This window comes from Microcaecilia unicolor, chromosome 3 (genome assembly GCF_901765095.1).
Source record: "Microcaecilia unicolor chromosome 3, aMicUni1.1, whole genome shotgun sequence".
NCBI classification, from domain to species: domain Eukaryota; kingdom Metazoa; phylum Chordata; class Amphibia; order Gymnophiona; family Siphonopidae; genus Microcaecilia; species Microcaecilia unicolor.
This window is the reverse complement of record NC_044033.1, coordinates 500,658,640-500,730,728: the sequence shown is the minus strand read 5'-3', so window position 1 is coordinate 500,730,728 and position 72,089 is coordinate 500,658,640.

The following is a 72,089-nucleotide window of genomic DNA, read 5'->3' as shown; positions in this document are numbered from 1 at the left end:
CGTAAACAGACGCTTCACATCTACCCGTTCCACTCCACTCGTTATTTTATAGACCTCTATCATCTCTCCTCTCAGCCATCTTTTCTTCAAGCTGAAGAGCCCCAGACACTTTAGCCCATATGCACATAAGCACTGCCATGCTGGGAAAAGACCCAAGGTCCATCAAGCCCAGCACTCCGTCTCCGACAGCGGCCAATCCAGGCCCCAAGAACCTGGCAAAAACCCCAAATTTAATAACGATCAATGGACTTTTCCTTCAGGAATCTATCCAGACCCCCTTTAAACTCAGCAAGGCCAGCTGCCTTCACTACCTTCTCCGGCAATGAGTTCCAGAGTCTAACTACGCGCTGAGTAAAGAAAAACTTTCTCCTATTCGTTTTAAACCTACCACAGTCTAATTTCATCTTGTGTCCCCTGGTTCTATTATTGTTAGAAAGTGTAAACAAATGCTTCACATCTGTCCGCTCTACCCCACTCATTGTCTTGTAAACCTCTATCATATCACCCCTCAGCTGCCTTTTCTCCAGGCTAAAGAGTCCTAGCCGTCTTAACCTCTCCTCATAGGGTAGTCGTCCCACCCTTTTTATCATTTTTGTCGCCCTTCTCTGCACCTTCTCCAATTCATTTATATCTTTTTTGAGATGAGGCGACCAGAACTGAACACAATACTCTAGGTGCGGTCGCACCATGGAGCGATATAACAGCATTATAACATCCTCATGTTTGTTTTCCATCCCTTTTCTAATAATACTCAACATTCTGTTCACCTTCTTAGCCGCCGCAGCACATTGAGCTGAAGATTTCAACGTCCTATCCACAATGACTCCCAGATCCCTTTCTTGGTCCGTAACTCCTAAAGCGGAACCTTGCATAACATAGCTGTAATTCAGGTTCCTCCTTCTCACATGCATCACTTTGCACTTGTCAACGTTGAACTTCATCTGCCATTTGGACGTCCAATCCCCCAGCCTTTCCTCATAGGGAGGTTGTCCCATCCCCTTTATCATTTTTGTTGCCCTTCTCTGCAGCTTTTATAATTCCACTATATCTTTTTTGAGATGTAGTGACCAGAATTGAACACAATATTTGAGGTGCAGCTGCACCATGGAGCGATACAAAGGCATTATAATGTCCTCATTTTTGTTTTCCATTCCTTTCCTAATAATACCTAATATTCTATTTGCTTTCTTAGCCGCCACAGCACACTGAGCAGAAGGTTTCAACGTATCATCAATGACAACACCTAGATCCCTTTCTTGTTTGGTGACTCCTAACGTGGAACCTTGCATGACGTAGCTATAATTCAGGTTCCATTTTCCCACATGCATCACTTTGCACTTGCTCACATTAAATGTCATCTGCCATTTAGACGTCCAGTCTCCCAGTCTCGTAAGGTCCGCTCGTAATTTTTCACAATCCTCCTGCGATTTATTGACTTTGAATAAGTTTGTGTCATCAGCAAATTTAATTACCTCACTAGTTACTCCCATCTCTAGGTCATTTATAAATATGTTAAGTAGAGAGGTGTGGTAGTCGTGTTAGTCCACTCTTAAAGGTTATCAATAGAAATCAAACAAAATAAAACATGGAAAAGAAAATAAGATGATACCTTTTTTATTGGACATAACTTAATACAGTTCTTGATTAGCTTTCAAAGGTTGCCCTTCTTCGTCGTGATTTCACAGTAGGAATACTGAAAGGTAATTTTAAAACAATACAGGAACGTAAGACCTTTGAAATAAGAATGATTGAATATTTTGACACCCAACAAACAGGACTTAATAAGGATCTGGGTTTTCTAACCCATTATAAACCATAAAGTTGTATTTCTCTGTTTATTTCTCTGTTTATTACCCTCCTCTCACCTACCAACACCCATCCTGTTAGAATATCAATGAAATGCTTTGATGTCCCCATGCATACCCCCACCCTCCCATTCTGTCAGACTGTCAAAGTAATGCTTTGATGTTTCTTTATATATACTATCTGCTACCACATTTGCTTATTTCCGATCTGACGATCATCTTATTTTCTTTTCCATGTTTTATTTTGTTTGATTTCTATTGATAAATATGTTAAAAAGCAGCGGTCCCAGCACAGACCACTGGGGAACCTCACTAACTATCTTTCTCCATTGAGAATACTGACCATTTAACCCTACTCTCTGTTTTCTATCTTTTAACCAGTTTTTAATCCACAATAGGACACTACCTCCTATCCCATGACTCTCCAATTTCCTCTGGGATCTAGGTGTCATTGTTGATGATACGTTGAATCCCTCACTGTGTGTCGGCTGCTAAGAAAACCAATAGAATGTTAGGTATTACTAGGAAAGCAATGAAAAAAAAAATGAGGATGTTATAATACCTTTGCATCACTCCATGGTGTGACCATACCTCGAAAACTCTGTGGTCAATGCATCTCAAAAAAGATATAGTGGAATTAGAAAAAGTACAGAGAAAGGTGACAAAAATGAAAAAGGGGAAGGGACGACTTCCCTATGACGAAAGGCTAAAGCATCTAGGGCTCTTCAGCTTGGAGAAAAGATGGCTGAGGGGAGATATTACAGAGGTCTTTAAAATAATGAGTGGAGTGGAATGGGTAGACGTGAATCACTTGTTTACTCTTTCCAAAAATACTAGGCAATGGGGCATGCAATGAAGCTAGAAAGTAGTACATTTAAAACAAATCAGAGAACATATTTTTTCACTGAACATGTAATTAAACTCTGGAATTTGTTGCCAGAAAATGTGGTAAAAGCAATTAGATTAGCAGGGTTTGAAAAAGGTTTGGATAACTTCCTAAAAGAAAAGTCCATAAGATGTTATTAAGATGGACTTAGGGAAAATCCACTGCTGATTCCTAGGATAAGCAGCATAAAATATATTGTACTGTTTTGGGATCTTGCCAAGTGCTTGTAACCTGTACTGGCTGCTTTTGGAAACAGGATGCTGGGCTTGAAGGACCTTTGGTCTGTTCCAATATGGCAACACTTATGTTCTTATGCCTATTAAAGCCAGAATTATTTTTAAATCATGTGTTTTTCTCTTTCAATTATTGTATGGCATGACACCAGATTACATGCAACCCATAATAACTATTCCTCTATGCAATATAACCTTTGTTCCTAAGGGCTACCTTATTCTTCATTTTCCAGATTGGAAGAGAGTGCTCTATAAGTCATTTCTCTCTGCAGACTTTAAGTATCAAGGCGCTAAGTGGTGGAATGCACTGCCAATGGCAATCAAGGGTCAGCCTGATTACTTGGTATTTCATGAAAGACTTAAAACTTTCCTCTTTGAAAGGTTTCTACCCATTGATGGAGTGTGTTAGATTGTAACTGGTCATCAATGGTTTATTTCTTCTTATTTGTATCTTATCTGTGCTACTCTGCTTTTACTTGAAATTTTGTTATAGTATCGTAAACCTTGCATGTTGTTTTACTTATCGTACGCCACATTGAACTTGAGTATGTTCAGGATAATGTCAACAGTAGATATGAACAGAGTTTCAACTTTGTGGGCAGCCCTGAAACCATACTGGGGATCACTCACTGAGACATTATCAACAAATTTTACCAAACGATGCAAGACCACCTTCTCAATTACAATTACCGTCGGTATCATTGGAAGAACAGACATCGATCTATAATTAGACAAAGTCCCAAAATCTGCAGAATTGTGTTTCAAGAGTGGTTTCACTGTGGCTAACTTACATTTTTCTGGCATTAACTTCTCCGGACGTTTATCTGGATACTGGCGTGGAGTATTGATGATACCTGGATAATTTCTGGGTTTGTCTTGGCTATGCTTTGGATAATGCTGAGGTGGTGGTCAGTAAAGATTTCATCAGCATTATCTAGACCGGGAGTAGAAACATGACGGCAGATAAGGGAAAGGGAAATTGGACTTGATATACCACCTTTCTGAGGTTTTTGCAACTACATTTAAAGCGGTTTACATATATTCAGGTACTTATTTTGTACCTGGGGGGCAATGGAGGGTTTAGTGACTTGCCCAGAGTCACAAGGAGCTGCAGTGGGAATTGAACTCAGTTTCCCAGGATCAAAGTCCACTGCACTAACCACTAGGCTACTCCTCCACTCAGGCTACTCCTCCACTGGATGGGCCAAAAGGTCCATCCAGTCTGCCCATCCTCAGTAACCACTTACTCTTTCTTTCCTAAGGGATCCCAAATGCCTGCCCCACACTTTCTTAAACTCTGACACAGTCCCTGTTTCCACAACCTCCACTGGGAAGCCATTCCACGCATCCAGCACCCTTTCTGTGAAACAGTATTTTCTTAGATTCCTCCTTAGCCTATTTCCTATAATCTTCATCCTATGCCCTCTCATTCCAGAGTTTTCTTTCTTTTGGAAAAGGCTTACATTGATGCCACTGAGGTATTTAAATGTCTCTATCATATCCCCTCTCTCCCGCCTCTCTTCCAGTGTATACAGGTTGAGGTTCATAAGCCTGTCCCTATATGTTTTTGACAGAGATCACAGATCTATTTTGTAGCCGCCCTCTGGACTGACTCCATCTTGTTTATATCCTTCTGTAGGTGCGGTCTCCAGATTTGCACACATTATTCTAAATGGGGCCTCACCAGAGACTTATACAAGCAGGGCCGGTCTTAGGCCGAGGCGACCGAGGCTGCTTAAGGGGGCCCCGTGCGGCGCGCCTCGGTCAGCCTCCTTCACTCCCAATTCCTGGCGGTATTTAAATTTACCTTGTTTGCAGGCATCGTCAGTGAAAACGCTGTCTGACGTCCCACCAGCCTTCCCTTCGCTCATTCGTTCCATCTCAGTGTCCCGCCCCCAAGGAAATGATGTCAGAAGAAGGTGGGGCACTGAGAGAATGAACGAGCGAAGGGAAGGCTGGTGGGACGTCAGACAGCGTTTCACTGATGCTGCCTGCAATGGAGGTAAATTTAAATACTTGAAGATCTGAGCCTGCCATGAGTGGGAAAGCATGGGGTACAAATGTAACTTTAAAAAAAGAGAAGAGGGGAAGGGAGAGAGAGTTGCTGGTGGTCTGGGAGGAGAGGGAGAGATGCCAGACCAAGTGGGTAGGCGGGTGGGTGGGTAGGGGAGGTCATTAAGAGAGAACTGTGGGAGGGGAGGCAAGACAAAGCACAGCATATTAAAAAGAATGGGTGAAGGCACTGGGGGTGGGGGTGGGGAGGTTACATGAGAGAGAATGGGTGAAGACACAGGGGGGCCACATAAGAGAGAGGTGAAGGGTGAAGGCATGGCATGGGGACACATGAGAGAGACAAAATGGGTGAAGGCACAGAGGGCACCTGAGAGAGAAATAGAGAATGAGTGAAGGCACAGGGGATACATGAGAGAAAATGGGTGAAGGCATGGAGGGGGGCAGGTGGACATGGGAGCGGGAGGGAAGGGGAGAGAGGAGCATCAATGGACATGGATGGGATGGGAGGGCAGGGCCCAGGGAGAGGAGGGGAGGGCAGGGGAGAGAGGAGAATTGCTGGATATGGAATGGAAGGAAGGAAAGACAAAGGAAGGAGATGCACATGGATGGAGGGGAAGGGAGAATGGTAGGCAGGACACCGGAGGATGGTGGACATGGTGAGAGAAAAAATATCAAATGGAAAGAAGACACTACATAACGGAAGACACTGGGACCAAAGCAAATAGAAAAACTAAATGATCAGACAACAAAGGTAGAAAAAAGTATTTTATTCAGAATTTATTAATTGGAATATGTCAGCTTTTGGAAATGTGCATCTGTGATATTTTGCATGTAAGTTTCAATTTTTCTAGTATTGCTGCATGCTGAGTCTGACTTCTTGAGGTAACTTTCCAGTTCAGTATTTTGCCTTCATATCTGTTGTGTCATGTGTTTTTCATGTGTGATCAAGGTGCAGTATCCTGCTAGTGTATAGTATTTGCAGCCCTTTTTGTTTTGTTTTTTTCACGAGGTAGTGTAATGGTGTTTAAGAGCCTAGTGTAATTACAGTTCTGCCTTTCCACGCATAAGGTTGTAGCTCGTCCTGTCCTTGGAATTAGTGCTGTTATGGTTTGGTAAGGTTATGAGTGTGTTTTTGCACAAGTTTGTGTATAGTGTTTTGCAGTGTTGAGATTGTGTGTCCGCACCTCTGACCCCCCGGGGGTTATGAGAATTGGAACTACTAATTGTAGTGGACTTGAACTGAATAATTTCTGGGGAGCGGGGGGTTTCATGATAGCATTGTGCTTATTATTTCAATCAGTTTTTCTGTACAAATTTAGCTTTATTTGTCTTTATTTGAAATTTCATAAATAAAAAATGTTCTAAAAATTTAATCATCAATGGGGTGGAGCAGGGGGCGGGGCTAGGGCGGGGCTAGGATGGGGCTCCACCAAATTGGTCTGCACAGGGCCCCACACTTGCTAAGACCAGCCCTTTATACAAGGGCACTATTACCTCTTTTTTTCCTGCTGGTAATCCCTCTCCTCAAGGACCGTAATCTAGTCAGGTTTCAGGATTTCCCTAATGAACCTGCATGAGATCTATTTGCATGCACTGCCTCCATTATATGCAAATAGCTCTCATTCACCCACCCCTTATGTCTCTGAAAATCAGTGACTTGCCCCAGTGAACTGGACCTATCTGGGTAGAAGCCACTGAATATTGACCCCTATATATATCACAGAAGTTACCTATTACCCTCTTTCATTTTGCACAGCAGAAGTGGTGAATACTGTAAGTGGTGCTTGTCCAATTGAAACCATGTGCAGAGGAAACTTTTCTGCAATTTCTTTAACATTATTTTCCAAGACCTTATCTGATGTTCTGATCATGTATCTGGAGCTGTGGAACATGCTTTACCAAAGATAAGAATGGTGACAGATTCATTCCTGCTTTGGAGAGAGTCTCTGGGATCAAAGTCAGTTAAAGCCCTTCAGAACTTTGCCAATGAACTATGCATATAATCTCTTTCAGTTTCAATCCAGGATTACTAGCCTTTACTTAGGATACAACTGAAAATTGTATCTTGTAGCAGCCTCAGCTGCCTTCAAAAGAGATGTCAGGAATACTTATATCATATGAATTTGCCCAGCCAATGTATACATTTCTAACATCTCCACCTATTTACCCACTGAAATATGCATGCTTGCACACACAGCGGCCATTTTACTAAGCCACATAAGAGTCTACGTGCACCCAAAGTGCACCAAAATGGAGTTACTGCCTGGCCTTGTGGTAATTTCATTTTGGCGTGTGCCTGATATGCTCATCCGAATTTACTGCTAGGTCAATGGCTGGCGGTAAGGTCTCAGACCCAAAATGGAAATGCACCGATTTTGATTTTGCCGCATGTCCATTTTTGGCAAAAAATTTTTAAAAAGGCATTTTTTGCAGGCGCGCTGAAAAATGGATCTGCACGCACCCAAAACACGTGCCTACACTACTGCACGCCATTTTTCAGTGCACCTTATTAAAAGGACCCCCACAGTCTTTTAAAAAAAACATTTATATATTTAGAGATAGGTGGAGGGGCATAATCGAAACGGGCCGCCCATCTCTAAGGACGCCCATCTCTGGGAACGTCTACGAGAAGGGGTGGTCCGAACTGTATTTTCGAAAAAGATGGGTGTCCATCTTTTCTTTCGAAAGTACGGTTGGAACCGGCCAATTGCCTAGGATTTGGGCGGATTTGAGATGGGCGCCCTCGGTTTTCAGCGATAATGGAAACCGAAGGCGTCCAGCTCAAAAACGAACAAACCCAAGGCATTTGGTCATGGGAGGGGCCAGGATTCGTAGTGCACTGGTCCCCCTCACATACCAGGACACCAACCAGGCACCCTAGCAGGGGCACTTATAACAATTAAAAAAAAAAAAAGTAAAATACCTCCCAAGTCCATAGCTCCCTCCCCTTGGGTGCTGAGCCCCCCAAATCCCCCCCCCCCAAAAAAACTCACTGTCCACAACTCTACACCATTACCATACCACTTATGGCTGAAGGGGGGCACCTAGATATGGGTACAGAGGGTTTTGGGGGCGGTTTGGAGTGCTCCCATTTACCAGCACAAGTGTAAAAGGTAGGGGGGGATGGGCCTGGGTCCACCTGCCTGAAGTCCACTGCACCCAGTAAAAACTGCTCCAGGGACCTACATACTGGTGTGATGGAGCTGGGTATGACATTTGAGGCTGGCATTCAGGCTGGAAAAAAGTTTTTAAAGGTCTTTTTTTGTGGTGGGAGTGGGTTAGTGACCACTGGAGGAGTCATGGGAGGTCATCCCCGATTCCCTCCGATGGTCATCTGGAGGGGAATAATCGAACGTCACCGGCGAAATAGGTCGCCGGCGATCTATTTTGGCGGCGGCGCAACAGCTGGCCGGAACCGTATTTTCAAAAAAAATGGCCGGCCATCTTTTTTTTCGATAATACGGTGTGGGCTGGCGAAATGGCTTGGATTTCGCCGGGTTTGAGATCGCCACTTTTGTTTTTCCGCAATAATGGAAAAAACTGCCGGCGATCTCAAACCCGGCGAAATCCAAGGCATTTGGCCGTGGGAGGAGCCAGCATTTGTAGTGCAATGGTCCCCCTCACATGCCAGGACACCAACCGGGCATCCTAGGGGGCACTTCAAACATCTTTTATAAACAACCAAATTAGCTTCCAGGTGCATAGCACCCTTCCCTTGTGTGCTGAGTCCCCCAAATCCCCCAAAAAACCCACTGCCCACAAGTGTGCACCATTACCCTAGCCCTAAGGGCTGAAGGGGGGCACCTACATGTGGGTACAGTGGGTTTTGGGGGGTTTGGGAGGGCTCAACATTACCCACCACAAGTGGAACAGGTAGGGGGGGGGATGGGCGTGGCTCTGCCTTTCTGCAGTCCACTGCAACCAACAACAACTGTTCCAGGGACCTGCATACTGCTGTCTGGGTGCTGGGTATGACATTTGAAGCTGGCATACAGGCTGGCAAAAAAGGTTTGTATTTTAATAATTTTAGTGTGGGAGGGGGTTGGCGACCACTGGGGGAGTAAGGGGAGGTCATCCCCCATTCCCTCCGGTGGTCATCTGGTCAGTTGGGGCACCTTTTTGAGGCTTGGTCGTGAAAATAAAAGGACCAAGTAAACCCGGCAAAATACTGCTTATCGCCGGGTTTTATTTTTCCATTATCCGCGAAAGCCGGCCATCTGGTAGCCACGCCCAAGCCTGCCCATGTCCCGCCTTCGCTTCGCCGCCAACACGCCCCTTTGAACTTTCGAATATATGCTTTTCGCCGCTTTTGCGAAATCGCCGGCCATATCCCGATTTGTGTCGGGAAATAGCCGGCGATTACTTTCGATTATAAGCTGGCTGGTCACTTAGGGCACTTTTTTGGGACTTGTTCATGAAGCAAAAGGGTCCAAAAAAAGTGACCTACATTCCCGCTAAAAACGCCCATTTTTTTGATTATCGGCCGAAGGCGCCCATCTCTCCTCGGCCGATAACCACACCCCAGTCCCGCCTTCACCATGCCTCCGACACTCCCCCCCCCCGTCAACTTTGGCTGTTTCTGCGACGGAGTGCAGTTGAAGGCGCCCAAAATCGGCTTTCAATTATACCGATTTGGGCGCCTTTACAAGATGGGCGCCGATCTCCCGATTTGGGTCGAAATATGGGCACTCATCACTTTCAAAAATAAGGCGGATAATCAAACTAGCCAGCGTTTTGCAAATGCCATGGTAGTTTTGCTTTGATTATTGCCCCCAAGGTAAGCAATAATCAAAATGTCCATTTCTACTGGTAAAACAAGGGATGTCATTGGTGCCTTTCCTGCAAGCACATTCATGCCTACCTTATAAGCAGGACTTACTTGTTGTTGAGTGCATGCATAATGGCTGCAAAGAGAAGAACACTTCTCAGAAAGGCAGACTTTGCACTAAGGGAGATGTTGCCCAGAGCAATGGGTTCATTTTGTGCATAAAGGACTCAAAGCGATTTAACTGGCCACTTAAAACACCTGTTTGGGGCTACCTGATAATTTTCAGTAGCACTTAACTTCAGTAGCACTTAACTCGCTTAAATTACTGCAACTTGCTTCTCACAGGTCTTCCACTCAGCCACCTCTTTCCTCTTCAATCGGCAAAATTCTGCTGCATGACTAATATTTCGCCAAAGTCGTTATGCCTATATGAGCCCTCTTCTGAAGTCACTTCACTGGCTCCCTATCCATTTCCGTATAAAATTCAAGCTCCTCTTATTGACTTATAAGTGCATTCACTCTGCAGCCCATCACTATCTGTCCACCCTCATCTCTCCCTACACTCCTTCCCAGGAACCCCGTTCACTAGGCAAATCTCTCCTAATTGCACCCTTCTCCTCCATCGCTAACTCCAGACTCCGTTCCTTTTATCTTGCTGCACCTTATGCCTGGAATACGCTTCCTGAGCCGTTACGTCTAGCTCCATCCCTGGCCGCCTTCAAATCCGGGCTAAAGACCTACCTGTTTGATGCTGCTTTTGACTCCTAACTTGTCACTTGCTTGTAACCTTTATCTTGTCTTCCTCTCTTCAGTAGTCCCTTTCCCTATGTGTCCTTCTGTCTGCCCTACCCTTATCCCTTATTGGTCCTGTCTGTCTGTCCTGATTTAGATTGTAAGCTCTTTGAGCAGGGACTGTCTTTTTCTTCATGATCAATTGTGAAGCGCTACGTATTGTTACCAGGTACCTCTCTTGTGCAGCCAAGGATAGAACAATCTCCTCCAGCCACAGGCTCCCGGCACAATGAAGAAATAGATGTCCACCAGTAACTTCAATCTTAAGGACTTTTATTCCATGCAGGTTTCTAGTACACAGTTCCAACAGCAGCATAGCACATACCAGGATTCAATACAGGCTTACAGGCTCCAGTCTGGGCTCTTTATCCAATGCACAATAAACAGTAATTCAATTCCCAAGACAAACAGTTCTTTCAGTTCATCATCACAGTTCAGTCAACAAGCAGCAGTTTCTACCTTCTATCCTCTTTACCTTCAGGAGAGTTCAATATTTTAGGGACTCCTTCTACCCAAGGGTTTTCCCCTGCCTCAGCTTCACAGTGAATTCAATACTTTTGGGACTTCCTCTCACCCAAGGAATTTCACCTGCTTCAGTACTTTAGGGACCTCCCTGCCCAAGGGTTTTCAGCCTGCAACTGCTTCTCTCCTGAACTGAACTCAACGCCTGGGACTCCTTCCCACCTGCCTAATCAATCCCTGGCTTCAGCTACCACCACCAATCATTCTCCTTCCATTAGCTTCCTCACACCCAAACCAGCTGAGTTAAGCATTAGACTAATGAGACCAATGATGAGCTCCTGCACACAGGGTTTCCTAACTCTCTTTCCTCCTAGTGGCAGCCACTCTACACAACCTGCCAGCTTACACCCATGTCTTCCCTGATTGCAGCTAGGAGTCCAGTCCGGGTTCTTCATCTCCCCCTCTGGCTCCTTGCCTGCAATGCCTTCTGGGACTTGTATTTCAGACTGAAACTGCTTTAACCCAACTATCCTGGAGGTGACTTTATCACAGTATGACTGGTAGTGCTATAGAAATGATTTATAGTAGTAGTAGTAGTATTGCTGCTGAAAAGAACCGGTTGGTGCCAAACCAAAAAAAGCGGCTACTTTGGGAGTGTTCCGAGAGTGGAGTCACCACTTGACCAGTTACGTGCCGATATCTAGCACTTAACCAGCCAGGTTAACTACATAAAGTCAGTCTTATCTTTTTGTGGAGCCCATAGCCAGTTAAATGCTGAATATCGTACTTACCTGTGAACGTGAATACACGTACAAGTTTGATGGTGTTTAAAAATTGATACTTTAAAAAGTTTGCTGGGAAAAACTGATCTTCTTATTCTATAACTAGCATGCACAAATTTGCACACTAGGCATAAATTTGGATACGCATGTTTAGAGAACCCGACGGAATGTGTATATGCATTGAAAATTTGAATTGCTTATTTTTAAAAATTGTATCAGACGATTAACATATGTAAAGTAGAGAGGTGTGGTAGCCGTGTTAGTCCACTCTTAAAGGTTATCAATAGAAATCAAACAAAATAAAACATGGAAAAGAAAATAAGATGATACCTTTTCTATTGGACATAACTTAATACATTTCTTTCGAAGGTTGCCCTTCTTCGTCAGATCGGAAATAAGCAAATGTGTTAGTAGATAGTATATATAAGAGAAACATCAATGCATTACTTTGACAGCCTGACAGAGTGGGAGGGTGCACCAGTGATTTCACAGTAAGAATATTGAAAGGTAATTTTAAAACAATACAGGAACATAAGACCTTTGAAATAAGAATGATTGAATATTTTGACACCCAACAAACAGGACTTAATAAGGATCTGGGTTTTCTAACCCATTATAAACCATAAGCTGTATTTCTCTGTTTATTTCTCTGTTTATTACCTTCCTCTCACCTACCAACACCCTTCCTGTTAGAATATCAATGAAATGCTTTGATGTCCCCATGCATACCCGCACCCTCCCACTCTGTCAGACTGTCAAAGTAATGCTTTGATGTTTCTCTTATATATACTACTAGTAAAAAAGCCCCGTTTCTGATGCAAATGAAACGGGGGCTAGCAAGGTTTTCTTCTGTGTGCATGTGGGAGTGTGTGTGTCCCTGCCCTCTGCCCTCTCTCCCTTCCCCTGTGCTGTCTGTCCTCTCTGTCCCCTCCCCCCCTCGGAGTCAAGTCCTTCAGTGTTAAGTTTCCTGCTGTGCTGTGTTTGTGTTACAGAGATAGTGAGGGCTTCTGCCCTCTCTCCCCTCCCCCCCTGAGTCCTTCACTGTTACAGAGAGAGCGATTTGATTTCGTGCTTTGCTGTGTTTTCCTTCATTGTTTGTGTTACAGAGAGAGCGAGGGCGGGGCAGACACTCAAGAGGAAACCGGATATCTCTCCCCCTTCACACTTCCGGCTGGAGGCTTCATTTAGAACGTTGGTGGTGCCTTTTATATATATAGAGATCTGCTAACACATTTGCTTATTTCCAATCTGACGAAGAAGGGCAACCTTCGAAAGCTAATCAAGAAATGTATTGAGTTATGTCCAATAAAAAAGGTATAATCTTATTTTCTTTTCCATGTTTTATTTTGTTTGATTTCTATTGATAACATATGTAAAGTAAAAAGTAACCTGCCCAGTACACTATTCAACTGTATGGAACATAAATAATAAAGTGAAATGAAAATGAAATGAAATTCTGAATCAGTTTCAGCAATGAGTCATGTATCAGTAAGCCTGGGTATAAAGCAATGTGTCAGACCTGCCTTGCAGTGTGCTTTCACAACTGAACCCAGTACGCTGTTCCCAATGCACCATGCATTAGCTAACTCCAAACATGGCCTGGCATTGAACTTCTGGGTTTAATGCCAGTGGCAGTCAGCAAACCACCAATCACCACTGGCTGACTATCAGGCCCAAAGTGTCCAATGGATGTGACATGTCACCTTATTGTGCATCTCTGTATAGAAATTTTCTTCCATCAGAACTTCACCACCGGCTATGAGCGAAATAACCATTCCCAGCTCTTTGTTACAGAATCTACAGATGTTTGTTGTACCAGTTTTTATTTAAATTTTGCTGTGAACTATGTTATCTGTAATCAACTATCCTGGGCAGCTGCTATGAATCACTCATCCCTATGGTGTAGCCAAGGGTGGGCCCAGGCCCCTCCACTTTGGGCTCAGGCTCATCCAGTTGCCACAGACCTATGATTTGGCCGAGCCCCACCAGCTGAAAACTCTCAGCATCCCTCCCTCTGTGTACCTTTTAAACTCCACTTCTTTGCCGAAAGAGAGCAGCGACCAATGCATGCTGCTCAGCACCGATTCACAGTCTTTCCTCCGACATAAGCTAGCCAGTGTGGAAACAGAAAGTTGTGTCAGAGGGAAAACTGTGGGCTGGTGCTGAACAGCATGCATCGGTTGCTTCTTCCTGCTGGTGACGGAGTGTCATTTAAAAGGTACATGGGTGGGGGGGGGGGGGATGTAACAGCCTGGATCACCTGTGGGGGCAGGGAGGGGGAGAGATGCTGGGCAGAGAGCAGGGGGCACGGAACCAGGCCAACCCAAAATTGGGTATCTGCCTACACGATTGACTCACCTCTCCTTAAGCATTTATCTATCTATTTTGAGCAACAAATGGTTCCTGGAGTAACACTATTTCTCACAGTACTTATAAATTTGTCACCTGTTTTTTCATTTCTTTCTGATCTAATTCTTTGAAGACGTTTTTTTTTTACTTCTATTCCAAATTATATTGCTTCATCCCTATATATACCACTCTCACTCATTCCATTTGCTCATTAAAATGCTTACCTAAGTTTAATGATAAAGACAGATTCTGGATGTTTATCATTCTATCTCAATATCTTGTGCATATTTGGATCAGACGATGCTGTTAAGTAAGCCTGGAGGCCTGTGATATTAGCTCTACAGGTATCATCTTTCTGTGCGGTCCATTTCTTCTTTGGCTCAGGGAATGTACAGTTTTGGCATACACTGATTCTTATAAATAAGCTCATGGGCATTGAGAATGTTTCTTGTTCATGCATCCAAGACCTTTAAGAGGCCAGTCTACAATTCCAAAGATATATCAGAGTGCAGGAATTGCCAGATGTCTAATGGCTTGTATTTTATTCCATAAAGTTAATGCACACTTCAGAGACAATTTTAATCTTCTATAATATTCTTTACTCATATTTTTTCTCAGTTATTTATGCTTGATTGCTGCTCCTTCTCTATCTCTCTCTCTCTCTCTCTCTCACACACACACACACACACATACATACACACACACACACACACAGGGTCGCTGAGAGGTGGGGCTTGGGGGACAAAATTCCCCGGGCCTGGGTCTCCAAGGGGGCCCAGCGCTGCAGTCCCCGGTCTCACCCACCCGCCATCAGCTCCATCGACAGCCCCCCTCTGTCCGCCAACGGGCTGGGCCCCCTGCATTCAAATCACAGCGCCTGACCTCTGTCTGAAAGCACAGCAGCAGATTGCCTCCCTTTGGGCCTTCCCTTCCTGTGTTCCGTCCTTGTCTGATGTAACTTCCTGTTTCCGCGAGAGTGGGACACAGGGAGGGAAAGCCCGAAGGGAGATGATCTACCGCTGCGTTTTCACACGGAAGTGAGGCGCTGTAATTTGAATTTAGGGGGCCCAGCCCGGTGGAAGAAGGAGGGGGTCTGTCGATGGGGCTGGGGTGGGCGGGTGGAGACTGGGGACTGCAACGCAGCGGCGGCGGGGGCAGGGCCCCAGGGGCGGCCTTGCCCTGGGCCCGGCGCAGTCTCTCGGCAGCCCTTCACACACATATCTATCTATCTATCTATCTATCTATCTATCTATCTATCTATCTATCTATTTATATATATATATATATATATAGAGAGAGAGAGAGAGAGAGAGAGAGAGAGAGAGAGAGAGAGAGAGAGAGAGATACACATGATGTCTATAAAAAATTGTGAAACGGAACCTCAACATTTTTCCAAATAATCCCAAAACAAATGTTCTATTATTAAAAAATTATTACTATTATTGACAGGTGTAACTGCAAGATTCTGTAAAAACTGTATGATCCCTTTTTTCCAAAATGCTGTCTTTCATTTTGTGTTAATTTCTGTTTATAGTGTCCTTCTTCAACCTTGACACATTCACTGAAAGACAGCTGTATCAACTAGTCATTAATCAAGTTTGTCCCAGGTATCCGATATTCATTAGTGTAGGTCTGTGACATCTTTTGCTTTTGTTCTGTAAATTTTCTCTTCCATTGCACACCAGATTTTGTAATCTGGACTGTTTGGAGGCCAAGCCGTTGGCTCAGTGAATTCTGGGGTTTCACTAATTAACAGCTTCACTGTTTTATAAGTTTGATGAGCTGGAGCTCCATCCTGGTGAAAAAATAAAGTTCTCTGAAATGTCTTGAATTTCAGGCAGAAGTTTCTTCTGCAGTAGGATGTCTCTGTAATAAGTCATCATTGATTTTAACCCCTGGTTCAACAAAATGAGTGCTTGTCTGTCCTAAAGCAGAGATACCGACAGAAACTATTAAATATCTTCTGAATGTCGCGTGTGCAACAAATGACTGGTCGCTGTGTCCTTTTTTTTGTGCTGTTTGGATCATAGACATGATCATTTTCACTGTTCACCATTGCAGCCCCAATAAAGATTTTTTCATCAGTGAACCAAATGAAATTCACCAAGTTGCACAGCCATGGGTGGGCCCAGGCCAACCCACTTTGGGCTCAGGCTCACCCAGTTGCCACAGACCTATGATGTGGCTGGCGGGGTCCCCCCCCCAAGTCCCACCAGCTGAAAACTCTCAGCATCCCTCCCTCTGTGTACCTTTTAAACTCCACTTCTTTGTCAACAGAGAGCAGCAACCAATGCATGCTGCTCAGCACAGGCTCACAACCTTTCCTGTGACGTAAGCCCACCAATGCGGAAATAGAAAGTTGTGTCAGAGGGAAAACTGTGGGCTGGTGCTGAACAGCATGCATCGGTTGGTTCTGCTGCTCATGTTTGATTTATTCTTACTGTACACTGCCTTGAGTGAATTCCTTCAACAAGGCGATAAATAAATCCTAATAAATAAATAAATAAATAAATGTTAATACGGGCATGCTTGTCAGTTTCTGTCTGCTAAGTAGCCTTTCATCTTTTAAAGTACTGTAACTGAAGATCTTGCTTTATGATTTCACCTACTGATGATTTTGAAATCGCAAGTTCATGTGATATTTGTTGTATTGTTCGAAGAGTCTGCAGTTTATCCTTCTGGCTTAACAGAAGCTCCTCAACTCTAACGATGTTTTCTTTAGGTCATGCAGATCATGGGTGCCCGCTTCCAGCTCCTGTTGTATCTATCTTTCAAAGTAGTTTCTTTATTCCATCAACCTCCTAATTCTATAAAAGTCACTAAAATTTGCATGCGCAAATTTAAGTGTGTGCTCAATTGCTGCACACAATTTAATTGGGTGAGTTAATTAGCGCCAATAATTGGATTTTTAACAAGCAATTATTGGCACTAATTCGATTTAATTGAAATGTATGCACATAAATTTAGGCTTGGAATCCATCCGTAAATTTTATGCATGAGTCAAAAAAGGGGGTGTTGAAATGGAAGGGTCATGGGTAGATCAGGGGTTTTCCTTTACGTTACGTGCAAAGTTAGAGAATAAGGGCATCCATGCCTAAATTTATGTGTGTGTGGGGGGGGGGGGGGGGGAGGGGAATTTGCACCGCATTTTGGTTGATGCAAATTGCTGTGACTAAAGTTAGGCATGATTCCGGGTGTAAGCGCTTGTCTACAAGCTGCGCCTAACTTTAAGTGCATTTTAAGAGTATCGCTTTAGAATTTAACCCCAAATGTCTGACCGTTATTAAGAACCTCCTTTAGCAAACACTTTGGGTCCTGTTTACTAAGCACACTAACTTTTTAGGCGTGTGCTAAAAATTAGTACGTGCTAACAATAGACACCCGTTATATACCTATAGGTGTATGTATAGTTTCTACGCCCCAAAGGTGACCGATACAAATCTGTCTTCCTTAACTATTCACAATGTAACCATAATCGTAACTGTATTTCCATTATTTATTATTTACAATGTATTGTAAGCCACACTGAGCCCGCAAATAGGTGGGAAAATGTAGGATATAAATGCAACTAAATAAATAAATAAATAAATGTAGCATTAGCGCATGCTTAAAGGTCTGCGTGCCTACAGTGCAGCTTAGTAAACAGGGCCCTTTGTGCTGTGTGCCTTATTTCATTGCAAAAATTGAATTGCCTCTTTATCTTTTTCGCTAAACACCATTTTGCTAAAACAGATTTTAATATTCACTTCCTGAATGACATAATTTTGATAAAAGGGATCATACAGTTTTTACAGAATCTTGCAGTAACCCCTGTCAATAATAGTCATAATTGTTTTAATAATAGAACATTTGTTTTGGGGTTATTTGGAAAAATGTTGAGGTTCCGTTTCCCATTTTTGTTTTACAGACATCATGTGTATATATCTATATGTAAGAAAGTAAAACATTATACTAATATGTTTTTCAAAGGTAAAACTAAGGGGTCCTTGTTGAGGTAAAAAGTAGCCTGCAGTTGTGTGGGTGTGTCTTTTTTGATACATGCTGGTCTACTTTTTACCACAGGTGAGAAAAAGGACATTTTTTTTAGAGGCCAGGAAATAGGTATGTGCAAAAGTTAAAACTAGTGCGTGCCTATTTATGGCCTGAGCCTTTACTGCCAACCGTTGACCTAGCAGTAAGGGCTTATGTGCTACGTGCATGGTAACAACGCAGTGCGTGCAAACGTTGCCGCACTGCCGATTACCACTGGGAATGCCTCTGCGGTAGAAAATAGAAAACTATTTTGTACCGAGGGATTCAGTATGCTCCAAACTCAGAATTACTGCCAGGTGCACAGGCTACCCCGAGACTAGTGTTGATTTGGTGTATGCTACCCATGCGTTATCCCTCCTGCGGCTTTGTAAAAAGGCCTTTAACTGTTTAAACAATTGTAAAGTATTTTGAAACTATCTATGTAAAGGGGTCTCATTTTTTTTCTGAATACTGATTATGTGCATCTATCTATCTATCTATCTATCTATCTATCTATCTATCTATCTATCTATCTATCTATCTATGTCAGTCTTTTTCAACGTTGTTCAATTTTCTTGTATTATTATTTTATTATGTTACATTTATACCCCGCTCTTTCCCGCTCAATAACTCTGCTGCCCGTCTCATCTTCCGCCAGGGTCGCTTTACTCATACTACCCCTCTCCTCAAGACCCTTCACTGGCTCCCTATCCGTTTTCGCATCCTGTTCAAACTTCTACTAACCTATAAATGTATTCACTCTGCTGCTCCCCAGTATCTCTCCACACTCGTCCTTCCCTACACCCCTTCCCGTGCACTCCGCTCCATGGATAAATCCTTCTTATCTGTTCCCTTCTCCACTACTGCCAACTCCAGACTTCGTGCCTTCTGTCTCGCTGTACCCTACGCCTGGAATAAACTTCCTGAGCCCCTACGTCTTGCCCCATCCTTGGCCACCTTTAAATCTAGACTGAAAGCCCACCTCTTTAACATTGCTTTTGACTCGTAACCACTTGTAACCACTCGCCTCCACCTACCCTCCTCTCTTCCTTCCCGTTCACATTAATTATTTGATTTGCTTACTTTATTTATTTTTTGTCTATTAGATTGTAAGCTCTTTGAGCAGGGACTGCCTTTCTTCTATGTTTGTGCAGCGTTGCGTATGCCTTGTAGCGCTATAGAAATGCTAAATAGTAGTAGTAGTAGTAGTAGTAGTCAATAGCAGGTTCAGTGCGGCTTACATAGTAAGAGTTACAAAGTATCATAGAAAGAACACAGCTGTAGAATGATAGGGGTAAGATGTGGTTGCTTAGAACAGGTTGAGATAAGTGAAATGGGTAGGGGAGGTAGAGGTAAGGGAGGAAGGGGTGTTATGGGATGGGCTCATAGATTAAGTCGGGTCATTTGGGTAGGCTTGCTTGAAGAGGTAAGTTTTCAGGAACTTCCTTATTTGTCTAGGCTCCAAGTCATCTTGATGTTGTCTGATAAGCTTTAAACTACACAGACTTGTTCCAATAATTACTGATCAACTGTAGACTTTCAAGTCATTTACAAATAGAAAGTGGGGAGCAGCACCGGTGCATTAACAGATTGTCGACAGGCACTTACTGAGCAAAAGCATCATTGATTCCAGCTGTGGACCCCTTGAGGTTATAATCTTATAATCCTTGCCCTGCAGTAGGATCAGTGGGAACAGTACATCTACAGATTGCTGATAGGCAGAAGCATTATCGATTCCAGCTGAAGACCCATCTAGGTTATAATCCTTGTCCTGCTGCAGAACGTGGCCAGGGGCATGTGCCCAAAGGGGGCATGACCAAAGGGTCAGATCCTACCCCTTTGCAGCCCTTTTGGAGTCAGGAGCTGGGAATTTTGTTTTTTTTTTGAAAGAAATACTGTGGTGATATGAATCGGGAAACTCACTGGTTAATTAGGTCCAGTAAACAACAAAGGACCCATGGATCAGCATGTAAAAATAATGAGTCATATGGTTTCTTCCAATCTGAAGCCTGCATCCCATCTGGAGACCTTGCTCTCTTCAGGCGAACGAACCCTACCCTCTCAACCTGCAATGAAATTTGAGGTGGTAAGACCTTATTGCCTGAGGACTTTTTTGGTTCTTAGTGACGATAAGAACACTTAAGGTTCTCCTCGGTTATCTTCAGGAACGGACTAAGAATGGTCTGGGCCCCCCGCCCAGCCACTGTCTGACACCCCCTACCGCCACCCTGCTGCCCCCTACTGCCGCAGATGATACCTCCGCTGCCCTGGTCCTACCTGAAGGGCCCTGGTGGTCTCTGCATGGGTGGGTGGGAGGGAAGCATGTTCTTTCCTGCTGATGCTATACCCCCACCTGCCGGCACCGCCGTGTTTTCAAAATGGCGGCTGAGACGTCCCGCGGTAGTTTCATGTGTCTCGACAGTCTCATGAGACTTCTGCAGGGAGTCTTGGCCACCATTTTTAAAATACAGTGGTACCGTGCAGGGGGAATAGTGGCAGCACAACTGGCAGGAAAGAACATGTCCCCCCCCCCCCCAACAGAGGTCACTAGATCACCTGCAGTGCTTTTAAAGGTAAGACCGAGGAGAATTGTAGTGTGAGGCAGGCATCTGGGCAGAGCCACTGGGCCCTCTAGAGACTCTGGGCACTCAGGCACTGCCCGGTTGCCCGGATGGTCATTCCACCCCTGGTTATCTTCATCCAGTGTGACGTTCCAGTTGCTGCTCCAGTGGATTTATGGTCATAAAGTACGTCTGTATGCTCTTCTTCTATTTTGTCAGCTTCAGAAGTGACTCTAATAGATCTTTGGATAGTTGTGACTCGGATGGAAAATACTGTACTGGCTAATGTTGTTCAAGTGCCTGCTAAATTATCAATCAGGATAGAAAACTGTTGGATGCAGGGGAACGTTTAAATAAACTTGAAATAAAACTTGATAAAATTGCCAGCAACTATGGCTGTTAAAGATAATTTGTCTATCCATTTGCAACTTGAGAAGCTTGAAAATATTTCCAGGGTTTCTAATTTGAGACTGTTACATTTTCATATTACTCACTATCACGTATCCCCATGTGAACTTTTTATAATGTATCTTAAGAATGTGTTACAGCTTCCTATGTGGAAGAAGTGGTAATTGTTAATGCATATTATAGTTCTAGAAGTTCTGAAGTAGAAAAAGAGGAAGGTGCCCTAGGTTCTCTCAATTTTCCTGATGGTTTAGACCTTTCTCAATTTTTGGAGTCTTCTCAAGATACTGTAAGGAAAAGAGCTACTTTGATAGTTACCTGTACATTGCAATCAGCAATGCTTAAAACTGAAAAATTAAAAGCACATTTCCCCAAAAAACCAACAACTCCCCTTTTGTGGGCAAGTTGTGCATGTTTCCTCATGTTGCTACATCAACCCAGTTTAAAAAAGACAGCTTTTCTCCAATTAAAAGCTAAGGTTTTGACTATAGGTGCAAAACATTTTTTTCTCAAATTTCCTTGTAAATGTTTAGTCACTTATCAAAATAATCATTATGGGAATCTTTTTCTAAGCAGCGGTAGCGTTTTTAGCTTGCAATAGAAATCAATTGGTGGTAAATGCCAAGACACTCATCCTATATAATAATTCTCACCACCAACGTTCTAATGTGGGACTGCCTGTGTCCGTGGCTCCTGGAGTTGCTGAGCTAGGCTCCGTAGCCAGGATGACGTCACTAACAGCTGATTCCCAGGCAAGGGGAGGAGTAGGGAAACACCCATGTTTCCCTACTCCTCCCCCTGCCTGGGAATCAGCTGTCAGTGCGCCACTTCCTGCCACTTCGGAGCAAGTGGCAGGGAGCGGCGCATAAAAAAACTACAAGCATGGCACCATAGAACCCCTCCCGGCATATTAAACACCCCCTCCCCCCCAAGCACATCAAACACCCCTCCCCCCACCTGAAGCACATCAATACCCCCCGGCGCATCAAACCCCATCGCCACCCGCAGATGCCAGTAGTAACACTGTCTGGCCGCTGCTGCTTCTCCTGTTGAGCAGCAGCGGCCGCTACAAAAAGAAAAGAAGCGATAAATGTTTTTAAACCCAGCCCAAATCATTCGCAAATGCATGAGTCTTACAACGCAGTCTCTGCAGCCGCTCCTCCTCTCGCCTCCATGTCACTGCCCCTGGAGTAAGACCCCGGAGGAGCACAGTGACGTGACAGGCGAGAGGAGGAGCGCAGAGACTGCGTTGTAAGACTTGGGCATTTGCGAATGATTTGGGCTGGGTTTAAAAACATGTATCACTTCTTTTCTTTTCGTAGTGGCCACTGCTGCTCAACAGGAGAAGCAGCAGCGGCCAGACAGCGTTACTACTGGCATCTGCAGGTGACGATGGGGTTTGATGCACCGGGGGGGGGGGGGACGAGGGGGTGTTGATGTGCTTCAGGTGGGGGGAGGGGGTGTTTTATGTGCTTGGGGGGGGGGTGTTTGATGAACCGGGGGGGGGGGGAATTGGGTGACGCGCCGGGGGGAGGGGAGGGTCGCTGGACATGGGTAGCTGCAGGGGGGGCAGGGGGAGAGCAGGGTCGCTGGACATGGATGGCTGGAGGCGGGGCAGGGGAGAGGGAGGTGGGGAGGGGGTCCTGAGACCAGAGAGGTGGGGGTGGGGAGGGGGGCCCTGCAAGAGGGAGGTGGGGAGGGGGTTGGGGGCCCTGCGAGATGGGGGTGGGGGCTCACACTTACTCATTCACTCACTGTCTCTCACATACACTCTCTGTGACACACTCCATCTCTCTGTCACACAAACACAGTCTCATACACACAGACACTCTGTCTCGCACACACTCTCTCTCTCACACACAAGCACACACACACACTGTCTCTGTCTCTGTCTCATTCTCTCTATGAACTCACTGTCTCTCACATACACTCTCTGTGACACACTCCATCTCTCTGTCACACAAACACAGTCTCATACACACAGACACTCTGTCTCTCACACACTCTCTCTCTCACACAAGCACACACACACACACACACACACACACACACACAGAGTACAGACCTGTGGTGAAGAGGTGCTGAAAGGAGAGCTGCTGTACCCTGTGGCTGCTGAACAATGCAGAGGGGAGGGGGCCCCCCTGCAGGAGGGCCCCAGGCTGAAAGGCCTAGCACACTTGGAGCTGAGAAACACTATGAAGGGGAGGCTTCCTCCACCCAAGCCCCAAGCATGCAACCAGGAGAACCAGGAGAGCCCAGGCCTGTGGACGGAGGAAGGACCAGAGCCCAGCAGCGCTTGCTGAGGAGCCAGCTCACCCTGACTGTAAGTCCTGGCCATAACATTCCTAAGCTGGGTGAAGAACAGGGGGCAAGAAGGCAGGGCCCGGGTTCCAGAGCAGGGTTCTCTGCATCCAGTATCAGAGGAGAGGTGGTGGAAGAGAATAGCGGAGAGTCTGAAGAGGACGTTAGTGAGGAAGAAGAGGAGGAGAAGGAATCCAGGCCTAGGGCCTGGCAGAAGAAAGAGGCCCAGCATATGACTCCTGAAGAGGTAATTAGATCAGTGAAGAAAATGAATCGAGTAGAAGGTGAAATAGAGGTACTGAGGAAGCGGCTGAAGCTAGCAAAAACTATGTGTAACCTGGCTTCCACTGGCCCACGAGACAAGTATGTTAAGGGAGTTGAAGCGCTCCAGAAGCGGCTTACAGCAAAACAAAGGCAGCTGCAAAAACTAAAGAACTGCAGAGATAATCCCCTTCGTGAGGTTTTCCTGAACAGGGAACGCATGCAGCAGACCCAGACACAGTCCCAGATCCAGCAGGAAGCAGAACCCAGAGACACACAGGACTCCGTGGTTCCAGACACCCCAGAGGCTATGCTGGAAGGGACAGCAGGGGAAGTGAAACAGCAGCAGCCAGAAGGAGGAAAAGACAAGACTGACACAAATAATTCCCAGTTATCACCAGTATTTTATTTCCTACAGGATTCCCAAGAGCTAGGTGCTCCATCCACTTACCAGCCTTGTAGAACAGAGGCTCCTAGTCCAGTTGTGGCAGGTACTGTGGATAAGGAGGGGCTCCAGCACTGCATGCAGCAAGAGAGCCTGGCAAGTTTGGAACACAAAAGAGCTATGAAACTGAAAAAAATTCAAAAACGACCCTTATACTTAGAGAGCTGGCAGGGCATAGCCGAACCCACAGAGAAGAGCTCAGGTTTGCTGGGAGAGACAGAGAAGAAAGACAGCCTGGAGAATCAGAACAGTTTGAATGCTGAGGAGAATCAGAACAGTTTGAATGCTGAGGTAGGAGAAGAATCACTACACACTGAGCAAGTACAGAAGTTACCAGGAACAACGGGAGGGAAAGTAGAGCAAAAACAAGGGGTTTTGCAGATGGAGACAGAGACTAAAGAGGATGGGAAAGTACAGGAATGGAGTAGTGGAGTACTACAAGAGATGGAAGAAGCTGAGAGCAAATATGGTGGACAGAGGGCGGGAACATCGTGGGAACACCACAGTCACTCATGGACAGAATTGATAGGGCAGACCTCTGAGCAGGGCTGTCCAAGAGCTGCCATCCAATCTCAATCAGAAGTGCTGATGACATCATGGGGGAAGCTCAGTGACAGGCAGGGGCTCCCAATAGATTCTGCCACTCAGAAACAAGAAGAAAGAGCAGAAGGGAGCTTCTCAGAAACTCATGCCCATCAAAGCAGGAGTCCCAGAAAGGAGAGAGAGAATTGTGGAGAGTGTCAGCTGCACCAGGAGGCGGAGCCAAGACCCAGATCGAGTGAGACAGGGCATGGAGGAGAGTGTCAGCTGCACCAGGAGGTGGAGCCAAGACCCAGACTGAGTAAGACAGTGCCAGATACAGAGAGAGTACATGAAGGAGAGTGTCAGTTGCACCAGGGGGCGGAGCCAAGTCCCAGACCCAGTAAGACAGTGCATGGAGGAGAGTGTCAGCTGCACCAGGAGGCAGAGCCAAGACCCAGACTGAGTAAGACAGTGCCAGATACAGAGAGAGTACATGAAGGAGAGTGTCAGCTGCACCAGGAGGCGGAGCCAAGACTCAGACTGAGTATGACAGTGTCAGAAACAGAGAAAGTGCATGGAGGAGAGTGTCAGCTACAAGAGGAGACAGATCCCAGACCTGGTCTGAGTGGGACAGTTGCAGAGCAAGGGAACGAGTGCTGGTTGGGAACAGCAGCAACTGGCAAAGGACTGGAAGTAGAATATTGCAGAGGGGGAAGAGACAGAAACAGCACAAGTGAACTGAACATAGTGGGGTTAGTGGACATGGGAGAGGAGGGAGGGGAAGAGAGGGGGAGGGGAGGAAGGCAGGAAGGGAGTGGGGAAGGGGGGAGCATACTGGTATCAGCCCCTTTATCCTTTGCAGCAGTAGTACGGGGAGGAGGGGCAGAGACAGGGAAGGAGGAGGGGAGGCAGGAGTCAGACATGGAGACAAGGGGAAATCCATTTTCTGGTCCGTTGCGGGGTCCCGGGAGCGGTGTTACCCCAAAACGTCGAAATGTTGTCCAGCTGCGTTGGGTGGGCACAGGGGTAGCACCACCTAGAGAGGTTGTTTTAAGAATGGTATTCTCCCTTGGCTTTATCCCTGAAGATTTGTATGCATGCATACACCCTGTGGGAATCCCTGAATATGATATTAGTTTCTTAACAGGGCAAGGTTTGGACCTGTTTTGGGAAAAGTACACAGAGGTGCAGCATCAGGGTAGATGGGTGGATTTTAAGGCTGTCCCCATCAGTAGACAGGACGCAGTCCAGATTACCATTTTGGTACGTAATGAGTCTCTTATGGCTGCAGACCTGTCATACTGGTTGGGACGGTATGCCGAAATTAGGACCCCATTAAGCAAAATACCAGACCAGAGTCGTGTGTGGGCGGGGGGGTGGAGTGCCCTTGTAAAATTAAAACAGGCAGGCTATGTCACCCAACATATACCTTCAGCCGCATACATTGGAAGGGATCGAATTCAATGCTTTTATGCAGGACAACCCAGACAGTGCTACAGGTGCGGATCTTTCCGTCACTTAAGCATGTCATGTACAGTGTTAAAGTGCTCGCGATGTGGTAGTACAGATCATGACACCAGTGACTGCACTACCATACGCTGTAACCTGTGTGGAGGCTTGGGGCACCCTTTTAGCAAGTGCCCACGAGCATCGCACAATCAGGTAGAGGAAGAGAGGAGGGGGGAGGAAGGGGCACAAGCAGAAACTACAAGGATACAAGGACAGAAGCGGGAAGCATTAAAGGGATTAATGGATAAATCAAATACCGCTATTCATACAGAGGCAGGCACTAAGGGAAAGGGAAAGGGGGAGAAAAGGGCATCAGGTTTGGATCACATTCAAAGAAGGGGTATTTGTGAAAGGATGGAAGAAGGAGGTGGGGAGAAGGGGGGAGAAGAAGGGGAAGCATGGACCCTGGTAGGGAAACATGGAGGGAAGGGGGGTCGGAGGAAGGAGGGGAGGGGGCTAGCCCGAGCGGGGAGAACAGATATTCTGGAGAAGAGCCAGAGTAATCGATATGCAGTGTTTCAGGTTTCAGGTGAAGGAGAGGGTGATCTTGAGATGAATCCACCCCAAAGGGAGGTTTTGGAGGAGAAGAGGAGGGAGGGGAGGGGAGCGAGGAATGAATCATCTGAAAGACTTAACAGAGAGGAGCCAGCAGTGTTACCCCCAAGTCTAACATCACATCCTACTAGTTTAACGAAGGGCCTCATGCAGGAAATAGAGGAGGGTAAGGAAGGGATGAAAGGGGAAAGGGCTGGTCCAGAGGAAACCAAGAAAAAAAAGGGTAGAAAGAAAGCCGGGGAAGATGACTCAGAGTGGGAGGATTTGGAATTAGAAGAAATTATAGAGGATCCTGAAGAAATGATGGGGGCAGGAATATCTGTGAAGAGGGATTGCGGTGAAGAGATGAGGAGGGGTAAGAAATTTAAGAAATAAACCATGGCTGCCTTGTCCTTAATCTTTGCAACTCTGAATGTAGCCAGCATAAAGGCAGAGAGAACTAGATTTGTCGCCTTTAGCGATTTGACCCAGTGCAAGGTAGACTGCATCCTGTTGCAGGAGACTCATTTGGATTCTTTGCAGCTCCTGCACCGGGCCAAGAGAGATTGGAAAGGGGGGCCCTCATTCTGGTCTCTGGCCAAAGAAAGATGCGCAGGGGTGGCTATTCTTTTTGCCACCCGAGAAGTGGAGATTACGAGGGAAATAGAGGTGGAGATAGGGAGGTGTGTTGTCTTAGACGTTTTCATTAGAGGGGTAGCAGTGCGAATCATTAACTTTTATGGGCCCCAGATTAGTTGGGAACGCAAGCAGCTGTTGCTCCGGGTGAAACCGTATTTATATACAAGCAAATTGGTGGTATTTGGAGGAGACTTTAATATGGTCTTACAGCAAGCAGATAGAAAGGGGTCCAGGCGTCAGGTGGGTTATGACAGCCTCCAGCTGGCAGCAATTGTAAAACAGGCAAGACTGGAGGTGGCGGGAGGGAAGGGGTTCACTTTTAGAAGGGGAGACACGGAGAGCCGTATTGACTGGCTCTTTGTAGGCGGGTTGGCTAAGTTTCAGGGGCAGCCGAATAGATGGACGGAATATTCAGATCATGCCTTAGTTTCCACAGTCTTAACAATATGCGAAGGGGCGCAGAAAGGCCCAGGATTTTGGAAACTGAGTGCAAAGTTATTAGAAGTAGAGGAAAACAGACAAATATTTGAGGGTTTTTTAGCAGACCAAGAAACACTATGGGAGGTGATGGATGATAAGGGAGCCTGGTGGGACATGGTAAAGGGGCGAGTCAAGGCCCTTTTCCGGTCCCTAGCCAGGAAGCAGAGTCAGGGGTTACAGGCACAGTGCTGTCGTCTTCGTAAGCAATTGGACCACGCGGTCTCCAACCATCTAGAGAAGGGAGAGATAGAAGCTTTGCAGGCCCAGTTGAGGCTGTTGCAATATGATCGATACGCTGCTTTGCTTCTGGAAAGGGAATATGGGCATCGGTATTCCCCGGATCCTTTCCAGAATTGCAAGGTAGCAGTAGGACACAAGGTCATTTATGCTATGAGAGATGAAGCAGGGCAGCGATTGACGAACCAACGTTCAATCGAGGCCAGGGTCATTCGGTTTTACACCCAATTGTGGGGGAAAGAGAGCTTGGTTTCTAACTTCATGCTATCATACGTGCAGAGTGCCCCAGGCTTGGAAAAGGTTTCGGAGGGGGAGATGGAACAACTGCTTAGGCCCATTACCACAGGAGAGGTAGATGATGCTATTGATACGCTATCAGCACGTACAACTCCGGGTCCCGATGGGCTGACCCCAGAGTTCTACAAAAAATTCCGTGTGGTCCTGATTCCAGTGTTAGCTGCAATTTTTAATAATTGTTTGCAGAACGGGCGTTTGGCCCCTTCACAGCAGTGTTCTATTTTGGTTCTCCTCGCAAAGAAGGGAAATCTGGAACTTATCGAGAACTGGAGACCCATAAGTCTTCTGAATGTAGATAGGAAAATAATGGCCAGGATTATTTACAACCGCCTGGCTGGGGCAGTGGGTGGTCTCTTGTCCTCAGCACAGTTTTGCTCGGTGAAGGGGAAAGGGGCAGTGGAAGCAGTTTGTACCATCCGTGAAATAGTGGAAAGGAGTCAAGGTGGGACAAAGGGAAAGTATTTGCTGACCCTTGATCAGTCTAAGGCTTTTGACAGGGTGTCCCAGGAGTACCTATGGCTAGTGCTTCGGTGCTATGGGATACCCGACCAGTTTATAGGGTGGATCCAGACTTTGTATCGCAATGCAAGGAGTAGCACTCTAATAAATGGTTGGGTGGGCAAGAGCTTTGCAGTGAGGTCAGGGGTACGGCAGGGGTGTCCCCTCAGCCCCTTGCTGTACGTCCTTTCCTTAGATCCTTTCCTCAGAAGGTTGAGTGGAGGGTTTAGCGGTCAACTAGAGGGCATCTCTTTGGGTTCACACACATGGCGATGTGTCGCCTACGCAGATGATGTCACAGTAGTAATCAGTAGCAAGGAGGAAGCCGAGCGAGTTCAGACCTGGATGGCAGAATACACACAGGCTGCGGGGGCCCAGATAAACCAGGATAAGAGCTCCGCAATTTGGGTAGGACAGGGCAGACCAGCTTTCAAACTTCCCAGTCAGTACCCAGTAGCAAGGGATGAAGTACGGATCCTGGGTCTCTGGGTAGGCAGACAGGACTATGATACGATCAACTGGGAGAAGGGGCTGGGGAGAGTCGAGGAAAGGGTGGCCCAGTGGAAATCATATAAGTTGCGGTTTGTGGAAAAACTGCATGTCATTAAGACCTATCTGATACCCCTTCTCCTGTTCATATCCAAGGTCTGTTTACTGCCTATATCGTTACATGCCAGAGTATACAGCTTGTTTTTCCAACAGCTATGGGGGAACAGGATGAATATTATCCGGAGGGAGGTGACCTATTTGCCCAAAAGGGAGGGGGGGTTGGGAATGGTCAACCCTGTGGTACATTTTAGTTGTTTCTTTTTCCAACAAAATCTGGGAGGGGTCTTGCGGGAAGGGAGGCCGGCTTGGGCAGACTGCATGGCCTCCTGGCTTCAGCGGTACTTGAGGGATTGGGTGAGGGGAGGTCAGGCAATGCCCCTGCGAGGGAAGGCGGGATACTTGCCACAGTACATCTCACCTCTGTTGAGATTGGTGAAGAGATGGGGTATCACAGTACAGGAAATCCAGAAGGAGGACAGGAGGCAGCTACAACACCGCATTATTCAGACACACTTTTCAACACGTCTAGCCTTGAGGGACTGCCCAGGTCCAATACAGGAGGAAGGTCTGGCTTTCCTCAATTCATCACGCCTCCCCCGGAAGATTGCGGACATGGCCTGGCTGACTTTCCACAGCCGGCTTTATGTTCGAGCTAACATGAAAAATAGAAACAGCAATGATCGTAAGTGCCCGAGGGGGGAGTGCGTGACGGAGGATGAAACAATGGACCACTTCCTCCTCAAGTGCTCGTTCAATCAACAAGTCTGTCAGGCAGTAGCCCGCCAATTAGGGATTCCTTTCTTCCACCAGCTATCTTATGCAGAATGGGCCTATGGAGGGTTTCCAAAAGGAAAGGGGTGGTGTAGGGAGACACTGTATATCATCGCTGCAGCCCTTTGTTACTTCCTGTGGCAGGCACGCTGCCAAGCTTCATTATATCGGAAGTGGCTGTCTGTACAGGAGGTGGCAGGGGATGTGGTACATTTTGTCCAGCAGCTGGCAGTGAGGGAGAAGGAGCATTGTTCTGGACTACAGTGGGCAAGGCATTGGAGGGGTTTTTCATTTCAGCCTCCCTGAGTGGGAGGGTTTGTTGAGGGGCGGGGGTATTGGCCAGTAAGGTTTTATTTATGTATTAGTTAGCGGGTTTTATTGCTTGTTTTATCGCTTGTTTGTATGCTTGGTTTGTCTTGTTGCAAGTTTCAATAAAGACAATATGACACACACACACACTGTCTCTGTCTCTCTCTCATTCTCTCTATGAACTCACTGTCTCTCACATACACTCTCTGTGACACACTCCATCTCTCTGTCACACAAACACAGTCTCATACACACAGACACTCTCTCTCACACACTCTCTCTCACACAAGCACACACACACACACACTGTCTCTGTCTCTCTCTCATTCTCTCTATGACACACACACTCTATCTCTCACACACACACTCTCTCTCAAACATACACACTCCGAGGAAAACCTTGCTAGCGACCGTTTCATTTGTGTCAGAAACGGGCCTTTTTTACTAGTAGGAATATAATGGTTCACCTCAGCGTTTATCACCAGCTGATTTCTACCGTGAGCTAAAAATGGTACCACGGCTTAGTAAAAGACCCCTTTATGTTTTTTGATGCTATAAAGTTAGAGGTATTTCTGCAGGATAAGAAAACAACACACGATTGTTATTTTTTCTTTATATTTTTAAAAAGAAGAGTTAAAAATATGGGTTAAATGTAACAGTCTATCAGCAGTTTTTCCTTAGTCTTTTTTCTTTTCTGTTTTCTTTAATTATTTCCTGTTGCTTCTCTTTAATGTGGACTTGATACCCATTTTTTGTAGCAGTTTTTTTTTAATTTTTCTTTATTTATATTTTTCCTATGGTATTTTCTTGTACTCTCTTTGTAATGCAAAGAATTTATAATCTCAGTTTAACAAACAAACAGAAAGCAAGATGTAGCATCTGGATCATTACCATCTTTAGGATAAAGGATAAACCCATAACCCATATAAAAGAATATTAAGAGGATTAAGGCCCATGCAAATCAAAAGGAGTCTTCCTGAAAATACATTTTTTAAAAATCTTAGGGGTACTTTTACTAAGATGTGCCGCAAAATGGCTGGCGGTAGTTTAGGCGGGGGTTTTGGGCATGCGCTGATCCATTTTTCTGCGCATCTGTAAAAAAAAAAGGCCTTTAAAAAATTTTTTGCTGAAAATGGATGTGCAGCAAAATCAAAATTGCCGCGTGTCCATTTTGGGTCTGCGAACTTACCACCAGCCATTGACCTAGTGGTAAAGACTTGTGTGGTATCTGGGCGGTAATGACCTACGCATGTCAAGTACTGCTTGGCATGCGTCCGATACGAGCGTCTGAAAATAAAAATTATTTTTTGGACGTCCATATCAGACATGCACCAACAATGAAATTACCAAAAGAGCCACGCAGTAACTCCATTTTGGCGCATGTTGGGTGTGCATACACACCTACGTGGCTTAGTAAAAGGGCCCCTTATACTCTTAAAAGAAGGAAAGTTGAGCATCAACTTGTCTAGACTTTGTTCTCTGCATGTTGTAAACTTTACAGAGATGTTGAGGCCAATGTCTGCTTAGCGTTATGTATTACGTTATCAACTACATTATTGCATATATGAGCTTGTTATCCCTTTCCTGATATGTACTCATATTCCTGATCTCACTCACACTGGGAGAATGGAAACGTGCTCATATGGTTAAAAAAACAATGCAGAAATATATATTCTGCAGCAAAAACTCACTGAAAAAGCAAAGTATTATTATTCTAGGTGCTGGGAAGAAATGCTAGGATTTGAGGAAGCAATCATATAGATTTTTAAACTAATGATCACCATTGCTCCGTGAATGCAACCAATCGAAGTGTAAGTTACTGATGCGATAATTATAATGCCTGGAAAGAGCAGACCTGCTGTGCAGACCTACTGTGTCACGAGCAACACTAATTTTCACCACAGTATCCAAATGCACAAGGAAATAGGCAATTTTATTTGCATAGCTACACATTTCATTATGTACTTTAGATATTTTCCCTGCAGGCTGCTCACACCACTGCTCAAAGATCTCTGCATTGCTTCACTTCATATTCCTTGGGTGATTCAGCCCCATGTTCTCCTTTCCAACCTGCACAAATGAAACAAATTGAACTGTTAGTTATCCATTAGACATCCGGTGACTCAGAGTGAGACCTTGTACCTTATGCGTCTCTTGGACAAATAGTAGAGTAAAAATCAGTTTAAAAAATATATCAGCCAGTTCATTTCAAGTATTATACATTTGTAAACTACAAAAGCAATCACTGTTTCCTTAGAAAACCCAAAAAGAACAAGTGCGAAAAAATCTTTACATGTTTGTTGTGAAGTAAATCGTAGTAACAAAGAATTCATTAGAACCAGGCGCCTAGTTTCCGAAGATTCAATCGTGGTGGTAAGCAGAGCAAAATCTGAGCTTTACAATAGAACGCTCTTCCTCCTGTATCAAAGCATGTGATATGTCCCAGCGTCTTCCTTTCCCCCTTCACTCCATCCTTGTGATTCCATATCTGAAACCTTCTGCTCAGTGTGCTGCGGCGGCTAAGAAAGCAAATAGAATGTTAGGTATTATTAATAAAGGAATGGAAAACAAAAATGAGGCCATTATAATGCCTTTGTATCGATCCATGGTGCGACCGCACCTCAAATATTGTGTTCAGTTCTGGTCACCGCAGAAGATATAGTGGAATTATAAAAGGTACAGAGAAGGGCAGCAAAAATGATAAAGGGGGTGGGATGACTTCCCTATGAGGAAAGGCTGAAGTAGCTAAGGCTCTTCAGCTTGGAGGAAAGACGGCTGAGGGGAGATACGATAGAGGATTAGGAAATAAAGAGTGGAGTGGAATGAGTAGACTTAAATCACGTGTTTACTCTTTCCAAAAATACTAGGACTAGGGGGCATGCAATGAAGCTACAAAGTAGTACATTTAATGCAAATCAAAGGTTTCTTCACTCAACATGTAATTAAACTCTGGAATTCGTTGCCAGAGAATGTGGTAAAGGCAGTTAGTTTAGCGGGGTTTAAAAAAAAGTCTGCATGGCTTCCTAAAGGAAAAGTCCATAGAACATTATTAAATTGACTTGGGGAAAATCCACTGCTTATTTCTGGGATATGCAGCATAAAATGTATTGTACTTTTTCAAGATCTTGCCAGGTATTTGTGACCTGGATTGGCCACTGTTGGAATAGAATGCTGGGCTTGATGGACCTTTGGTCTGTCCCAGTGTGGCAATACTTATGTACTTATGAGATCCTCTCCAACTCCCACAGAAATTCCTATGGTTTTTTTTACCCCACCACCCATGTGAAGGGCAATTCTATGATCTAGGTGTTCACATCTCTGCACACCTTGTGCTTGCAAGTTTCTAGAATACAACCACTTATGCTCAAAAGTATAACAGCATATGGTCTATAGGGCCAGATTCTGTAAATGGCACCCACATTTTAGCAATACAAATATCCATGCTAAACTCATACCCCCTGTATATTCCTTCTTCTGCTTGGTCTGCACAGGGCCGCCGAGAGACTGGGCCAGGCCCGGGACAAGGCCGCCCCGGGCCCCCCCCACCCGAGGTCGCCGGGCCCTCTCTCCACCCCCGGGCCCTCTGCACTGACCTTAAGCGCCTCACCTTCGAAAGCACAGCAAGCAGCGGCAGACCACTCCTTTCTTCTGTGTCCCGCCCTTGCGGAAGTTACGTCAGGCGAGGGCGGGACATGGAAGGAAGGAGTGGTCTGCCACTGCTTGCTGCGCTTTTGAAGGTGAGGCGCTTAAGTTCAATGCCAGGGAGCGACGGAGGGTGGGCGGGCCGGACTGTGGTGGCGGCACCGGGCCCGGGGAATTTTGTCCCCCCGTCCCTCCCTCTCGGCGGCCCTGGGTCTGCAAGCTTGGCCTGTAAGCACTCAGAACTGCTGTTATCAGCATACGTTTTGTTGCTCCCTACAGCAGCCTGTATACAAAGTGCATGAGCCTTGATTATCAGTAAATAGCAAACATTGGTATACACTTCTTGTAAATCACATGACAAGGAGAAACACACAAGGAGCTAAGGCTATGCGGCCCTTATATGACAGACAAATATCGATATAATCTTGATGGTGAAGTGAGACTGAGGACCCTCCAAAGAAGGAGATGTTCCTCCACAAATATGTGTTTAGAGAAGAAGAAGTCAGGTGCTTTATGCAACTTGTTTGTTTGCTATTGCTGCATGATGGGATCACGCTTTACAGAGAAGGGATTAGCCAATGATCACTAAATGTGGACACAAGCAGGAGGTGATGGTGGAATAAAGGAAATTATCATTTTTGTATAATTACAAAAAGTAAGCGAATATAACCATATATATGTAATGAAAAAAAAACCAGGGAAATCCTTATGTGAGCAATAAGTTAGAATAGAAGAAAATCACATGATGTAGAAGAAATGAAACTTACAACAAGGGGCACGGGATAAACATAAAAGAATCCTGTTCTGAGGGAATGGATCCTCAGAAGCTTAGCTGAGATTGGGTGGCAGAGCCGGTGGTGGGAGGCGGGGTTGGTGGTTGGGAGGCGGAGAGAGTGCTGGGCAGACTTATATGGTCTGCGCCAGAGCTGGTGGTTGGGAGGCAGGGATAGTGCTGGGCAGACTTATACGGTCTGTGCCAGAGCCGGTGGTGGGAGGCGGGACTGGTGGTTTGGAGGCGGGGATAGTGCTGGGCAGACTTATACGGTCTCCTAGCCTCCTACTAACCTACAAATGCTCTCAATCTGCAGCCCCTCACTACCTCTCCACCCTCATCTTCCTGTACGCCCTTACCCGTAACCTCCGATCACAAGGCAAATCCCTCCTCTCGGTACCCTTCTCCACCACCGCCAATTCCAGGCTCCGCCCTTTCTGCCTCGCCCAACCCTATGCCTGGTATAGACTCCCTGTGCCCATACGCCAAGCACCCTCACTGTCTATCTTCAAATCTCTACTCAAAACCCACCTCTTCAATGTCACTTTCGGAACCTAACATTGTACCTAGTAACCTAGACTGTTCCAACTATTGATTGTCTACTCCAATTATTGCTTGTCTGCTCTCTTTGTCCGTCTTGTCCTCTAGATTGTAAGCTCCTTTGAGCAGGGACCGTCATTCTTTGTTTACTGTACAGCGCTGCGTAACCCTAGTAGCGCTCTATAAATGTTAAATAGTAGTAGTAGTAGTAGTAGTAGGTCTGTGCCAGAGCCGGTGGTGAGAGGCGGGGCTGGTGGTTGGGAGGCAGGGATAGTGCTGGGCAGACTTATACGGTCTGTGCCAGAGCCGGTGTTGGGAGGCGGGGATAGTGCTGGGCAGACTTATACGGTCTGTGCCTTGAAAATGGCAGATACAAATCAAGGTAATGTATACACAAAAAGTAGCACATATGAGTTTATCTTGTTGGGCAGACTGGATGGACCATGCAGGTCTTTTTCTGCCGTCATCTACTATGTTACTATGTTACTATATAAGTACAGAATGAGAAAGCTGTGCTGAGCAGATTTTGTTATTCAGTCTAAGTGTCTGGCTTTTCTGGGTGACGTGAAACTGCTCCAGAGAGAACAATTATTTTGTATTGGCTTAAGGGCCCTTTTACTAAACCGCGTAGGCGTCTACGTATGCCCAACGCATGCCAGTTCAGTGTTGCCACCTGGCTACTGCGTGGCCCATGCAGTAATTTCATTTTTTTATGTGCGTCTGCTATGCACAACAGAAAATATATTTTATTTTCTGGTTCGTGGCAAAAATCGGGCGGTAACTCTGATTTGAAGTGTGTAAGTGATTACCATACAGTTAACATGAGAGACCTTACCACTAAGTCAATGGCTGGCGGAAAGGTCTCAGACCCAAAATGGATGCACGCCAATTTTTATTTTGATGCATGTCCATTTTCGAGAAAAATTTAAAAAAAGGCCTTTTTACAGGCATTCTGAGAAATGGATCTATGCGTGCCCAATACATGAGCCTACACTACCGCAGGCCATTTTTCAGCACATCTTAGTAAAAGGACCCTTTAGAGAAATACCAGTAAAGATCATGGTTGCACCACATCTAAGTCTGAATTCTTTCTACGAGAGCTAAAGTGCCTTCCCCTCCCAAGGGGCAAGGGATCATGTAAGATTACACTGTGATATTCAAAATGATTTAACCAGCCAGAAAAGGCTCCTGACCACAGAAATTCAGTGGGAGATAACCGGCTACTTCCCGCTGAATATGCCAGTTAGCAGCTAGTTAGTAACCAGCTATATCGTGCGACAAGCTGGTTAGATGAGGTTATTGAGCACTAAACCATCTATGCTGAGTGGTCAAAATAGGTAAAACGTGTGCAGGCTCGGCCCTTCTCGCTCTCTTTCAGCAGTGGTCCCGCCCTCATTTCCTGTTTACGCAAGGGCGGGACCACAGCTGAGAAAGAGAGAGAAGGGCCAAACCTGCATGTGTTTTACCGCTGCTGGCCGCCGCAATAACCCTGACTTGGTAAGTGAAGATGACTTTTAAAAATTGGAGGGAGGGGGCCTGGAACTGGAAGGGAGAGAGAGAGAGAGGAAGGGAGGGATAATGCCCCTGGAACTGGGAGGGAGGGGGACCCTGAAACTCAGAGGGAGGGAGGGAGGGGGGCCCTGAAACGTGGATGGAGGGGGAGGGGGACCGTGAAACTCGGAGGGAGGGAGGGATGGAGATGACCCTGGAACTGGGAGGGAGGGAGGGAGGGAGGGGGGCGACCCTGGAACTCGGAGGGAGGGAGAGGGACAACCCTGGAACTCAGAGGGAGGGGGACCCTGGAACTGGGAGGGGGGGACAACCCTGGAACTGGGAGGGAGGGAGGGGGAAGACCCTGGAACTCGGAGGGAGGGAGGGGGGACGACCATGGAACTCAGAGGGACGGAGGGAGGGAGGGGGGACTACGACCCTGGAACACGGAGGGAGGGGGGACACTGGAACTGGGAGAGAGGGAGAGGGGGCCCTGGCACACACACTATCTCACATACACACTCTCTCTCTCACAGACACACTCGCACCCAGTCTCACTCTCTCTCTATCACACACACACACTCGCACATTCACTCTCTCTTTCTCACACAGTCACTCTCAACACACACTCTCTCAAACATACACACTCCGAGGAAAACCTTGCTAGCGCCCGTTTCATTTCTTTGAGAAACGGGCCTTTTTTTTTATTAGTATCTATATAAGAAGTCCAAAATGGCACCTTCTTGTGCCTATTTCAGAAAAGTGGTGCATGATCTCAATATGCTGTGGGAGAAATTGCTGTCGTAGACGAGCATAGAGTGGAATATTGGTTATTAAGTGAGATGGAAATTTCCTGTAAACTGCTACTAGAGGGAATGTTTTGCATATAAATAAGAAATGGTTTGCAAGACAGTGTGTACAAGATTTTAGCCCATAAAGTATGCTAGCTATTTAATGCACTGTTAACACAGAAGCACATCAACACGTAACACAATGCATTACCCCCCCCCCCCCGAAATTCAGGGGTACTCAAACCTGTCCTAGGGGTCCACAGACCAGTCAGGTTTTAAAGATATCCCTAACGAATAGGCATGAGAGATATTTGCATACCTGTCACCTCCAACAACAAAAAATGGCGGATCAAATCATCAAAGGCAATAGCTCTGTATACCTGTCACCTCCAATATATGCAAATCTCTCTCATGCCTATTCATTAGGGATATCCTAAAAAAAAACCAACTGATCTGTAGATCCCTTTGAGTATCCCAGCCCTTTTTCTAGAAACTTGCATTTATAGTTTAACACTTAGGGATAGATTCTATATATGGCACCAAAAAACTGGCAATGAAAAATGTGTTATTCTATAAGCCACACTTAAAGTTAGGCACAGTTTATAGAATAGAGCTTATGCCTGGGAATCATGCCTAACTTTAGGTGCAGCCATTTGCACCAACCTAAACAGTTGCACTTGTTACTACCTTTATTTATTTGTTACATTTGTACCCCACATTTTCCCACCTATATGAAGGCTCAATGTGGCTTACATAGTATCGGAGATGCGTTTGCAGACTCCGGTGTAAACAAATACATAGTGATATTGAGATAAGATTAAGTTCATGTGGTCCAACCACACAAGGGAATCGTGCTGCGGGAGAGTTGTGTTATGTCCGTTACGTGTTTTAGTTTTGTTGTGTTGCAGAGGTCAAGCATTTATGTTGGATTGGTAGGATATGCCTTTTTGAACAGATGAGTTTTTAGTGTTTTCCGGCAGTGTAGGTGGTTGTACATAGTTTTCAAGGCTTTTGGTAGTGTGTTCCACATTTGTGTGCTTATGTAGGAAAAACTGGATGCATAAGTTGAATTGTATTTGAGTCCTTTGCAGCTTGGGTAGTGGAGGTTAAGGTAGGTTTGTGTTGATTCGGATGTGTTTCTAGTTGGTAGGTCGATCAAGTCTGTCATGTATCCCAGGGCTTCACCATAGATAATTTTGTGAGCCATAGTGCAGATTTTGAAAGCAATGCATTCTTTGATTGGGAGCCAGTGTAGTTTTTTGCGGAGTGGTTTTGCGCTATCAAATCTGGTTTTTCCAAAGATAAGCCTAGCTGCCATGTTCTGAGCAGTCTGAAGTTTCTTCAATGTTTGTTCTTTACATCCCGCATAAATTCCATTGCAGTAGTCTAGATGGCTTAGTACCATTGATTGTATCAGGTTACAAAACATTTCCCTTGGAAAGAATTGTTTCACTCGTTTGAGTTTCCACATTGAATGGAACATTTTCTTTGTTGTGGATATCACTTGGCTCTCTTGTGTTAGGTTGCGGTCCATTGTAACTCCGAGGATTTTCAGGCTGTCTGAGATAGGGAGGGTATGATCTGGGGTGTGGATGATTGTGGGGTTGGCTGTGTTGTGTTGAGATGAGATGATGACAGTGTGTTTTTTCTTTGTTGAGTTTTAGTTGAAATGCGTTTGCCCAAGAGTCCATGATGTTCAAGCTGGTCTTGATTTTGTCTGTGATTTCTGTCAGAGTGGATTTGTAAGGAATGTAGATGTGACATCGTCTGCATAGATGAAAATGTTAAAGCCTTGGTTGGATAGGGTCTTGGCTAGGGGGGTCATCATCAGGTTGAAGAGGATTGGCGATAGCGGTGATCCTTGTGGTACTCCACAGTCTGCTTTCCATGGTGATGATATGTTTGAGTTTGATTTTCCTTGATATGTTATTGTGGTTAGGAAACCTTTGATCCAGTTAAGTATGTTACCACCAATCCCGAACTTATCTAGTAGTCTTATTAGTATATTATGGTTTACCATGTCGAACGTACTAGACATGTCAAATTGGAGGAGGAGGATGCTTTTGCCTGTTGCAATTTCTTGCTTGAATTTGGCAAGGAGAGTGAGTAGTAGTGTTTCTGTGCTGTGTAGGGGGCAAAATCCTGACTGTGATTCATGTAGTATTGAGAATTTGTATATATAATCTGTATGTTGTTTGGCTACCATACTTTCCATCAGTTTGAATGTCAGTGGGATGAATGCAACTGGGCGGTAGTTAATGATTTCATTTGGGTTTTTTGTGGTGTCTTTTGGTATCGGGGTGAGTAGGATATTTCCATTTTCCTTAGGGAAGAGACCTTGCTGTAGCATGTAGTTTAGGTGGGATGTGAGGTCTGCTATGAAGTGGTCAGAGGCAGATTTAATTAGATAGTTGGGACAGGTATCTAGTTTACAGTGAGTGTTGGAGAACCTGCTGATCACCTGTGCAACTGTATTGACGGTTAGGGGGGCGAAGTTTAACCAGGTTCGATCAGCCGGGTATTCTCCAGCGGTTGGGTCCAGTTCATTTAGGAAGTTTTCAATGTCAGTGTTGTACTGAGGTAGTGTGTTGCATAGGTTTACAATTTTTTCATTGAAATACTTAGCAAGGTTTTCTGCGGATGGTATGTCTGTGTTTGATGTAGTGACCAGGTTGGTGTCTAGTAGTTTGTTCATGAGTTGGTATCATTTCTTCCTGTTTTTGTAATCTGACCCTATTTTAGTTTTGTAGTATGATCTTTTTGTCTTCCTTATTGCGTATTTGTATTTTCTCTGTGATTGTTTCCATGTGTTGAGGAATCCTGTGCAGTAGGAATGGATCCTCAGAAGCTTAGCCAAAATTGGGTGGCGAAGCAGGTGGGGGAAGAGAGGTTGGTAGTTGGGAGGCGAGGATAGTGGAGGGCAGACTTATACGGTCTGTGCCAGAGCCGGAGATGGGAGGCGGGACTGGTGGTTGGGAGGCGGGAAATACTGCTGGGCAGACTTGTACAGTCTGTGCCCTGAAAAAGGCAGGTACAAATCAAGGTAAGGTATACACATATGAGTTTATCTTGTTGGGCAGACTGGATGGACCATGCAGGTCTTTTTCTGCCATCATCTACTATGTTTTTACTATGTTACTATGTTTTGCTCCATGCTCGTTTGAGTTTCCTGGTTTGTGTTTTTAGTTTTTTCATTTCATTGTTGAGTCATGGTATAGAGTTGTGCTTATGTGATGTTTTTGTTCATAAGAGTGCTATTTCATCTAGTATGCATTTGCATTTTTTATCCAATTCCAAGAGGTAGTATATGGAGTCTGTTTGTGCCGTCCATTCATTGCTGTATATCAGTTGCCAGAATGTTTTCGTGTCTACATGACCTCTTGTTCTGTAGGATTTGTGTTCTTGGGTTGGGTGTGATCCCTTCTTCCGCCAGTGTAGGGATAGGTTTAGTTTGTAGTGATCAGACCAGGGTGTTTCTGACCATTTAATATCTGTTATTATTAAGTTTTGGTCTGTTGAGAGTTTGTAAGAGATGAGATCCAGTGTGTGCCCTTTGACGTGGGTTGTTTGCATTTGTGGCCAATTGAGATCACATAGGTGTAGGAAATCCTTACATTCTCGTGTGTTGTTTGAGTTTGGATCTTCTAAGTGTAGGTTGATGTCTCCTAGTATTAGTACATTGGAGTCGGCTACGCATGTGTTTGAGATGAAGTCCAAGAAGTTGGTCTGGCCTTCGTTCCAGTTACCTGGTGGTCTGTAAAATAAGACACAATTCACATGGTCATGTAGGGTTTTGTTGTGGATTCTGACTGAGGCAATTTCAAGCTGAGGTGTTATGGACTCGGCCTTGGTTTCGGTGATAAATTGGGATCTAGATTAGTGCTATGCCTCCGCCTCTCTTTGCCTTTCTGGTCAAGTGGGTGATTTTGTATCCTGGAGGGCACAGGTCTAGGATTATGGGGTTCTTTTGATCGTGGATCCAGGTTTCATTGATGAAGAGTAGGTCCAGGATTTCTGTCATGATCCAGTCTGTCAGTATTGCTGTTTTGTTTACTTCGGATCTGGCGTTGATGTAGCCCACTTTGATTGTTTGGAATGGGTCTTCTGCGTTTGGTGTTGTATGGACTTTTACTAGTTGTTGTTTCTTTGTTGTGGTGAGTTTATTTGGACCCTTCTTCTCATGCTGTAGAGGTTGTCTGCATGTTGTTGTTTTTCCTTTATTTAAGTTATTGTTAATTTGAGGAGGTGTGGTGTATCTGATCAGTCTTTGGTGATTGTACAGTGTTACTTTCTGAGAGAGGGGTGGTTAGTGTGAAGTGGATCAGTGTTAGGAAGTAGATTATTAGGAGTAGTTTGAAGGTATTCATTCTGGTTTCTATTTAATGTGTGCTACTAATAAGACCGTGTTCTGATGACTGGATGTGTGATACGACTTTTGTTTTTTGGGGTGATGCGTGATAGGCTTTACTTCTTTGGGTTGGTTGGTCTGGTGTTGTTGTCCTGTGTGTTATTTCAGCTTGTCTTTCAAGCTGTTGAGGTTGGAAACGGGGTCAGGCTCCAATGATAAGCCAATGAGCAGAGAGGATGGAGGGGAAAAGAGCAGCTCCAAGTCAGGGTCCTCCCCCGATCTGACTCCAGGCCTCTAAGTGCCTCCTGACCTCCTATGAATTCTTTAGCCTTATATAGGACAAAAAATAACCAATTTCAAAGAACTCTGAGAACCAACAAGCTCTCTTTCTGACGAAGAGGCCTGAAAAGAAGAAATGGCATTAACTCACCACAGGAGGGGGGGGGGGGGGGGGAAGGGGAACAAACAAGGGAGAAGGAAAGAAAATAGACAAAGGAAAGAGGCAGTAGGTTTGAAGAGGGGAGAAGAGGGGAATTTGAGAAGAACAACTAAAGAGCTCAAACGGAAAAAAGAAATATACCAACTAGTCCCCTGTTAATGAAAAGGGAGGAAGACTTCACTAAACATATAACTAAAAATAAAGTTGCTTTTCTGCTGGCTATCAGCAGAGCTTACCTGCAGAGTTGGAGCTGGGAGCCTCTATCCACAGCATGCAGTGCCTCTGTAAGGAATGTAACTTAACTTGCCTCTTTCTCCAAACAGATAGTATAGAAGGGAGCCCTGAGGTCGTCCATTAACAATCCCATAGGTTTCCTTCTCCAGTGCTCTGACCCCTATGATACACACACCTTCTTTTCCTCTGCATCCAGCATTCCATAAATAGCACTCAAAAAAAATCCAGAGTGCAAGACTGCAAGGGGAGTGTAGACCTGGAAGGGGCAGGAGTGGGTCAGGTCCATGCCTAACAGTTAGGCTCATGGGTTCTAGAATACTAGAATTTATGTACCTAACTGCCTAGAGTTAGGCAAGAGCATTTACACCAGACATTGAGCTATTAGAGCTCAAAGAAAATCCTCCAGAAAATGGAAGAAGGAACCGACTGAAAATAATAAGAAACAGCATAAGGAATGTCAAGTCATATGCAAAGCGCTGATAAGGAAGGCTAAGAGGGACTTCAGGATTTGGGATCCAAGATGGCCGCCAGCACCTAGGCAGTGAGAGGAGCTCAATTTTTCCTGATTTAAAATGCCGTAAAGACGTGGGAAGGTGGTAGCCCGAGCTTCACAACCCCCTTCCTTACCTTTCCCAGGCCCTATGGACCGATTTGTGAGAACCTCGGGACAGAATCAGATCGTGAGCGGACCCCTGGAGGGTGCTGGCATAAGGCAAGAAGTATCGGCGTCCTCGGGGCAGGATGTTACTCTGAGCCCCAATCAATGAGCTCCACCCCCGCAGCCACAGATGACCAGCTCTCCCTTCGATGGATCGGCGGGACCTCTGCCAAAGAGCGAGAAGGTAAACCCCACGATGGAAGCTCAATTTCAACTTGAAGGGCAACCTGAGGGACAAATAATGTCACCTGACGCGAGCAGTCCTGCTATGACTGCGGGGACATAAGCTATGAATCTTTTGAAGACTCCGGAAAATTTGATAATGTTCCTCTAAGAATATTGCAGAAACTGGCAGAGGCAACTCTCGACTCTCTTTGGGACTTAATTTCTTAATTTATGTTAACCTCTACTCAAAAAACTAGTGCTATATCTGAGAAAATCATTGAAATCGAACAAAGAATGTTTAAAACTGAAATGGCTATAAAATCTTTTAGTGAGAAACAAGGAAATATCGAGAAAACTGTTATAGACTCAGGCCAATTACAAGCAGCAATGCTAAAAGACATTGCTAACTTGAGAAGAAAAACAGAATCATGTGATAATTATATGAGGAATAACAATTTTAGACTTATAAATTTCCCAAAGATTAAAATGATTAAACCATATGATATGCTAAAGAGGTATCTTCGTGAAGTTTTAGAAATACCTGAAACAAGTTTATCATCTTTTAATCAGGTGTATTATATTCCACAGAAGGAATTATCTCAAGAAAGGAAAGAATCATTAGATTTGACCGCATTTCTGGAAACTTCTGAAATAGATCAAGCTCAAGCGGCTACTTTGGTAGCCTCAGTTGCTTTAATTCCTGATAAGCAGTTGCTTCTTCGATTGTTCTTTAGGAACCGGGAAAAATTGTTCCTAGGCCTAAGAATAAATATGTTTCCTGATATTTCAAAGGAAACCCAAAAAAGGCGCAAACAATTTCTGCTGTTGAAACCTGCCATTCTACAACTTGGGGGAATATTCTATTTACGGTTTCCCTGTAAATGCATAATTCGACTTAAATCAATTAAGTATGTATTCACGGAACCTTCCCAATTGACATCATTCATAACTTCTCAAAGAACTGAAAGCGTTTAATTTAAGCATTATTTCTGTCCTTTCTAAGTGCTGAATAACCTTAGTAAAATCTAATGTGTTTTTTTTCCCTTTAATTTTCCTGTATTTTGAATTCATGGATCCATTTAATAGTGGACTTGAGTGTTAGAATTATGTTTATTATAATTTCCTGAATTTGATCTTTGTTAACACTATTCATAATCAAAAGATTATTCTTGAAATATATTGTAAAATTGCAAAAAACAAAAAAAGAGGGACTTCGAAAAAAAGATTGCGTTGGAGGCAAAAACACATAGAAATTTTTTTTTTAGGTATATTAAAAGCAGGAAGCTAGATTACCAAGGAGTAAAAAAGGGGTGATTAGGGAAGACAAAGCCATAGCGGAAAGATTAAATGAATTCTTTGCTTCGGTCTTCACCGAGGAAGATTGGGGGATACCGATGCCGGAAATGGTATTCAAAGCTGACGAGTTGGAGAAACTTAATGAATTCTCTGTAGACCTGGAGGATGTAATGGGGCAGTTCTACAAACTGAAGAGTAGCAAATCTCCTGGACCGGATGGTATTCATCCCAGAGTACTGATAGAACTGAAAAATGAGCTTGCGGAGCTATTGTCTTCAAATCTATGATAAAAGCCCACCTTTTTGATGCTGCTTTTAACTCCTAACCCTTATTCACTTGTTCAGAACCCTTATTTTATCATCCTCACTTTAATATTCCCTTATCTCTTGTTTGTCTGTTTGTCTGTCCTAATTAGATTGTAAGCTCTGTCAAGCAGGGACTGTCTCTTCATGTTCAAGTGTATAGCACTGCGTACATCTAGTAGCGCTTTAGAAATGGCAAGTAGTAGTAGTAGTATTGTTAGTAATATGTAATTTATCCTTAAAATCGAGCGTGGTACCGGAAGATTGGAGGGTGGCCAATGTAACGCTGATTTTTTTAAAAGGTTCCAGAGGAGATCCGGGAAATTATAGACCGGTGAGTCTGACGTCGGTGCCAGGCAAAATGGTAGAGACTATTATTAAGAACAAAATTACAGAGCATATTCAAAAGCATGGCTTAATGAGACAGCGTCAATATGGATTTAGTGAAGGGAAATCTTGCCTCACCAATCTACGAAAAAAAGGATAATGGAATTCAAAAAGGCGCTGATGAACATAGAGGATCTCTAATTAGAAAATGAATGATATAAGAAAAACCTTAAATGGTTGCATGTGTGTTTGCATGTCGACTGGTACTTTAGATGGTGACCCTGGCTGTGATTAACTAAGGCTGGTGCTGGGTAGACTTGTACGGTCTGGGTCCCGTATATTGCAATCCAGTTTAGTAGGGGCTAGAGATGGCATCAACAAACTCTAGTAATTTGGAATGTGAGGACAGGGCCGGGCAGACTTTTACGGTCTGTGTCCAGCAATTGACAAGATGGATTTGGATAGGCTGGAGTGGGCTTTGACTGCAACTTCAATATTTGGAAACTAAGAACAAGGCCAGGTGGACTTCAACAGTCTGTCCCAGAAATGCCAAAGAGAGGCAGTGATAAAGTATTTTATATCACAAACTGGGCAGGTGGCACTTCAGCACTCTCCTTTCAGTCCAGACCATACACAGTATATAGCAGAAGGCTAAAATGGTGAGTGCAGCATGCAGGCCCCCCCCCCCCCCCTTCTTGCTCCCAGAGGTCACCTCTTTTCCACCATGCCTCCTAGACTTCCTGTCATGTTACCTCTCTATAGGTCCTCTCTTCTTTCGTGCCTCCCCTTACTTCATCCCTTACCTAACTTACATTTTTGCAGCATTTCTAAGCTTCCTACCACCCTCCCCTCCCCCTCCCCTCCTACTACCTCCTATTCCTGTCATGCTGAGCCATCACCTGTTTGTGCTTTTGACCGCTTAATGCTGTGTCACTGTCCTTATTCATTGTTGGTTTAATCATGACTTGATGATGAGTGTGACTGTTGGACAGACTGGATAGACCGTTCTGCTTGTCCAAAAACTGCCATTTACTATGTTACTATGAAATTGGCCATTGGTTTTATAAGGAGTCACAAAACATGTGTTCTTTCAATAACGCTAAAGACCTCTCTTTACTTATAACTACTACCACTAATTATCATGTCTGAAACACTACTAGATGTACACAGCACTGTACACTAAACATGTAAGAGACAGTCCCTGCTCGACTTATAAGATACACAGATGTGCCCAAATGGCAAGTATATGAAGAGTGGGTGATGTCTTAAAATAATTGATAAACACATGAAAAGGAAGAATATACATATTTAATTAGTTAATTAGCAACTCTCTGGCACACACTAATGTGAGAAGTCTAACAGCAACAATGAAAATGTTTCTTCCATCAAACACAAGTGTCCTTCAGTCTTGTGACAAGGGCATTATCCATTCTTTGAAATATCACCTTAAGATGATGAAACAATATCACAAGAGAATTGTTGACCATAATCTTCATGAAATGGAGCATAAAACATCAGCAGATGTTGAAGTTAAAATTGCCACTGACTTGACTTACTCAGCCCGTAATGCTGTCAGACAGTTAAACATTAGAAATTGCTTCTGGAAGGTGAACTGCTTGTAAACTATATTAGAGTCTGACTGACAATGCTGATAATATACAGCAGAGCTTTTTTTGATAGATGGGGACTGATTCAAAGGTCCTGATGGTCCAGTTACATATAAAGAGTTTGCATGGGTCGACAATGAAGTTGGGATAAAGCATAAACTATGGAAGGTTATGATATGAATGACTGCAGGTCTGACAAAAATAAAGAATACAGCAAATACATAGGAAAAATACATATTTAAACACTGTACCTTGAATGATAATATGTGAAATAGAGTACATATTTCTCACTTTAAGCTATCTTTATAAATGAATGTATATACAGTAACATATATTAAGGCAAAACTAATCCCACCAAACCTAAATGTCATACTGCCACTTAACCATCCAGAGTAATTTTTTTAAGGGGTGCTCAGTTCACACTTCAGTCAAAAACCCAAAGTTTGGCCGTGTCAAGAACCATCATTGCACCACTTGTGTTCGTTCGTCTTTGTGGGCTCGTCGATCCCACTCACACCAATAAGTGTGGAGATCCTAGCTAAATATGTAAATCAAATCACATAATTACAAAAGAAAAAGAAATGTGTTATGACTGTTAACTCATTTACCAAATCCTACCCTACCGTTAGCATATAACCAGGTTCAACCAAACAAATCGCGTAGGGTCCTCTTTTAATAAGACATCGAGGAGAGGACCCTGTATGTTTGTTTAGGTTGAACATGTTAAATATGATTCGGTAATTGAATCAACAGTCACAACACATTTCTTGATTTTGTAATTGGGAGATTTGATGACAGTGTATATGACATTTAGGTTGGGTAGTTTTGCCTTAATATATGTTTTATAAAGATAGCTTGAAGTGAGTAATGTGTACCCTATTTCACATAAAAAGAAAGAATAACAAGAAAATAGAGATTCCAATATAATTTATCTTTCTGTATTTCCTCTGAGATATAAATTGTTTAGTTGTATATGGTAAAATTGCATTAACACTCAATTTGTGAAGATAATTATAAACAGAGTTCACAATCGCTAAAATAAATGGCTAAGGGATCTATTTACTAAGCTGTATTAAGTGCTTAATGCAGGTTTTAGCAGTTAGCTTCAATTTAATAAAGTGTGTTAAGATTTGCACCTAATGCTTGTTAACTTCAAACATTACGGCACATTTGGTGTTAAATCTCTGCAGAATCCATTGTAGACATTGGGATCAATATTCAGCCAGCAGTGCTCAGTAGTGCTGTCCAAGTCTGTCAAAAATGTTTCGATGCGGTACGATTCGATTCTTTCAAAAAAAATTGATTTTTTTTGATTCAATTTGATTCGATTTAATCTTAGTTGCCAAATATCAGTCCTTAGAGATGGTCGACCTAAATGTTGAGATGGTTGACCTTAGAGATGGTCGTCCCTGGTTTTCGGCCATAATGGAAATCGAGGTTGCCCATCTCAAATACGACCAAACCCAAGGCATTGGTTGTGGGAGGAGCCAGCATTCATAGTGCACTGGTCCCCCTCACATGTCAGGACACCAACTGGGCATCTTAGGGGGCCCTGCAGTGGACTTCACAAATTGCTCCCAGGTGCATAGCTCCCTTACCTTGGGTGCTGAGCCCCCAACCCCCCCCCCAAACCCCACTCCTCACAACTGTACACCACTACCATAGCCCTTTCGCTTCTTTTTGGCCATTTGTCCAGCGGTGTTGGCATTTTTGGTTGTTGTTTCCTCCTATTTTTTAGATGTTTCTAGCTGGGGATAATCTAATCGAAGTAATCTCCAAATAAAATAATTGATGCCAAAAATTGAGATTACTGAATTTGTACCAACAAATTGTCTTTTTGTAGCAACAAACGTCTTTTTGTACCAACAAATGTCTTTTTATTAAATCTTTTTACAATGTATTGTTATTTGTGGTCATTTCAATTCCTACTCATAAAACCATTGTCTCAACAATTTACAAGTGTTCGATGCGCAAAATTTATAAAGGACCAGTGCTATCAGTGTTCATATCCAATATCAATAAACACATGACAATGTGGACTTCAAATGGACTGCTTGTCAATGAGATTTCCCATGTTGCTTCAGTTAAAAGGAAGTGGGAAGTGGACCAATGACTCCAGGGAGACGGGATACTGATGTATAAAGTACCACTTTATTCACAGTGGTACTTTATACATCAGTATCCCGTCTCCCTGGAGTCATTGGTCCACTTCCCACTTCCTTTTAACTGCTGTTTTCTCATGGGAGTTAGTGTTCATCCATCTCGGTGGATCACCTCCTCCATGTTGCTTCAGGCCATTTCTTATCTGAAACAGGAAAAGCCCCCAAATGTGTTTTTAATTCCAATATTAGGAAAAGCATCTTAAAATGTTGCCATATTTTAGAAAATCATAAATGTTTCAAGAACAAAAGACCAGTAATTGCATACTCAAGAAGTATGACTATCTCTCCAAATGGCTGTTAGCTTGCCCAGTACAATGTCAGTATCCACTAGTGGCAGCTGTAAAACATGTATTGTTGAACATTATTGTCAAATCACTATATTATGAATATGGAGGAAAATACTTCCATTCTATTTAGCATCTTTTTCGTCTCTTGACAGTTTGAAGACAAATTGATTTTTTATCCATCATCAGATTAAAAACCTCCACCTCCTTTTATTAATTCAAATTTTCTCCTTAGTAACTTTTGTTACTATATTTATCTCTTTTTATCTTTTTTTTTTTTATCTCAATTACAATTTTCCCCTCAATGTACTTATTTTCAAAGCAATATTCAATATTCAATCTTAACTGGAACAGCAAACATATTAGATTTCAAATAGGCTTTTCAATATTGGTTCAAAAATAAGTACATCAATGGGAAATTGTTAATTGAGATTAAAAAAAAGATAAAAAGATAAAGATAGTAAAAATGTTAATAAGGAGAAAATATGAATAAGTAAAAGGAGGTAGAGGATGATGGATAAAAAAATCAATTTATCTTCAAACTGTCAAGAGACTAAGAAGACGTTGAATACAATTGAAGTCTTTTCCTCCATATTCATAACATAGGTCCCCTTTTATCAAGACTCACTAGTGGCTGTCATGCGGTGATGCCAACAAAGCAGATTCAAAGTGCTACTACTACTACTTATCATTTCTATAGCGCTACTAGACGTACGCAGCGCTGTACACTTGAACATGAAGAGACCGTCCCTGCTCTACAGAGTTTACAATCTAATTAGGACAGACAAACAGGACAAACAAGAGATAAGGGAATATTAACATGAGGATGATAAAATAAGGGTTCTGAACAAGTGAACAAGGGTTAGGAGTTAAAAGCAGCATCAAAAAGGTGGGCTTTTAGCTTAGATTTGAAGATGGTCAGAGATGGAGCTTGACGTACCGGCTCAGGAAGTCAATGCCAGGCATATGGTGCAGCAAGATAAAAGGAACGGAGTCAGGAGTTAGCAGTGGAGGAGAAGGCTGCAGATAAGAGAGATTTACCCAGCGAACGGAGTTCCCAGGGAGGTGAATGGGTTTTGTCGTCGTTACCGCAGCAGCAGTCACTAGCACAGCTTGATAAAAGGGGTCCATTGTGATTTGACGATAATATTCAGCAATAAATGTTTTACAGCTGCCATTGGTGGATAGATGCTCACAAAGCAAAATTTAAAGGATAGACTAGCTTCATAGGCTCTCCCAGAAATCCTTCCTTCTCCAGCCTTTCTGAGCCATACAAGTTGTAATAAGTGTTCAGTTTGCCCATATGCACTAAACATTTCATGTTTTAAAGATCCACAGAGTAATACAACTTTCAGGCTTTTCCATAATTCAAACTGTAATACCTCACAAGTGGTGTATGTTATTCGGTGTCCCTGTAACCTAGTCTACACAGGGAAGACAAGATGTCTTATTAAGAGAAGAATTATTGAACACAGAAGTAACATTAATCAGCAAAATATATAAGTGCTTCACTTGTGCAACACTGGATAGAAAAGGGCCTTTCTGTCTCTGATCTTAGATTTTATTTTTTTTTGTCCTCAAGGTAGTTGCTGCCAGGAGCAGAGGAGGTAACGTTGATCAAATACTGTTACAGAGAGAACCGTGTTTCATATTTGAATTAAATTCAGTTCAACCGTTTGGCCTGAATTGTGAAACAGAGCTCAGACGCATCCTCTGACCTTCTTTACCTTGATTAGTTATTCCTTGTGAGTGTCTTCCCAGCATTTCAGTCCATTTACTTTTCATTCATTTTTTCCTTTGCCCCTTTTTGTTTTTCTCCCTTTTCCTCCTTTCATTTCCTTTCCCCCCTTTTTCTGTCCCCTTCTCCCTTTCTTTCTCCTTTTTTCTCCTCTCTTTTTTTCCCACTTTTTTCTGATTCCCCTTTCTTCCCTTCTTTCCCTTCCCCCTCTCCTTCCCCACCCCACCCCTTCTTTTATTTCTATTCTTTTTTTCTTTTTTCTTTTTTATTTTTCCCCTTTTTCGTAGTTTCTAAGCACTCTTCAACATATATTTTTCTAAGATTTTGGTTAAGGACATATCATTTTTATTTTTTTGTTTTTTTAGCACAGTGGTGCTGATATACAAGTTACATAAGAACATAAGAATAACCATACTGGGTCAGACCAATGGTCCTTCTAGTCCAGTATCTTATTTCCAACAGTGGCCAATCCAGGTCACAATTACCTGGCAGTAACCCCATTGGTAGCAACATTCCATGCTACCAATCCCGGGGCAAGCAGTGGCTTCCCCATGTCTATCTCAATAACAGGAGCTTGTCCAAAGCTTTCCTAGATATACTAACCACTGCTACCATCTCCTCTAACAACAAGAACCAAAGCTTAACTATTCTTTAAGGAGCCCTTTTACTAAAGGGTTGCCACATGGCAACCCAGAACTATCGCCGGCCCAATGAGCTATTTCCGGTGCTATGAAAATAGTTCTGTATTTTCAAGTGTGGCGCTAATCTGGTGGTAATTGGGGAGTACTTTGTGCTGCCCAGTTACCATCAGGTTACTGCAAGAGCCCTTACCACCATCTCAATGGGTGGCAGTAACTGTTCCCCTCGCTTGGCCACACGGTAAAACAAATCTTACCCCGTGGCCATGTCTTTTTTAGGGTCTTTTTGCCCACTGTGGTAAAAAGGGCCTTGGCTAGCGGCAAAAATGCCCCTCGCCGCTACTGCTGGGCCCTTTTTACCGCAGCATGGTAAAAGAACCCATGAATGAAAAAAAAAATGTTCATCCTATTTGTTTTCAAAGTATTTACATGGAATTTCATTGAGTGTCCTCTGGTCCTTGTACTTTTTGAAAGACTGAAAAATTGATTCACTTCTACCCATTCTACACTACTCAAGATTTTATAGACCTCAATCATATCCCCCATCAGCTGTCTCTTTTCCAAGCTGAAGAGCCCTAACCTCTTTAGCCTTTCCTCATATGAGAGGAGTTCCATCCCCTTTATCATTTTGGTCGCTCTCCTTTGAACCTTTTCTAATTCCACTATATTTTTTTGAGATACGGTGACCAGAATTGAATGCAATGCTCAAGGTGAGGTCGCACCATGGAGTGATAAAGAGGCACCACATTGTTCTTGGTCTTATTTTGCATCCCTTTTCCAATAACTCCTAGCATGTTGTTTGCTTTTTTGGCTGCCGCCACACACCGAGTATAAGATTTCAGCAAATTGTCTACAATGACACGTAGATCTTTTTCTTAAGTGCAGACTCCCAAGGTGGACCCTAGCATCGGGTAACTATGATCTGGATTGTTCTTCACAATGTGCATCACTTTTCATTTGTCCACATGAAATTTCATCTGCCAGTTGGATGTCCAGTCTTCCAGTTTCCTAAGGTATTTCTGCAATTTTTCACAATCGGCATGTGTTTGACAACTTTGAATAGTTTTGTGTCATCTGCAAATTTAATCACTTCACTCGTCATTCCATTTTCCAGATCTTTTATAAATACGATAAATAGCACCAGTCCCATTACAGATCCCTGTGGCACTCCACTCTTCACCCTTCTCCATTGAGAAAAATGGCATTTAACCCAACCCTCTGTTTTCTGTCCAACCAATTCCTAATCCACAGAAGGAATTTCACGCCTCTCTCATGAGGAACATTTCCACATCTATAAGATATATATATACTGTTCCAGACATGTCATTACCAATTTATAAATTAAGATGCACACAAGTTGGATATGTTTTTTTCACTTTAGGATTTTAATTTAGTTGTTTACTTAGTTGCACATTTTTTGCTTAGCTGCAATGTTTTCTTCTAATCAAAGCAAGCATTGGTTCAGTTGCTATTGGTGTTGAGGCTTCATGCTATCTCACAATCATTTTATGTGAGTAGTACTTCTAGTTTTTTCAGCTCATATTGTAACTGTTGTTGCTCTGCTCCAATTTACATTTTTTTCTTGTTCTATGATAGTGGGGATGGGACGACTTTCCTATGAAGAGAGGCTGAGAAGGCTAGGGCTTTTCAGCTTGGAGAAGAGACGGCTGAGGGGAGATATGATAGAAGTGTATAAAATAATGAGTGGAATGGATCGGGTGGATGTGAAGCGACTGTTCACGCTATCCAAAAATACTAGGACTAGAGGGCATGAGTTGAAGCTACAGTGTGGTAAATTTAAAACGAATCGGAGAAAATTTTTCTTCACCCAACGTGTAATTAGACTCTGGAATTCGTTGCCGGAGAACGTGGTACGGGCGGTTAGCTTGACGGAGTTTAAAAAGGGGTTAGATAGATTCTTAAAGGACAAGTCCATAGACCGCTATTAAATGGACTTGGAAAAATTCCGCATTTTTAGGTATAACTTGTCTGGAATGTTTTTACGTTTAGGGAGCGTGCCAGGTGCCCTTGACCTGGATTGGCCACTGTCGGTGACAGGATGCTGGGCTAGATGGACCTTTGGTCTTTCCCAGTATGGCACTACTTATGTACTTATGTACTTATGCAACTATCGGACCACTAACGATTATAGCAGAGATACTGTATCTCTTTTACCACTTATGTTGTTATTATTAGCGCACTGTTTCATTTGCTTCTTCCAGAGTAACTTTCACCATAAGACTAATTTGACCCTATGTTAAGCAGTGCATATTTTTGTATACTACTTAAAAATATAGCGTTGTTTAAGTTTATGCCTTTCTAAGTCTTTAAGGGGGTCTTTTACTGAAGCTTAGCTCAAGTTATCTAAACCAGAGCCCAATCTTATTCCTATGAGCGCTGCTGCAGATAACTCAGCTAAGCTTTAATAAAAGACTCCTATATGTCGACACCCGTTGTTGTAAAGCAAGTGGTTCTCATTTTTTGTCCTTCTTCCAATTGTTATTTTTTTTTTATGAAGGAGCAGATGTTTATATATTTCATATATTTTAATTGAAAAGTGAAACAAAAAATGAATAACTTTGGTCTGAACCAGGGGCGTAGCCAGATCTTGGAGGGAGGGGGTCCAGAGCCCGAGATGGGGGGTAACAGTTTAGCCCGCCTCCTCCAGCCGCCGACCCCCCTGCCATTTTCAACCCCCCGCCACTTTTGACCCTTCCTTCCACCGTCGTCCCTCCCCCGTCGCCGCTGCTGCCAGGTACCTTAGCTGGCAGGGGTCCCCAACCCCCGCCAGCCGAAGTATTCTTCAGCGCCAGTCTCCGGCGCCTTCGCTGACCTGTTTCTGTCAGTCCTGACTCCTGACATCCTGCATGCACGTCCTACATTGGGCTACATACAGGATGTGCACGCAGGACATCTGGAGTCAGGACTGACAGAAACAGATCAGCGAAGGCGCTGGAGACTGGCGCTGAAGAAGACTTCGGTTGGCGGGGGTTGGGGACCAGCAAAAGTACCTGGCAGGGGAGGGTCGGTGGCGGCGGGAGGGGGGATCAAAAGTGGCGGGGGAGGGCCGGTGGCGGGGGGGGGGGGGTTGGAAATAGAGAGGGCCAGGGTTAAATCTGTAGGTGCCCATGCCTCCGTGGCCCCTACTAGCTACACCCCTGGTCTGAACACACCTACAGTAGTAAATCTAACCATTGATAATTCTTCCTTTGGCTTCTGTTAGTATTGGGGGAGATGTACATCAGGACAGCTTCAATTAGGCACCTCAGAAAAATGGGATGAGTCTTTTCTGTATGGACCTAAGTGTCCAAGTGGCCTTATACGATATCACCCTGATTCTATAAAAGTCGCACATGCAAATTTAGATGCGGCCCGAATTTGTGCACACAATTTAACAGAATAATAAGCCTATTAGTGACAAAAACTGGCTTTTTAACAAGCAATTATTGGCACTAATTCGGTTTAATTAGGACTAACACATGTAAATTTAGGTGCGGGATCTGTGCCTAAAATTTACATACGGCCCAAAAAAGGGGGTGCAGAAAATGGAGGGTCATGTTCATTTTGGGCAGATCAGGGATATAGTTTTGAGTTACGTGCATAATTACAGAACATGGGTGCTCCGTGTGTAACTCTAGGCATGGACATTCACACCACATTTTTGTTGGTGCAAATGGCAGCTCCTAAATTTAAGTGTGACCTCTCCACTTATGTGTTAAATCTATAAACCACATTGAACTTTAGGTGCGGCTTATAAATATCACTTAAGTATTTTCTTTTTTCGGTACTGATTTTTTAGGTGCCATATATAGAATCTAGCCCCAAGTGCCGGGGTTCTCAACCCAGGCTTTGGGACACACCCAGCCAGTCAGGTTTTCAGGATATCGACAGTGAATATACATGAGATACATTTGCATGCACTATTTTCACTCTATGCAAATCTATCTCATGCATATTCATTGTGGGTATGCTGAAAACCTGACTGGCTGGGTGTGTCCCGAGGCTTGGGTTAGGAACCCTGTACTAGTATAACATTTAGGCATGCCTGCATTTAGACATCCCCATTTATACCTGCCATAGAGCTAACATAAATGGGACATCTATATGTTGCAGGCATATGGTCAACTTAAAGTATTCTCTATGTTGTCCACCAAAATATCTGCCCAGCCTATGTCCACCTATGTGAAACCCCATCTTTTTTTTTTTTGTTACATTTGTACCCCGCGCTTTCCCACTCATGGCAGGCTCAATGTGGCTTACATATTGTATACAGGTACTTATTTGTACCTGGGGCAATGGAGGGTTAAGTGACTTGCCCAGAGTCACAAGAAGTCGGCCCTTGCAGATCACCAATGTGGCCGCGCAGGCTTCTGCTTCTGTGAGTCTGACGTCCTGCACGTACGTGCAGGACGTCAGACTCACAGAAACAGAAGCCTGCGCAGCCTTCTACATGGAATGTTGCTAGTGGAATAGCAACATTCCATGTAGAATCTCCAATAGTAGCAACATTCCATGTAGAATCTCCAATAGTATCTATTTTATTTTTGTTACATTTGTACCCTGCGCTTTCCCACTCATGGCAGGCTCAATGCGGCTTACATGGGGCAATGGAGGGTTAAGTGACTTGCCCAGAGTCACAAGGAGCTGCCTGTGCCTGAAGTGGGAATCAAACTCAGTTCCTCAGGACCAAAGTCCACCACCCTAACCACTAGGCCACTCCTCCACAAATATGCGCTATGCCGTTGGAGAACACATTTGTAGGAGTCCAATTAGATGACTTACAGGCTTTTTTAATGGGTAAGTGTCAGCATACTGTACCTTTAAACACACAGCATATAAAACAGTAGCCTAGTGGTTAGTCCAGCAGCTTAAGAACCTGGGGGCCTGGGTTTGATTCCCAGTGCAGCTCCTTGTGACACTGGGAAAGTGAACACATGTAGCCCATTGCCTAGGTAATCATCTTGATTGTAAACAGAGAAAGATGGTATATCAAATCTCATCCCCTTTCAATGTAAATATAAGCAACCCAGGAAGGGCAAAACTTGGCCAAGGCTGGTGTAGTGTTAACTCCTCCAGCGTTGATGCTAATAAATTGTATTTTGGAATACTCTTGACTGCCCCAGTCTGCTCTTCAATATGCTCACCTTTCTGCCTTGCTTGTAAATTAGAAGCAATATGTGGTTTTCTGTTGCTTCCTTTTGCTGTTCTATCGTATCTGACCTTGAAATAGAGAAGCCTTGCTGTATTCTCAGAGCACTTACAGGAGGGGAGCTTTATAGGTCGTTGCCAAAAACGTTGGGTTTAGGGCGAAGACATCATAGCTAGGGAGACCCAAAAGAGAATTACGGGCATGACCATGCAAATTATTAGAACAAGGGTCTTGCTCTGCTTCCTGGATCCTCAGATTTGGCTTTTAAATAATGGAATATATTTTATGACTGACATTTACCTAAGCCCTCATTAAAGCTCAGAGGACAGAAATGAAGTAAACCCATCAATATTTGAAATGTAGACATTAGTTGCAGATGTAGTCGGGTGAAATTTCATAACATGTTTGATAAAAGAGGTCTCAAACTAAGTTTTCACATCTTTTGCATTACATTAGAGGGTGAAGAGTTGACATAATACATATAAGTTTTCCTCCATTGTAATACTGAAGCATCCTTTAATGTATTCTGGAATGAAAAGGAGCATAATTAAAATAAGAAGGCTTTTAAAATGTCACATAATGGGTGATATTCAGGTTCATTTTGTGATTATCACAGTGAGATTTTTGTTTTATTATTTTTTTAGAAAGAAAGTTTTAGTGCACTCATGTAACAGAAATTTGGGGCCAGTTTTTGTGCTGTCCGTGTTGGGATAAAGGTTGCACACACCTGTTACCTTCAGCTTTGAGCAGTTTTTAAACCCTAGGCACAGTGCAGGCAGACATTTTCCCTGTTTTTAATCTGGGTAGAGTTGACTGTGAAAAGTGTGTATGAAAATTTGAAAATGAACTCTACATACAATCTCCTTCCCAGAAGCGTAGCTAGGTGGGGCGCAGAGGGAGCGGTCACTCCCCCAAACAGCTGTTTTGAAAAAATTGTGCCTATGTGCCCTGTGTGTCTGCTCCTTCCCTCCCGAGTCAATCTTTTGCAGTCTCTTCTGCCCGTCACTCTCGTCCGTGTGTCGCTTTTTACTTCCCTGAAGCCTTCTCCCTCCTGCGTAGCACCGCACCAGCGATTCACAGTCAGCCTTCTGCCAGCGTCGGGGCCTCTCCTCAGGCGCGTCCGAGCTCTGCGGAAAACAGAAAGTTGCAATAGAGTAGGCAGGACACGCCTGAGGAGAGGCCATGACGCTGGCAGAAGGCTGATTGTGAATCGCCGGTGCAGTGCTGCGCAGGAGGGAGAAGGCTTCAGGGAAGTAAAAAGTGACCACGCGGACGGGAGAGATGGGCAGAAGAGAAGGTGAAAGATGCAACGCTCGGGGCGGGGGGGCTGGAGAAGGGCGAAAGCTGCCCGGGGGGGGGGGGGGGGTTAATTGACCGGAGTGGAAGCTGGAGGAGTAAAGAAATAACAGTTGAGTATCACTAAAAGAGCGTCAAAAATTATTGTTGCTGGTAGAAGGTAGAATATGGTAATACTAGGGCCCAGCTAAGGAATAAGTTAGTCTTCCTTGTGCCATCACTATCCAGCAGGATAGGCAGTACCTTAAAATGTGGAGGATAAAGGATTTAAAAAAAATATATATTTATATCACATATTATCCCAAGTAAAGTCGGATTCAGTGTGGCTTACATTTGAAAATACAGTGAGACAGAATAATAGAATTTAGCTATATCATGGGAATAAATAGATGGATGTGTCTGAAACATTTAACAAAGTTGAGATTAGCATATATACCCAACTGGGCATTTAAAAGTTTGTCCTTTATTGATACCACATGTTCAGAAATCATAGCCATAAGTATAGACAGTTATTCAAAGATTATCACATGGGAGGGGACGGTGATAGGACACAGAGAGGGCACCACTGGAAGGGGGATAAGGGGACAATGGTGAAAAATAGGTGAGATGGGGACAAAGAGGTACTGCTGGAAAAGGGGGAAGATGGTAACAGAGGTAATGCTGGAAAAAAGGGGGAAGATTGGGGATACAGGACAATGTTAGAAAAAGGGAGAGGTGGGGATACCAGGACGGCAGATGCTAGAAAGTGGGAGATGAGGAGACCAGGTAGGCTTGTGCTGAAAAAGGGGGGAGATGAGGACACAGGACAGATGCTGAACTTGGGGGTAGGATAGGGACAAGGGGCACAGAAGGGCGATGCTGGACAGGACAAATAGTGGTGCAGAGGAAAAAAGGATGGTGCACTTGGAGACAGAAGAAATGTCAGATTGCAAGAGACCCTATTCTGCATTAGATTGGTAGCATGGAATGTTGTCACAATTTGGTTTTCTGCCAGGTGCTTGTGACCTGGGTTGGCCACATTGGAAACAGGATACTGGGCTAGATGGACCATTGGTCTGACCCAGTATGGCTACTCTTATGTTATATAGATGAGGGTCTGTCCATGTTCTGCATGTGTGACTGAGGTGAAGGATTCTGCCAGCATGTAGTATCTGTGTAGGAATGTGTAACAGTGCAGCTTGTTCCAGTTTCCCAATAGTAGGTATATTGGTGCTCCAGAGCCCAGTGTAATATATATAGCACTGTCTTCTGATAGGTGGTTTACGGCTGTTTTGGTGTGGTAAGTTTTCAGTATAGGTTGTGGGTGTCTTTTTGCAGGGGTTTGTGTTATTTCACAAAGTGTCTAGCCCTATTTGAAAGTAGTCTCTGGGGCAAGGGCCACCAAAGGTTACCCAAGATAAAAATGCTCAAGACTAGTGTTCTTCACATCCTGTAGAGTCGCCACACAAACAAAAGCCCATCTGATCTAAACAAGGTGTCTAGCAGTGGAAGGACTGGGGTGATGGTCACGATTTGAATATTTTTATTTGAAGTTAAGGCAGGGACCTCTTCTGCGTCCTGCCTACTGATGTAACTTACTGTTTCCTTGTAGGCAGGATGCAACAGAGACAGCCTGTATTAATCATTGCCTGCCACAGCCCCTGAGCAACAACACAGACACTGCTGTCTAGCTGTCACCAACCGGCGCCTATTTTATAAAAGTCTGCTCCCCCTGAGATCAAAACCTGGCTACGCCTCTGCTCCTTCCCCTTTCATAAGTGTGCCCCCCCTTAATGCCTTTTTAAGGGGTCTTTTTATGAAGCCGCGGCAAAAGGGGACCTGATCTGGCATCAGCGTGTGTTTTTGACATGCGCTGAGGCACCCTTTTACTGCAGCAGGTAAAAGGTAGGCCTTTGTTTTTTGGTTTTTTTTTCAAAAATGGTTGTGCAGAAAGTGAAGCACTTGCCGCGCGGCCATTTCAGGGGGAGAGCGCTTAAGGGATCCCGCGCTAACCAGGCGGTAACTGGACAGCATGCGGCACTGCCCGACTGCCACCGGGTACACACCGGTGCTACAAAAATTGAAATATTTCTGCAGCGCCGGAAATGGCGTGCGCTAGGAGAAAGAGCTACCGCTGGGTTAGCCCAACAATGCTTTCCTTTTAGCGATCGCTAAGCCAGCGTTGGGCTTACCACCTCTTCGTAATAGGGGCCCTATATGAAGCAAAAAGGATACGCTTCATTGGAATAATAAGCAAACAATAAGTAGCTTATTATTGAAGGAGGGTGATTTTCAGACAGCTAATAAACATCCTTATGTAAATCATTTTGAAAGTATGTATGGGATCCAATTTACTGCCTTACACATAGTCATAGGCAAATCCATCTAGGTCAGCTTTCAGTATTGGGAGCCCAGCAATGCATTCCCTTTTCCATAAGTGAGGCAGGACACTAGTAACTACGGGGTCCTTTTGCTAAGGTGCGCCAAAAAGTGGCCTGTGCTGGTGTAGATGTGTGTATTGGACGCATACAGGTCCATTTTTCAGCGCAACTGTAAAAAAAGGCCTTTGGGGGGGGGGGAGGGGGACGAAAATGGACGTATGGCAAATTAAAAATTGCTGCACGTTCATTTTGGGACTGAGACCTTACCGCCACCCATTGACCTAGCAGTAAGGTCTCATACATTAATTGGGAGGTAATGGTCTAGACGCGTACAATGACGATTACTGCCTGGTTAGCATCACATGCCGGAAAATGTCCGGCGTGCTTAGTAGATGCATATAAAAAATGAAATTACTGCCCAGGCCTCATGGTAGCCGGGCGGTAGTTCAAAACTGATGCAAGTAGGATGTGTGTAGATGCCTACGTGGCTTAGTAATATAGATATATATATATATATATATATATATATATATATATAGAGAGAGAGAGAGAGAGAGATGAGGGTTAAATGAAAAGTAATGCCTCTGCTGCCATAATTCATCAACAGATGGCAGCACTGAGCTACATATGTTCACTTGCTCTTTGAATTCTCTTCCGTCAGTTCAGTATGAAGAATCTGTTATGCTATTGTTTGTCCCAGAAAATAGGCAGTCAGTCTGTACAATATAATATGTACAGTTGATATGCATGTTCTTTTTTGTGGTGCTTACATTGACTTTGTTCTGACAGTGCCACCGGCCCCCGAAGCAGCCCAGGAAGGGCAAAACTTGGTCAAGGCTGGTGTAGTGTTAACCCCTCCAGTGTTGATGCTAATAAATTGTATTTTGGAATACTCTTGACTGCCTCAGTCTTCTCTTCAACGTGCTCACTTTTCTGCCTTGCTATTGCTTGTAAAATAGAAGCATATGCAGTAAGCACTCTGTGTGATTTAAGCAATGTACTGTGATAGAATTTCTGACTGTTGAAGGAGACCCTCCAACTGAAGTTCATTACTGCATGTGTTATCCTTTATGAGTTCATCGACCTTTCTCAAGCGAAACTCATCCATTGCTGTCACAGGTCATCCACTTTGTTTTTGATCACACAAATCGGCCCTTCCCAGTCCACAATATTTACACTTTTTGGCCCAGTGACACATACTACTCACACAAACACAGTCATCACCATAAACAGCCTGTATGCAACAGTGAATTTTAATTGGAGGGACTCTTTCAACAGCCAGACATTTTTATCACAGCACGTTGCTTAAACCACACCACCTATGAGTGCTCACTACACGTTTCCATTTCACAAGCAATGGCAAAACAGGCTCTTTACACATACACTTCTCGCCAACTGAGATCAAATGAACATGTGTAGTGCATTAGTGCTGCCGTTGGTGATCTATGGAGGTGGAGGTATTACTTTTCATTCAACCCTTGCTTATATGTGACTGTCTCTGGAAAAAGATTACTAAAGATATAGCAGAATTAGAAGGTTCAAAGAAGAGCAACCAAAGATAAAGGCTAAAGAGGTTAGGGCTCTTCTGCTTTGAAAATAGATGGTTGAGGGGAGATATGATTGAGATCTACAAAATCCTGAGTGGTGTAGAATGAGTAGATGTGAATTGTTTTTTCACTCTTTCAAAAAGTACAAAGACTAGAGGACACTCAATGAAGCTACATGGAAATACTTTTAAAACAAATATGAGGAAATATTTTTTCACTTAATGAATAGTTAAGCTCTGGAACGCTTTGCCGGAGGTTGTAGTAACAGCGGTTTAAAAAAGTTTTGGAGAAGTTCCTGGAGGAAAAGTCCATAGTCTGCTATTGAGACAGACATTGGGAAGCCACTGCTTGTCCTGGGATTGGTAGCATGGATTGTTGCTACTATTTTGGTTTCTGCCAGGTACTTGTGACCTAGATTGGCTACTGTTGGGAACAGGCTACTGGACTAGGTGGACCATTGTCTGACCCACTATGGCTATTCTTATGTTCTTATTATTTTTTCACATGAAAGAATAGGGTTTGGACTGTTGTATTACAAATTGTTTGTTCTAATAAAATTAATTAAAACATCATTTTTTGTTTCTGGTGACTTTAGTCACCTTTTTGCAGTGATGGTTACATATTTTTACATAATTAAATAGAGGCATCATCATGGGATTCTAATTAATAGCTTTCACAGCTAACTATATAGCTCCCACCACAACGTAAATCAGAGTTTATTTGCAACATGCAAAAAATCTTATCTCTCAGCTGGACTGACCCTCCCCAGTACAGATTATGGCATCCTCTTACCTTTCTCTTAATTGCTGGTTTTACTTAGCTACTAGAAATATAGTTCTTGGCTGATTGGCTTATGCATATCACATACCCTCTGTAGACATTAATCTATCAGAAGGATACTTCAATATGAGCTTCTTGGTCAATAACTTTCCAAGCCAATATGCTACCCTCTTGCACAACTTAAATTAGGATGCATTTCCAGCAGGCAATGAAGTAACAACTTTGCTTTATTTTAATCTATTAGATTTGCCATGGCTTCTAATCAGAATCTTTCTCAGCTAACACAAAGCCCAACTGAATCCTGGATGCATTTCCAACAGGCAATAAAGTTTTCTGTCTCAGCTGGTCCAATCTTCACCAGTACTGATTACAGCCTAGCTGTATTCTTTCCATCAATAACCTACCTCATTTTAGATTCTGGTATGCCTCACAGCTAAGCTGATTTGCATCCATCTCTGCTCTTTCTAAACATCCTACTACTGAATGAGGAACCTTTTGTAAAAGAGGCATAAGGATGTGCAGCACTTGCCTTTGCTGGCATATACAGTGGGAGCAGCCACCTTACAAATATGCAAAAAAAGAAAAAGACAGTTTCATTCAGAGTAATACACATATAAGCTTACAGGTTATGGTGTTGAGAAGAACAGTCACAGGGCACCCATTTCCCACTTCTCCTACTTGGGTTGTATAGAGGAGCATTAAGAGGGATTTTGAACTCAGGATGGTAGAAGACCTGGAGCAGAATTCCAAGGATTGACAGGGGTTTAGCTTTCCCTAGGTAACAGGAAAGCCACCTAAAGGGAGAAACTTCTAGTTTTCCTAAATCCCTATCTGCCAATCAAGGGAAGGTTGGGTTTGAGAACTCCTGCAGTAAAGGAGGGAGCTAAGGGGCAGAGATGAGAGAGAAGGAACCAGAGGAAAGAAACCTAGTCCTGTAGAGGAGCATCCTCACAGCAGATGACCAGCAGGAGTAAACGGGCTATCCAACTTGAGGCCAAGAAGACCCCAAAGTGAAGGCTAACCAAGAAGCTGTGGACACTGATAGCTAGCAGCAGGAGTAACTTGGCTACCCAATCCAGGGCAAAGAGGACCCCAAAGGGAAGGCTCTATTAAGGAGTTGTGGTCACTGGTAGCCAACAGGAGTAAGCAGGTGTTCTAACCCAGGGCTAGGAGGACCCCCCAAAAGGATGCTGGACCAGGAAGCTGAGGAAGGCCTAAGGCCCTGAAAGGAGGTAAGGCTGGTTTGCTCCACCCACATGGCTAAGATCTGAATGCCAAGGGTGTAATATATCTGCCAAAGCAAAGCTGTGTCTGCTGCAGAGAGAATACATCTTCCAAAGTGAAGGCTGTGCTTTTGTTTTGTGAACTATAATAAAGCACCTTGGAATTTATTTTTATTTATTTATTTTATTTTATTGTATTTGTACCCCACATTTTCCCACCTTTTTGCAGGTTCAATGTGGCTTACAGAGTATGGATATGAGAAGGTCGTTACATGATTTAAGAAAACAGTCGATCATAAGCTGAGGTGAAAGAGGAATTTAGATGGAAAGGTGTTAGGTAAGGTCGTGTGAGAGGTGTTTTTTGGTGTACTTGGGTGATTTAAGGAATAATTTGTTTCATTGAGGATGACTTTTGTAGGCTCTGTTGAAGACATGTGTTTTCAAAGCTTTGCGAAAGCTGGTTAGATTGGTCATGGTTTTCAGGGCCATAGGTAGTGCGTTCCAAGACTGTGTGCTTTTGTACGCAAAGGTAGTAGCATAAGCCTGTTTGTATTTCATTCCTTTACAGCTGGGGAAGTTCAGGTTGAGGAATTTGCGGGCCGATCTTTTGGCATTCCTGAGCGGTAAGTCCACTAGGTTTAACATATAGAGTGGGGCATCTGCATGAATGATTTTGTGTACAGTCGTGCAGATCTTGAACTCAATTTGTTCCTTGAGCGGGAGCCAGTGCAGTTTCTCTCTATAATTCTAAGGACTGTTCCTTGTTGCTTGTGTGTGAGAGGAGGAGAAACAGAGAGAAAAAGAGCTAAGCTGTGCCAGATTTCCTCCTGCTCATGACAAGGTGTATGCCACTTTTACAATTTATACATGTAGGCGATAGATTTTGTAAAACTACAAAAGAAGAGAGTTAAGGTATCGAGTTCTGAATCTCAAATGTACAGTTTTTTGAGGCAGATTTTCAGACCAAAGAGAGAAGTACAGTTGTATGCTCACTCTCACTCATTTCTCAAAACTCCAGGTCCAAATGGTTAGCTCATATTTTTGTGCAATTCAGTGGAAAGTACAAATGCTGAGGGGAAATCTATTTGAAATATATGGGTGTTCCCCTTCGAAAGTGGTATATATGCATGTGTTGTTTTATTTCTTGTTTATAAAATTGCAAGTTTTGAGGTTTCATATGCCTTGACCAGCCTCTGACCAACATTGGTATTAAGTACATAAGTAATGCCACACTGGGAAAAGACCAAGGGTCCATCAAGCCCAGCATTCTATCCACGACAGCGGCCAATCCAGGCCAAGGGCACCTGGCAAGCTTCCCAAACGTACAACCATTCTATACATGTTATTCCTGGAATTGTGGTTTATGGATTTGTCCTTTAGGAAACCATCTAACCCCTTTTTAAACTCTGCCAAGCTAACCGCCTTCACGTTCGGCAACAAATTCCAGCGTTTAATTATGTGTTGGGTGAAGAAAATTTTTCTCCGATTTGTTTTATATTTACTACACTGTAGTTTCATCGCATGCCCCTAGTCCTAGTATTTTTGGAAAGCGTGAACAGACGCTTCACATCCACCTGTTCCACTCCACTCATTATTTTATAGACCTCTATCATGTCTCCCCTTAGCCATCTCTTCTCCAAGCTGAAAAGCCCTAGCCTCCTTAGTCTTTCTTCATAGGGAAGTCGTCCCATCCCTGCATTCATTTTAGTCACCCTTCGCTGCACCTTTTTCAGTTCCACTATATCTTTCATGAGATGCGGCGACCAGAATTGAACACAATACTCAAGGTGTGGTCGCACCATGGAGCAATATAATGGCATTATAACAACCTCACATCTGTTTTCTATACCTTTCCTAATAATACCCAACATTCTATTCGCTTTCCGAGCCGCAGCAGCACGCTGAGCAGAAGGTTTCAGTGTATTATCGACGACGACACCCAGATCCCTTTCTTGGTCCGTAACTCCTAACGTGGAACCTTGCATGACGTAGCTATAATTCGGGTTCTTTTTCCCCACATGCATCACTTTGCACTTGGTATTGTATCTTGATACGCTGTATTTTTATGTGTTGTTTTTTGTTCTGCCTTGATTGAAATAAAAAAATAAAAGTCATACCATGGCCACACCATACCCGCTTAAGATTTGTACGTGTAAGCTGCAGTATGTCTGAAATCACTATTATTATTATTTATTATTACATTTGTATCCCACATTTTCCCACCTATTTGCAGGCTCAGTGTGGCTTACAATACATTGTAATGATGGAAATACAATTTGTTACAACTCGAATATGGGTTACATTGTGAGGAGTTAAGTTAAGACAAAGTCAAAGTATCGTTAAGGGAATAGAACAAGGAAAAAGAAGGATGGAACAGTGGAAGAACAACAGATACTAATAGGGCAACAGAACAATAGCAAGAGAACATTCGGGTATAACATTTTATCTGTAAATTAAGGTTTAAATGTGATAAAATTATGGGGGATGAGAGTACAGAAGAGAATGTATTAATGCATTGCTGACAGTGTGTGTGGACTTCATGTGTTTTGATCCTTTCGATAGATTTTTTCAAAGAGATGAGTCTTTAATAGTTTGCGGAAGTCGGTTAGTTCGTAGATCGTTTTCAGGTTGCGTGGTAGTTTATTCCAGAATTGCATGCTCATATAAGAAAAGGTTGATGAGTGCAGCACTTTGTATTTTATGCCTTTGCAATTAGGGAAGTGGAGGTTGAGGAAAGTTCGGGATGATCTTTTAGCGTTTCTGGGTGGTAGGTCTATTAAGTCAGACATGTAGGCTGGGGCTTCACCATGGATGATTTTGTGGACTAGTGTGCATACTTTAAAAGTGATGCGTTCCTTGAGTGGGAGCCAGTGTAGCTTCTCTCGTAAAGGTTTCGTGCTTTAGTATTTTGGTTTTCCGAAGATGAGTCTGGCTGCTGTGTTTTGGGCTGTTTGAAGTTTTCTCAGTACTTGCTCTTTACAACCTGCGTATAGTGAGTTGCAGTAATCCAGATGGCTGAGTACGAGTGATTGCACTAGGCTGCGGAAGACGGATCTTGGGAAGAATGGTCTTATTCTTTTCAGTTTCCACATGCAATAGAACATCTTTTTGGTTGTGTTGTTTGCGTGAGTTTCAAGTGTAAGGTGGCGGTCAATAGTGACTCCAAGGATTTTTAAAGTTTCTGAAATTGAAAGGTTTAGTTTTGGTGTGTTTATAGCGGTAAATTCATTCGTGTTGTATTGGGAGGTAAGTATCAGGCATTGCGTTTTTTCTGCGTTGTTTCAATTGAAATGCATCTGCCCAGGTGTTCATAATGTGTAAACTTTGGTTGATTTCATTGGAGATTTCTTTAATGTCTTGTTTGAAAGGGTTATATATTGTCACATCGTCGGCGTATATATAAGGGTTAAGGTTATGGTTTGATAGAAGTTTTGCAAGGGTATCATCATTAGGTTGAAAATAGTTGGAGAGAGGGGTGATCCTTGCGGTACTCCACATTCTGGTGTCCATGCAGCAGACGTAGTTGAATTTGATGTGACCTGATATGATCGCGAGGTTAGGAACCCCTTGAACCAGTTTAGGACATTGCCTCCAATGCCAAAATATTCAAGTATGTGTAATAGGATTCCGTGGTCAACCATATCAAAGGCCCTTGACATGTCAAATTGTAGGAGGAGTATATTGTTGCTGGTTGCAATCAATTGTTTAAATGTAGTCATAAGGGTAATTAATATTGTTTCTGTGCTGTGATTCGATCGGAATCTCGATTGGGCATCATGCAGTATTGAGAACTTGTTTAGATAGTTTGTGAGTTGTTTTGTTACCATCCCTTCAGTTATTTTGGTTATTAGTGGTATAGATGCTACTGGTCTGTAATTAGTTATTTCGCTTGCGCTTTTCTTTTTTTCTTTGGGTATTGGGGTGAGTAAAATTTTTCCTTTTTCCTTTGGGAAAAGTCCATTTTGTAGCATGTAGTTTACATGGTTCGTTAGGTCTATTATGAATTGTTGAGGAGCTGATTTCATGAGGTTGTTTGGGCATATATCTAGTTTGCAGTAGGATTTGGTGAATCTTTTGAGTGTTTCAGAGATGAGGTCTTCAGATAGTAATTCGAATTCAGTCCAGGTTCTGTCTGCTGGGTACATTCCGTCTTCTGGGTCTAGACAGTCTAGGAGTGTGGCGTATTGAATAGGGCTGGCAGGTATTTTAAGTCGTAGTTGTGTAATTTTCTCTTTGAAGTATTTCGCAAGGTTGTCAACACTTGGTATGTATTTGCTGTTGTTTGTAACTGGTATGGTGTCCAGCAATTTATTCACAAGGTAGAAGAGTTTGTGTGTGTCTTTGTAGTTTGGTCCAATCATTGTTTTGTAATGTAGTCTTTTAGTCTGTTTTATGGTGTATTTGTATTTCCTTCAAAGTAGTTTCCAGGCATTTAGTGTTTGTCCATCTTTCTTTTTATTCCATGCACGTTCTAGTTTCCTGACTTGTGTTTTGAGTTTTTTCAGCTCTTCGGTAAACCATGGATTTGATTTTTTTCCTGTGTGATGTTCTGGTTAGGGTTGGGGCGATTTTGTCTAATGTTGTTTTACATATATCGTCCCATTCTTGGAGGAATTGGATGGTGTCTGCATTTGTTGACCATTCGTTTTGGTAGATCTGTTGCCAGAAAGTTGTGGGGTCTATTTTTCCTCTTGTGGTGTATGTTGTTTGTTCATGTTCGTTAATTTCGCTTCTGTGTGTTTTTCGCCAGTTAAGGGAGACATGTGCTTTATGGTGGTCTGACCGTAGTGTGGGTGTCCAACTTGTGTCAGTGAGTAGGATATTTGAGTCTGGGTCGAATTTGTGTGTAATGATGTCAAGTGTGTGTCCTTTTATGTTTGTTGGTTGAGTATTAGGTGCGTGTAGATCCCAGAGTTTTAAAAATTCTTTGCATTCTCTTGTGCCTGTTGAGGTGTCGTCTTCAAGGTGTAGGTTAATATCTCCTATTATAAGGATGTTTGAGGCAGAGACACATGTGTTCGAGATGAAGTCCATAAGTTGTATTTGGGAGTCTTGCCACTTTCCTGGTGGCCTGTAGAATAGGATTGTGTTGAGATGTCCTAGTAGGTTTGGATGGTTGATTCTTGTCGAGGCAATTTCAAGTTGTGGTAAGGTGGATTCACCAGTGGTTGTGATGGTGAACTCGGATTTGTGAATTATGGCTATTCCGCCACCTCATTTTCCATTTCTTGTCCAGTGGGTGATTTTGTATTCTGGTGGGCATGTCTCTAAGATGGCGGGGTCTGTAGGGCTGTGGAACCAGGTTTCCATGATGAATAGGAGGTCTAAATTATCTGTGGTAATCCAGTCTAGTATATCTACTGAGTTGCTTACTGCTGATCTTGCATTAATGTATCCTAGTTGGATTGAGCGGTATGGTTCTGTGGGGGGGTTCGATGTGTTTAGTTTTATTAGTTTATTATTCACACTTTTATTCCAATTTGAAAGTCCAAACTAGTTTTTACCCATGTAAAGGCCACCTAGCCCTCTTGAGTTCTACCCTTCTGATTGGAACTGAAAAAGATACAGGGGTCCTTTTACTAAGGTGTGCCGAAAAATAGCCTGTGCTGTTGTAGATGCGTGTATTGGACACATGCAGCTCCATTTTTCAGCATGCCTGCAAAAAAAGCTTTTTTTTGGGCTGAAAATGGACGTGCAGCTGCTAAATGAAAATTGGTGTGCATCCATTTTGGACCTGAGACTTTATCGCCATCCTTCCACTTAGCAGTAATGTCTCGCACATTAACTGGGCGGTAATCATCAGCACACGCACAATGCCAATTACTGCCTGGTTGGCGTTGCGTGATGGAAAATAAAATATATTTTCCAGTGCACGTACTGAACACGCATAAAAAAATGAAATTACCACCTGGGCTGCGAGGTAGCCAGGTGATAGTTCTGAATTGGCAAGCATTGGATGCGCGTAGGCGCCTATGCCGCTTAGTAAAAGCGCCCCACAAATGCTAAGAAGTAGATATTCTGTGCTCCCTCAATTGGATAATGACAAATGGAATTTGTTTTCCATATAGCTTTTGTGTTGTTTGAGCCAAGCTATCTGTCCAAGTTTGACGACTAAAAGTGTGGTTCTGTTTTTATATAGATAACTTATAAATAATAAATCTAAATCCAGACTTAACTGTTTGAAGTTAGGCATGATATTTTTGATTCAGACATGAATGATAAATTATTTGGAGGGTGGCAGAATATCGCCACTCTTTCATATAGCTTCTGGCCCTTCCCTGTCTTGCCTCTAATCCTGCCTCAATTTGAAATGATAACTTTTGGTCATGTACCAACATGTACAAGCAAAAATTATGTATTCCTTTGCAGGAAATTTAAACAGATGCACTAATATGGCCAGCAGCCTATGTCTCATACTTTATTACTGGAAGAAAATCAAAATTTATTTACACAATAAAAACATATTTTGCAAGCAAAGGCTTCACAGATGGAAAAGATTGGCAGACATTATTATATACTTTATAATATTCAAGGCACAAAGTTTTAACTCTCTCATTTAAATGCCCAAGCTCCAAATTCACACAAAATGACATTATTATGTCTAAAATGTGTTCTGTGCCCTGGAGGATTTGCTTAAATGGAACAAAAAGTCTGTAAGACACATGACTCCGCAGAGAGCTAAAAAGGTTGGGGACTAGCGTGTACACCCAGCGGTAGTTCTGAGTTTGGCAAGTGCCAAATCTCAAAGTAGAAAATAAGTTTATATTTTCTACCGCAGGGGGCGTTCCTGGTGGTAATCAGCAGCTGGCACACGCTGCATGATTGCCGCATGGGCAGCACATGAGCCCTAGGTCAATGGGTGGCGGTAAGGGATCAGGCCGTAAATAGGAGTGCATTAGTTTTAATTTCAGTGCACACACATTTCCCAGTCCATTGTAAAAAATGGCCCAGCATGTGCCCAAAATATGCGCCCACATTACCACAGGCCACTTTTTACCACAGCTTAGTAAAAGGACCCTGTTGTGTGGTAGTCTTAGACATGACAGCAAGGTAAGTGATAAGTCCTCATAGAAGGTATAACACCAGAGCAAGGAAGGAGGATTAGAAGACAGTCTTCTCCCCCTAAAACTTGGACACCCCTGTCCAATCTATCCAGATGTGCGGACCTGCAAGTTCTGTAATTAACTAAGGGGTCCTTTTACTAAGTCGCATAAGTGTCCACATGCGCTCAATGCATGCCAAAATGGAGTTACTGCCTGGTTACAATATGGCTCTTGCGGTAATTTCAATTTTCATACACGTCCAATACACACATCCAAAAATAATTTTTATTTTCGGACGCGCGTATCAGATGCATGCTAAGTGGCATTTGATGCACGTAGGTCCCACACGGTTACCGCATGAGACTTTACCGCTAGGTCAATGGCTGGTGGTGAGGCCTCAGACCCAAAGGCCTTTTTTACAGGCGTGCTGAAAAATGGACCTGCGAGTGCTCAAAACCCGTGCCTACACTACCGCAGGTCATTTTTCAGCACACCTTAGTCAAAGGACCCCTAAGTGGCATGTTGAGTAAAGAAGTTTTCGAACTTAACATGTATTTATTTTATTTATTTATTCTCATATCTCACATTATCCAAAAAGCAAATTAAATAAAAACAGTGGATATAATAGTATATATATATATATATATATATATATACTGGAATTAAATTTCTACATTAATGATTCCATAGTCAATAACAAATCATGTATAGCGATCTGTACTATGGGAACTTTTAATGTGGTGCAACTTATTTCTATGGTTCTAAGATGGATAACTCCATTGTTGGGGAATATAAAGTTTGTGATTATAGAAGTGGACCTTCAGGGTTTATCTATTTT